A 71365-nucleotide genomic window follows, 5' to 3' on the forward strand; every position below is an offset into this window, starting at 1 on the left:
CTGAAATTTTTTGACATGGACATACTATACTTTCTGTACGTATGGCAGGAAAGTTGCTCAGCCAAAAAAGTTTTGTGACAAACTTTTATGGGCAAACAAACAGACAAAGGAAGCCAGGATGACAAATATGCATTGAAAACCAACTTCTCAGTGCAAAAATGTCAATGCTTGGAAGCCACAGGAGCAGATAAAACAATGTGCAAGCTAAAGCTACAGCTGGCATTGAAATTCTGGAAGAAATTGCCTCTGAAAACAATGAGACAACACTTTTAAATTGAACATAAATTGCAGGGAAATTTTTCAACCTTATTTCCTCACCTTATTTAGGAGAAAGTCCATCAAATTAGCAGCTAGAGTCTGTAACCACCAGGCTGCACTGAGAAGATGAAAAGCTTTGGGATCCTGCACACAAAGGATGTTCCCTGACACTGTTGAATGCTAGAGATAAAAGCAAGCAAGCAGTGGAATCTCTCTGTCACTCACAGGAATTTTTGCTTTCACATAGAAGGAAATAATCCTGCATTTTAAAGCAATTCTGGGTGACCATCTTCCCAGAAGAAGAAAATACTCGACACAAGCAGGAATGGTATAACAAAAACTTCAGGTAATCTCACCTGCCACTTTTTTCCTAAAGTGAAAAAGAAAAGGAATATTAAATCATCAGCAATAAAACCCAAACAAACAAGCTCCCACCTTGTCATAATGTTTTTATTACATCTTGATGATGTAAGAAAATTGATGAAATTAAAACTCTGCATCTTTAATGTTACATGTTTTGTATTTTTTGTCAGATTTATTCATTTTTTCAAACTCCCTGTTTTTCAGCTGGTTTAATTAATTTTTCATTTCCCTGGTATTCTACTAAGGAAGACAGAAAGAATACAGAGGCATGGAAAAAAGTAAAAGTCACACATTTTTCCTTCCTGCCTGAAGCCACAGAAAATTTCAGTGCAGAGACCTCCTGATAAAAAAACCCCATCATATACCATTTTTCAAAGAAAAATACACGTTTTCTGTGCAATGTTCCTGCTTTAGTCTTCCTTCTGAATGCTATTTCAAGAGTGTATAACATCATCTCTTCCCCCTCCCTAGAATCTATTTCTGCCTGCCACAGGAGTGAGAGCTGGGGGTCAGAGGGTGGAATTTGGCAAGAATTTGGTCAAAAGAGGCTGAGGATGCTTGGGCAAGCCTGTCCCAAATCTGCTAGGGGCTTACCAAGGGTTTCAGGCATCAGACAAAGGGCTGCTGGTAGAAAATTGTTGCTTTAACAATTGGTTGATGCTATCGAGGCAAGGAGAGAAACAGGTTGTTCTCTCCCGGTAACATCACGCTCGGCAGCCTCGGGAGCACACACCTGTGCCAGCCCAGCAGCTCACTGCTGGAGCCTGAGACACACAGAGTGTGTGCCCTTGTTTCTGATGCTTAGCTCTGAGATCCAGAAAAACACTGGATTTCATACAATATGAAATCCATGAGCATGTTTTCATGGTGATACATGAAAGCAAATGTTAAAGTTAGATAGAAAAGCTAAAAGTGTGAGTGTGTAGATGAGAGAGTTTCTTAAGTCACTGGGTGAAAAAGTTAAAGTTTAGAGTTTAAGTTAGTTTAGAAAGCAGAAGACAAGATGAAGGATTTAGAATGTTGTTTCCTTTCCTTCTTCTTTTTCTTCATGTTCTTCCTCTGGAAGTTTTTGAGTAATAGTGAGTGATTGGACAGAAAATGCCACAGCGCAGCACACAGCTGATGGGTCATTGGGTCATTAAGAAAAATAATATACATGTCTATTGTTAATTGGGTGAAAATAGGTAAAAAGATAAAAGAACTGCTTGGTTTGGGACCATTTTGTGCTTTCAAAGCCAAAGTGAGCCACAAAGTGAGCCACAAGGCCATTCTGTACCACCAGAAAGAAATGAACCAGGTTGCAGTGAACTGAACTTGTGCAGCAAGTCTGGAGAGACCTGCCAGGTTTTGTGATAACATCCTAATAAACATGAGAAACAAGATCCTAACAGGCTTTGGAGTTTTTGTTCTGACCTAGAGGACTGTGATAAATGGGATTCCCCATGAAGGAGTATCCCCAAGGAGCTCAGCTCAGAGGAGACTGAGAAATCCAGGAGTAAAAAGAAGTGCAAAAGAAGCACAGCAGCAGAATCAAGAGAAAAAAAAAGAAACAAAAAAGAATTTTTAAAAAAGCTGCACTCATGGCCCTCCAAAAAACCTTCTCAGCCTCTCTGAGGCAAGGGTTTTGTTGAAGGTTTTGTTGTTTGGGTATTTTTGGGTTTTTTTTTTTGGTTTTGTATGGGTGACTTCTCAGAAAAGCAAGCAGAAGCACTGGGAGTAGAAGGGTCTCCAAAGCTGTGAAAGCAGATCAGGACAGGATGAACAGGATTTGTGCTGATCCAGATTCCTCAGGTCAAGCTCAGTCTGTAGAGCCATCTTCAAAACACAGGATGGAACTGCTCCTAGCAGACTTTTCTTTCTGAGGCATTTGGTTTTCAAAGTTTCTGCTTTGGCAAGCAATATCCCAAGAGTTAATGAAAACAAAAAGAATTTGAATACTTTTTTTTTTTTTTTTTTTTTTTTATTATTTTTTTAATTGCAAGCTTACTCTAGCCATTTATAAGTGGTCTTGAGCCACAACCATTTTTCAGCTTTACTACGGTGAAGGAAATGGCTTACATCTAAAAGCAGCAGTAGTAAAGGGAAGACCTGCATCTCTCCTGGATTTCTTGGTTCATGTGTGCTGGAGCTTGAGTCTCCATGAACTGCTCTGAGATCAGGGAATAACTTCTGATTTTTGTATTTAGATTAAAAAAAAATCCCAATAAATTACTTGTGGATATCACGAGACAATCTGGACCAGGGAGTCACCTGTGTCAGCCTTTCACAAAACCCCCTCCCAAAGAGAGGTGTAAAGGATTTATGAATGTGGGATGAGGGGCAGAAGGAAAAATCACATATGTGATTTTATGAAAAATCACACATTTCTGTGCCTCTCACTGCAAACCCAAACTGATCCCTTGCTTCAGTTCCTTTTCTACAAACAACTCTGCACCTCCAAGCAGACCAGAATTATGTGAGACATAGAAAAATAGATCCAAAAGGGCACTGGGGTGCAAAGTCAGACTCCTTTAAATGGTTCTGCATCCCCAGAAGAAGTTCCCAAGACATGAAACCATTTATATTGTAAAACTTTGGCACAGGAGCATGAAACACAGCAAGGAAAAAATAAACAAACAAATAAAACCCCAACCCAACAAAACCAATAAGGTTTTGTGGTCACTAAAACAAGGCAAATTATAAAAATAATAATAATAATAATAAAGAGTATCCACTGCATAGGAACTGCAAGGATAACATCCACTTTTCATTAAAGTAGTTAAACATGCACAAAAATACACAGACTTGAATATCTATCATTCCTGACAAAGTTTTTAAGAACCATGGTTTATTTTGTCCTCATAAATGTGGAAACACAAACTGGGAGGAGATTAGTTACCATCTGATTTTCTCTCCAGGTCATGTTAGGAAAGTAAAAGTGATCATGCTGCACACAGAAATAGAAACATTGTGAGCAAATAAATCATATAGTAAAAGAAATATGAATATATATGTGACATATTTAGGTTATTCACAATCTGATCAAAAATATATTATCAGATAATCTGTACTGTCACTTTTCAACACAGTTCTCACTGCAAAAGTTCAAAAATTAAGAGAATCATTTGGAACTGGACTCTCTAAACCAAAAATTTTAAGAACTATTTCTCATGCTGCTATGGAACACAACAGCGAAGACAACAATTTGTTCAGCATTAGATAACGAATTGTGGTTTAGGAAATGCTTGTGGAAACAAAGTGTTTTGAAACCAACTTGTCACATATCTTACCAAAACCACATTGGTCTGTAAAGGAGATTTCTTGCCCCAGAAGTGGCACTTTGATCTTTGTAAAGCAGATTTAGTAAAAGATCTCTGCTTTCTTCCCACTGAAATACAAATGAGCAGCGAAGAAAACTCCAGGTGAGAGAGTTCTGCTCATCTGGGATTCTGGAAATGCAGGACAAAGCCATTGGCAAACCCCACGATGGTCAAACCTCATTGACATCAGCAGAGGTGGGACTTCTCTCTGCTCTGAGTTTGTGGCTTGGGCTCTGAGTGAGAAGTTGGTAAATTGATATTTCACCCACTGTAACCCACATTTCCAGTCTTCCTCAAGTTCTGCTAAACTGCTGTGTTCATGTGATGCATTACAGGACACCAACAGCTCTAAAAAATATTATTATGTTGTGTTAATCAGTAATGAGTTCCTATGAGTCGGTAGGGCCTTCAGGTGTGTTAATATTCCTGGGAAAAAACACAGGGAAAGGATGTCTGTCTCCCATAATTTGTCATCATATGGAGTTCAGAAAGGAAGGCTGCAAGTCTCCCATGGTCACAGGACCAGACAAGAGATTTTGGGGGAATGGAGATTGAGGCAGCTTCCCTTTCAGAGCACATTTATGATTAAATTATCAAAAATTATATTTCTCCCCAGCAGAGACAGGGATTGGTGGATACCTCAATTAACACCATAGGTCAGGTATGAGGAAAAGCAGTGTTTTCACTGAATGAGTTAAATATACATACAGCCCTGGCAGCTCCCTGGCTCAATAAGATCTGATATCCTCAAGGCAAAGGATCTCTAAATCAGTGAGAAAGGGAGAAATGGAGAGGTCTTTGCTTCTGCATTCACACAACGCTCTGCTGCCACGGTTCTTTCCTTCATGAGAGCAATCACTAGCCCAGAAAGCAAAAAAATGGAGAGATCCTGACCTCATATTCTTTCTATCTGCTTTCAAATGCCCTGCTTTCAGTCTCAGTTGTACCAACACCGAGCTGGAGTGTTATCAGCCCAGGCTGGTACTGTTCTCAGCCTGGCCAACCAGCCATGAATGTCTGACTATTTGTTCCTTACTGATATCCCATCCTATTAGTATAATACAGGCCAACTTCTCTAATATTTACCTTGTTATCACCTATGTACATCTCTTGACTTCTTTGTTTGCCTTCCTCCCAGCAAATTTGAACAGTGTTCCCGTGGCTCCCAGCCCTTCCCCTGCTGAAGGCACGCCGTGCTCCAGGAGTGAGCCTGCACCAGGATCTCCACCTGTCCCAGAGGAACCCCACAAATCTCACCCCTCTCCCCCCTTCCCCACAGCCCTGAGATAACACTTCCCTCGTGATCTTTAAGTCCCAAACACCTTTGAAGCACAGATGTCTCGCTCCACCAGGGTATTTCTTTTTTAGGGGATACCCCGTGGGTTGTTCGCCCTCTGTGCTAGCAGCGAAGCACCACGGGAATGGGGAAGGATAAATCTGCTGTGTCCCAGCTGGGCTATCTACCAGGAACATTCCCTATCATGCACCACTCCACACCCAGCCTCCTTCTCAAAAGTAGCTAGATGGGTTTTTTCAGAGCCCATGAGCGTGTTTGCATTAGATTTATATTAGTTACCAAGGGCCTGGGACCCAGTAAAGTAAAAAGATAACCAGGTTATCTGGTGGAGAGCTGTCAAACAAAATGTATGGCTACAAGGAGAACGTAGCTGTTTCGTGATTCATCATGGCATTTTTTTCCTTTTTTTCAAGTGTTTTGGGATTCTTGTCCTCGGGAATCACAACATTTCCCTGCCGGCTGCAGCGTGTCAACACCCTGATTCCAAGATATTTTAGGGAAAGCTTCAGGTGGAGGTGGAAGGGGAGAAGTGTGGATTTACAATAGCTGCAGACAAAACCCAAAGCAACCAGTTCTCAGCTATAAACCCTTTAAAACACAGTGTAAAATCAAGGAATGAAAATTAATGCCAGTTCAGCACATTTATGTCGTGAAGTGTGGCTGGATCAGCTGCGTACATTTGACATACTGAATCATCTATTTGAAAGTCGAGAAAGGAAGTATTAAAACCAACCCTAAATTCAAACAGTCTTTGAGATCACCGAAATACACACTAGAGATGGATGATCCAGTTGAGGAAAACTTAAAATAAAAGTCTTTTCAGTTTGAAGATTAGCTGATGATCTGGGAAAAAAAAAAAAACCTTATTAAGTCTCAAAAAACATACTTCAGAATTAACATTTATTTTCGGCTGGGGGGCTCTGTTCTATAACATTCTTGGAATGTGGCCATTTACTGGCAAAGGGGCTGGCAAGAGGAAGGCAACTCTTGTGACACAAACTGTTTTGCTGCATCAGGGAAATCAGACAACAAAGCTGAGTGCATGATTTTTGCTGCTGGTTAGAACTGACTTGTCACGTGCTTGGTGTTCATCAATTGCTAACAGAACCCCAGGCACTTCTGAGAGGAAAATGCTTGCTTTCTGTAAAGGAGGATGAATGTTTCTGTCAACTGCAATTTTCTTCTTTGATGGTCTGGTTCCACTGCTCCCACTGAGGAAGCAGCTTATTTTGATAAAGCACAATCCTGGGATGATCTCCATGTGTTACTGGCCAGGAAAAACGAAAAAGCCTGCACCTCAGTGCTTGTTTTAAGGAATTCCTTCCCAAATCAAAGCCTCCAGGAAGGAGGGAGCAGGGAGGTGTTGAGCACTTCTGCAAACCCAACTGGCTGGGCAGGGGCTCAGCAAAGCCCCAGAGCACACCTGCAGCTCCAAGCCTGTTCAGCAGCGGAGTTTCATCCCCTGAAAGGCTCAAGCAGGGTGGACTTGCAGGAAAAAAAGGTGGGCTTGATTGTACATTAATGGTCAGGAGTAAAAACAAGTGGATTGAACTGTGGGCATGGTCAGGTGGTGCTCAGCTGGTGGCGTGAAGGATTGCTGTGATTTTGACATTTTTATCTGGCACAGAAGCACCACAAGGAATCCTGAAGTTATTTCCACTTGTTATTTCAACAGAGTATTCAGACTCCAGTTTAACACAAATGCACACAATGAAGGAGTCACAGGAAACTCAGCACTGTCCCATGGGAAATAGTCACAATTCCCTCTATTTTATCCTCCCACAGCAATTTAACCCATTTCTCTTCAAATTCAGCCAACACAGAGGAAGTCCCTTTGCACCAAGGCAAAAGCAATATTTGGTGGCCTGTGGCTGGGCGAAAGAGCAGCTCTTCTGCTTCACATTTTCTATTTAATGCAGTTTTTGTGGGAGCCAGGTGGTTTGCAAAACAGAAAAACAAACAACCAAACAAAAAGAAAATGCTCTTTCTTTTGGTTTTCAGTTCATAAGGAATGACAACACACCTCGAAAAGGAATTAACACTAATTAGCAGCTGAAAAAAAAATACAATTCTTGCTCCCAGTTAATTTCATTATAAGGAAAATGTTTAGAAACACAGGCAGCTGTGAATTTACAGATGTACTCAATATATATGGTAAATAAGAGTTTGAAATATCCACTGGTTATGGATTCATAAAGACATTTATATATATATTTTTATTCATACTGTTCCAGCTCCTTTCATGTCTACTAGAAACCATCAGATTTGGTGTTGCTTAAGGTTTCTGTGATGTTCTGTTAAATTCCCATGCAAATCTGTTTTGCTGATGTTTGTAAAGTTGTGTTTTAGACCAGAGATCTCAGAGCTCTGTCTTCAATAAAAAGGGGTAGAAGTAGAGCTACTAATTTAGTTTCTTTAAAAGGCATGTATTTTCATGCACATTAAATCCATCTGTTTCTGAAATGTACATCTTTCTTCAGTGTGTAATTTGATAAAACCCAAAAGAAAGCCTTGGAGTTCCAAACTTGAAGCAGAATGGGAGAGAAAGTGAACACCACCAAGAGCATAACATGGCCAGGAACTTTACCAAAGAATAAAAAAAAAATTTAAAAAATACCCAATTAAAAAAAAACACTGTATTTTTAGAATACAAAAACACTAGCAAACCGCTCAGGGAATCTTGTCACAAACCCTCCATGCATTTTTAAACTTCTAGGAAAGGAGAAAATTGTCCCAAAGGTCTGTAGTCTGAACAATGTTGCTGCAATCCAAAGGAGGCACAGGTCTATATTAATTAAATATTCAATTTTGCTTCGAGTCTGCTGTGTTTCTATAATATGCTGAGGCTACTTGTAACACATTTAGATTCCTCTTTATTTCAAGGGAACTTTTATTTCAACACACCTAAAAAAATATGATTTTAGAAAATCTTCTGGATGTCAATGACAAGCATGAGCATCACCAGTGTGACTACACTTGGCTCCCTGTATCACTTCCATGTGATATGCCTTTTAACAAGTTTGTGTAAAACACTCAAAACATCCAATCCTGATTAATTTGGACCCTTTTTTTTTAATTTTTTGGAGAGAGAGAGAGACTTCAAACACCCCTACCCCAAAACTCTTTCAGAGAGCACGGAAATCATTAACTATGCCCACACTGAGAGTAGGCAGGGCTGTATTACAGATCTGCTGCTGCCATAAATAATTCCACAGATGCAAACAACTGAAACCCCAAATGGTGTTTCCTAATTAAAATATAGAAGGATTGATCTGACTTCACAGACAACTCTTTTGCTGTTTTCAACAGGAAGTGGAAGATCTGTACACAAACTAGAAAATCTTCAAAGCGCACCGAGCAGGAGCCTGTAATTCACAATTTACATTGCTTGGAAGATGTGCTGTGGTTTCATAATGTTTCTATATATATGGAGCCACAATTAGGGCTAAATATAAGAGCTACAACACAATTTTTATAGCACACTTCTTCTTCATAGCTGGGTTAAAACCAAAATCAAGGAACTGTCCTGTACTTGCTTCACATGTGTAGGAAAATAATACCCCTCAAATTTCCTTCAAGTTTGCCCACTTCTGTGCAAAAATACATGCTGAGAGATGCTTAGATGCATCTGGGGACATGTATGGTAGGAGTTCACAGTGCCTTTTCTTTGTTTCACTTGTGCAGATTGAAGCTCTTTGGTTCCCCTTTTTGGAGTAAAAGGCTCATCTAGCTCCAGAGATTCTTTCAAAGCTTCTGCAACCCTCCCAGTGGTGTCCCTGAGAAGGGATTCCCCTCATTCCCACTGTGGATTCCTGAGAACCCTTCTGCTCACTGCTGAGCACTCATGGCTCAGGTACATTGGCAGGAAAATCTTCCAGCAGGGAGACAAATAAAAAGCAAACAGTGGATGAGATTGGATCTTGATGGGCATGGATTTGCTCTGGCATGAAACCCTCCTGACTCTGTTGAACCCTCTTCAACACAAAGGAAACTAAAAAAAGGGAATTCATACATGTGCCTCGCAGGAAGGATCTAAAATTGAAGTTCTGCCCCCATAATTTTATCAGTGGGGCTGGGAACACTGGAAGGGACATTTTGCAAGAAGAATATCAGAAGAAATCCTTGGATAAAAACCAATTAAAAAAAAAAAAATAAGAGGACTTCACAGATACGGGGGCACTTTGGCCCCTAAATTAGTGTTAACTATCCTAACCCATTTTTTTACCCCAGCACTATTTTGTTAACACCTCAAAGGGGATGGCAGGTTTAATACCAGCAATGTTTTGGATAAGGACAAGTCCTTTCTGTAAAAAAGATTCAGGTAGCTTTATGTTACCCACAGGTATTGTTTGCAAGGAAAACACAGCAGTGAAAAACACCTCTCTCTGAAAGTTCTTTAATGGCAGAGGTTTTGATCTGTCTTTTCAGTGTGAAAGGGTGGCATTGCTGTGGGTGTTTGCCTTTAGCCACTTCAACACATTTCTCACAAGATTTACCGCACAAACTGCCCCAGGTTTCAGCCTGGATAGAATAAAGGACTGCCCCAACACCTTCATTATCTTCACAGGACCCTGGGTACCTCAGACAGGTCTGCAAAGTAACAAATGTTGGATTTCCAAGCAGGGCCCACAAATGAAGAGAGATCACACACGCCTCTAGCAAAGGCAGAGGTTGTAAAATGGGAAAACAACCCTTTTTATAATTCTCTTATTGTCTACAGGGTGACTACAAAATGGAAATCTCATTTTACATAGCACGTGTCCATTTCAGTTTAAATTTGTTTTTGTCTCATCATTCTCTCATGTCAATAGACTGATCTCTAGAATAAGAGTAGAAGACATCACTTAAAACTATTTTTCTCATGAAAACATGTCAGTTTCTATGCTTCTTTTGCAATTCAGAAGATGTTTGAATGTAAAAAGAAAGGAAAAGACATCATGCAGCAAGGTCATGTCTAAGAGGAAATTTCCTCTTTTCTTCTCCCTTTTCTGAATGAGACAGGCACAACACATGAAAATCACATCTACCAACATTTTTATATCACTGAATTTCCTATGGCCAACTCATTGGGAAGATCCCATTCCAAATACCTTTCTTAGGCTGAGATGGTTGTACTGCAAAATCTTAATGGGAAAACGTCACTGAAAGAAAAAATAGTCCAACAATTGCAGACAGGGAAATTTGAACTCATGTGAAATTAGTGGTGTCCATATATTTATTGTAAAATATATCTGATACCCTCAAGTGGAGGTGTGGAAGATTCCTCTAAAATTATTGCAGATAATTCCCTGTACAATGAACATTTATTAAATGTGTATTCACAGATTGCCTATAACAAAAAGTCAATTATTTACCCCATGGAGAGAGAAAAATATCTCAAAGGATGGCATTTTATAATATACTTATGAAAATGTTTGAAGAGAGATGGCACAGTGCTCCAAGGAGCACCAAGAGGATCAGGCCAGCAAGAAGGATGTAACATGGGAAAACATCTCCTGCCTGTGGGAATGTCACAGGTGGCTCTTGGTGCTGGCTGCCTCTCATTCCTGCATGAAGAACAATGACTTTATGGTCACTCTTTTCCTCTCATTGTCTCCCACCATCTGTCCCTCCTTAGACAGATGATCAAGCAGAGCTTCCTCCTGTTTCCTCCAGCTAGCAGAGAGATCACCATTTCTGACAAGAAATGATGAGTCAGAGAGTAAAAGCTTCACCCTTCTTCCAGGTATTGTGCCTGCCTTTGCAAGTTGTCTGGTGCAGAAAACCATCTTGATGGGCCTTTCTGTGTATCCTAAACACTTTGATCTTCCCTCCAGACTCCCACAACCACCATAACACTGAATACATTGCACTAATTATCTTGAAACAAATCACTTATCCTTCTACTTTCATTCTCAGCAGAAAAAAAAAAAAAAAGGCCTGACAAGGATTCTGTTTCATTCAGTCTCTAATCAGAGTTGGCTCTAGTTTTTAAAATATGTAAATACAGGCAGAGATTTGCTTGCACTTCATATCTTTTCCTACCTCTGACAGAACAAACTTTTTTCCAAGTTCACAAAATAATTCAAACCCTATGGTACCTTTTTCTCTTTGCCAGAAGCTTAAACCCATCCAGTTCCTTCAAGAAGAAAAAAGCAACCAACAAACCAACGAAAAAAGATTAAAAAGGATCCCTCTAGCACAGATAAAAAATAAATCAGGCCATGAGTCCTTTATCTCTATCCACTGAGCATTTGTGATCATCTGGGGATGATGCTTTTAACCATCGTTCTCTCTGAGCACACAAATTGATTGCAAAGCTTTTTCCACATCACTTTCACGATGTGAAAGCACATGGATGCTTTTTCTTAGAGCTGCCAGCAAATCTGAGTGCCAGGAAGTTACAGCTCCAGTGCTCCCTCCACACATATAAAATCTCCTCCTTGGCAAAGACATCTTAGGAGGACAGGCAGATTCAAACACAGAACAGCCATTGCTGCAAGAAGGGACGATTCCCAGGGAAAAGTTTCTTTTCACAGTGCCACAAGCGTCCTCTGCAAGCTGGTGGGATTACAGATTGGACATGTGGGGAACCTCACAGAAGAGAAAAAGCTTTACATCGTAGAAAACATCACCCTTGGGACTGAAATGTGGATATGGGAACCCTTTTCAAGGGGAGGATTTACAGCCCTGTATTTATGAGAAAGTGTTATGTTGCTTTGAAAGGTTTTCTTTTTAAGGTTTTCCTGCCTTAAAAACCAACTAAGGCAAGTTCACATCCAGCAGCTTTACTCACCCTTCAAGTCCTGTAACAAGAATATCTCACAAATGAGACATTTCATGCAGGTTTTTTGGTACCCACTTCCTCAGGAGCAGAGCATCCAAGCATGTCCATGTCCACACACACCCATGGATCCCACCTGCCTGCACCTGGGGACTTCATCTTCCCTCTCTGTGGTGTCCTTGCAGAGGGAATTGTCACATCTCCGAGGCAGGGACTGTTTCTAATCCATGTTTCCACAGGCCCTAATGTATTACAGATTTTCATTGGCAGATAACTCTGTGATTACAAAATTCAGAAATGCCCAAGACTTTGATTGGAAAGAAGAGATGACTTGCTTGAAAAGTACATGGCAGCTGGCAGAAAATTATAAAGGTTACAGAGCTTGGAGAGGTGCAGAAAACACAGTTTTCTTCCCATCATGAGCCCCATATCCATCAAATGCTGATAAAAGTAATTGCTCACAAAGACAATCTATGTCTGTCATAGATAATAACCACAACCTATGGTTATGTGCATTTGTTCTGGCTTTAGAGGAGCACTGGGAAGACAACAGTGCTGAAGATCATGCTGTGCGCAGATATCATAATGAAGAGGGCCTTGGAGAGGTGTCAGAAAGGGAGGGGTGTCCAGTGTGCTGCACATCCTGCATGAAATCAAAGGAGGAACAATTTGTGAGTGTGAGTCAGAGAGGTTTCCTCTTCTCTCTGCTCCTTCCCAGGCTGCATGCTGGCCACCTGAACCAGGAAAGATGGGAAAGAAAAAGCCTCTCCACCAAGGAGAAGCACTGCAGAGTGGATCCCCTAATCACAGCTCAGCTCTCAGCACCTCCTGCCCTGCACAGGCAGCTCTAGGGCTGAAAGAAAGAAAAATCAGAACTGAAAAATCCTTACAAGAGGTGACACAATTAACCACAAAGCAATTTCTCTGGTGCTGGGGTTCCATGAATTCTCCCACCACCACCCCTCCCCCAGGTAAAAAAATCTAATTAAGAGATGGCAGAGGTTTCAGACTAAGCCAAATCAAGCAAAGACGATATGGTCTCTGATTTAAACCTTGAATTGTTTACAGGAAACATTAAAAGCAAGAAAAAGAAAGAAGAGGAAAGAAAGAAGAAAAAAAATGACCAGCAGAACCAAAGAGGGTCTGAGGGAGCCTCAAACATCATAGGTTACCCTTACATTCTTCTTTTTATTTAAAGAATCTGCAAAATAAGTACTACATATTTTATTAATAGCTCTCTAAATTAAAAACTAAGGGTCTGAGTAATTTTTTTTATTTTATTTCTGAATGCTTCAAAGGCACAGATTCTCTTCCATACCAAGACACAATAAACTAAAACCTAGGCAGGGCAACTGGATCTGAAGTGCACCCACATTCTGGCTGGAGTAAGGCTCTGCCTATTCTGCTTGTGAACACAAACAGTGCTCCAGGCCAGCTGCACACAATGCAGGTTGATCTGTATGGATTTCACAGCACACATTCCTATAAAAACAGGGTTCTGAAGCTTGGTCACTTCTTTTGGATTTATCAGGGGACAGCGTGACACTTCCAGTTCTAATAAAACTTCAACCTGCAATTAACTACTCATTTACAGACTCATTCAAGAGGTCAATAGCTCCTGATCTTGCATATAAGTTTTTCCTAGCAGTCTCAACAAAACCTTTTATATTATCCTTTGTTACATTTCATTTTGCTCATGTTGTACAAGAATAGCTGCCACATCACTAACAGGTTTGGCCTTTCAGAGAGGAAGAAGAAAATAAAAGATTTGTATTTCATTATAAAGACTCAAACAGGGGAAGGAGGAGAACTGAAAGATTTCATAATGTAAAATGACATCAGTGATTACTGAAACCTCCTGTTTCTTGAAAAGGAATAACTGTGCAGAAGCTGGTTCCTACAAACAGGTCCTTCCTGCAAAATATTGGCAAGATGAGAAAAGCTCTCTGAACATAACATTAATTTTTCCTTATCCAGCACAAAAACATGGTAATATGTTGGCTTGACACTTCTAAATGTCCAACAAAGACAAGAAAGACACCAATCCTGATTTATCATGGTTCAGTTGCACCTGATAGCCCAAATAACTTCAGAGCCCCCAGGGGCAGATTGAGTGAAAGTGGTGCAAAAGTGTCATTGCTTTCCAAACAGTTTGTTGATCGAAAAATATTTGGTGGAACCAGGGATTCCTGGAAGCCTTAGGGAGAAAATGTGGGCCTGTGGAAGCAGGGATTCCTTCAGGAGAAGGTGTGGGCCCGTGGAACTGGCACACAACTCAGAACCAAGAGGGGCTTCTCTTGTAGTGATGCAGAAAACTCAGCCACACCAAAGGCAATGGGGCAAGAATTCACTCCTGGGCCTGTTCTTGGTAGCCAGCAAAGAGCTCCTCAGCTGACCCAGCCACAGGACATGGCAGGGGATGTCAGGAGCCTTGCCCATCCACAGCATCTCTCCTCTGGCACCAGGCTGAGACTCTGCTGTGGGTGGTTTTGCCTGCGCAAAGTCAGTCCAGCGAGGAACGTGAGAGTGATTCAGCCCTCATTGTCATGGTCTGGGCAGCAGGCCAGCCCTTCCTGCTCCTTCACCAAGGCTGGTCCAGCCCACTGTGCTGTTTAAACAGCAGTGCCAGGGTGAAGCTGGGGGCACACAGCAGTGCTTGTCTCCGCTCCATCTCCTGCCCCATCAGCATCCTCAGTGCACACCACGCTGATGTGGAACAGCTGGTGATAATTCAGCATGAAGGAGCCAAAGCTTCTTCATAATAAGGCCTATGTGCATTTCCACTTGTGTTCTTCCTGCTCAGGAAAGGATCAGCACAAACATTTGCTTAAAATATTCATCAGGATTTGAAAAATATTTTCCCTACAGATTTCACAAATACCCTCCAGGTGAGGACTTTAGGAATTTAGCTTCCCTTCATTTTCAGGGAGAAAACCTTATGTGGTGTGTTTCTCTGTAACTCACACTCCTGTCTCCTTCTAGACTGGAAAATGAAGAAAAATAGGGGAGCAGGGTGGGGGGAAAGGAATTAAAAGGTCAGAGACTTATTTTAGGTTTTCCTCAGACTTGTGTGTTCACACCAAAACTTTTCTTTGAAAAATCTGGAGGAGTGAAAAGGTGTAAACCCCCTTGCTGGCAAAAAAAACCCCAAAAAACAAAAACAAAAAAACACTGAGAAAAATACACTTTTTCTTTGGGAAATTGCTTTGGGATAACAATTACTTTTGTATTAAATACTTTTTATCTTTCCATCTTAAATAGACAGGACACCATGGGAGTGAAAGAAATCTGCAGTGTATCAGCACAGTGAAGACAGATAAAGTTAAAAGGTATTTTTGGCAGAGAGAATAAGAATATGCAGAAATTAGGTGCCCAATAACTTTTGGCTACTACCTTTTTAACTTTATGACTGTCTAGTCCAAACATAAATGCTTTGGTACGTCTCTCACCACCCTCATTTCCAAAGTCAATTAAGCTATTTGAGCCATTCTTTGATTTAGAGGATTCCCCTCTAATGAAGAACAGGAGCTCTAGCAAATGATGCAGACCTGAGCCAAGGAGGAGGGAGGGATAAACAAATGTCTCCACCTCTTACAGTAGCAGCCTCAGTTTGAATGGATCCAGGCAATATTTTTATAAAGTGTAATGTTTCTGGCAGCCTCTGCAAGGACCATCAGTGACACAGAGCAGCAGCAGGTGGGCAATCCACCCTGTTCCCACCCTACAGAGCTGAACTCTGGGGAAAATGGGGGGATGGAAGAGAAGGGAAGCACTGAATTACAGCCATAAACCAAGATATTAATAAAGAAAATCAGAACTCAACTCTATCAACATCACTTTACTGAAGGAGGGGGCCTTTCCTTCTCAGCCCAGACCTGTTTGCTGAAGCACAGAAATGCACTTGCCTGAAATACGGACATTGTGTTTGCAAACATCCAGCTCTGGATAAAACAAGACTTTTCTAAAATTTTATTTGATTTGTTATTGTTGTTTGCTTGTTTTGGATGGGGGGCAGAAAAAAAATCATAAGCAGGAGTTTATATTTTGCCTTCAAGCCTTGTCTTATTTGACTGAGCTCATTCCTGTCCCTCTCAGCATCACTGTCATATTTATCAGTTTATTCAGCTGTATCTAAAGCCCTCTAAAATAATAAGGAGAGTGAGGAAGTCAGTGTGGGAAAAGAGAAAAATCAAGAATTCAAAAAGCTGAAATTGTTTCCAGGGGAAGAATGTAAAGGGGAAATTAACTGTGGCACAAAAGGTGAGAGACGCGGGCAGGAAAGAGGACAAGCCATCAAAAGGTCTTGAGTGATTTTTTTATGTCCTCTTTCTGAGTGTTGAGGAGCAGAAATCTCAGCAGAGTCGGTAGGTCTGACTGACAGCCAGGGTGTGGGAGGAGAGCTGAGCTCAGGGGAGAGTGTGGAGGGTAAATGAGTCCAGTGCACCACCACAGACTGCTGAAAACCAGGGCTTTGTCCTCAAGAAAACTGTGTTTTTCTGGGGAAGAAGGAGAGTGAAAGGGGCACCCACAAGAGCATCTCTCCAAGGCCAAAGTTGCTGTGAAAGAACAGGCAGAGGGCATTCACCAAGAAATAAAAAGGATGAACTGAATTATGACCAGCATACATAACTTCTCACTTCGAACACTTTTGGTACTGGAGGACTGAAAGCTGATTTTTTTTTTTATTAAATTTTTTTTTAAGATTGTAGGAAACTACAGGCCTGTTAACCTAATAAAACCAAAACACAGAGGCTCCTGGATAAATAAAATCTAATTGAGAAGTGTTAGCATGACTTCTGTAAAGAAAAGCCTCTTACAGGCCTTTGAAGAGATGAACAAACATTTGCATAAGGGTCTTTCACATAATATCACTTGGATTCCTTACAGCTCCTGACAAATCCCTTCACCTGAGGCCTCTAAGCAACCATGGCACAGATGGGATAGCCTTGACAGGTACAGATATTTCATGAAAAGGAAGCAGAAGAACTGGGATAATGCTCAGTTCCTGTGAAGGTCACCCCCCTACAGTGACCTGTGCTCCTCTGCACATCCATAGCTGACCTGGAAAACAGGAGGTGAGCAAGAGGTGAGCAAGCAGGTGAAGTTTTCTGGGAGATGCAGAGCTCCTCAAGGCAGCAAGAAAAGCAGTGAAGAATCACAGGGAGGCCTGGGGGCAGCGCCTGCTGGTTTTATGAAAAATGTCAGCTCAGTGCTTGGCAGCAGCGGGAAAAGCAAACCAAATGCTGAGAGCTGCTAGGAAAAGAAATAAATGTAAAGTCAAACAGATGAACTGGCTGTGTTGCTGTGTAAATCTGTGGCTTGCCCATACCTTACTGGTATTTGCATTTGTAGTTGTGTTTGAGTGTTGTTGGGTAGGCACTGCAATACTCTTCTGTACCTCTCTGAACAGGCCTGCTGGAAATGTGGGTGTACAAGAAATTTTCCATTAAAAAGGAAAAGTAACAATTCCTTCCCAGTGCTGTATACAGGGCTTCTAAAATCAGAAGGTTTTCAATAATATTTGTTGATCCTTTTTGGTCAGAAATGTAAAGAAAACAAATGTAACCTTTTTCTTTCTTTTGTCTGTCTTCAAATAAAAAAAAATGGGAGAGAGTAAAAGAAAATAATAATGATCTTAAGAAAACTTAAAATGCTTTAAATAGTTTTGCCCAATGGAAAAAAAAAAAAAAAAAGAAATCTTTTGTCAGATGGTTCTTATATCAACAATACTGTGCATTCTGAACATAACTGCAAATACTGTAGAATTAATCTTCTGGAGAGATGCTGGGAGACCAGAGAGAGATACAAGCCAAGCAAAGCAACACAAAGTTGTCATCAGCTTTCAGATTCCCAATCAGAACCTCGAGATATGACTGCAGTGTCATTGATACAACTTCACAGCAGCTGGAAAAAAGCACCATGAGGATGTATCACTCTGTGGATATCTCCTAGGGACACACAGTGTAAATTTTGTTGCTTTCACTGCATTTAAAAAAGGATTGTGGAAGCACAGGAAAACTTAAGAGTTGTCTGTCATCTCGTGACCTTGTGAAGCTGACCTCAGGAATGTTAAGATTTGGGAGCTGGCAGCCACATTTGATAACTTTTTACAGCAAAAATGTCAGTGGTCAGTCATCTCTCTTGTTTTCTACTTACTGGAAAGAAAGGAAATATGAAGGAAATTTGTAAGATAATATAAAAAAAATAGCTTTGATGCTAGTATTGGCTAAAAATTGAAAGAATTCTTAATTTGTCTAATGGTGTGCCATCAAAAAGGTTGACAAGAAAGCAGTGAGTTAACTTTTTTAAGAGGATTGCACAGGTGAAAAGAGCTGTATCCTTCAGTGGAGAGCCTATTCTCCTCTAAACTCTGCACCCACCTCCTTGGAAGCCTGGATGGATGTCAAAGGCCATGTGGGATCTTGTACCACAAAATTATGGTTCTGTGGTTGGTTTAACTTCCCCTTTGCTTCTCAGCTTTCACAAACCTGATTCCAAATGGGGTGAAGGTACCTGGCTCTCAGGTTTACTTACAGGCTTGTGCTTTAATGCAATTTAAACCTATTCCCAGATGGACCAAGCACAGCCTTCCTCAGTGCCTCCTCCCACACTGTCTTCACCTTTAAAGGGTGGTCTGGATTTCTCCCTTTCTCAGCTCTCACAACCCCAGCTGACAAAATTTCTGGACTGTTAAGTTTGTGGCTGCCTTTGCATCCAAGGAATTTTGCAATCAGTGTGTGTGGAGGAAGCAATTTCATGCAATTTTATTAGGCAAAAACAGAGTGGCCAGGATGACCCTGTGATGACGATGGAGTTTCTGTTTCTTTCAGAAGCAGAAAGCAGTAAAACACGAGAGAAAATGGTGCCTGATACCACTCCATATGCAAACCCAGGGATGTAAATTTTTCAACAGCTCGTCTGCATACTGACTTTCCAAAGAAACTTTTTTCTTTAAAAAAAAAACAAACCAAACCAAACGATACCAAACAAAAAAAACCGAACCAAACCAAGCAAATAAAATAAAAAAAACCTACAAAAAACCAAAAAACAAACAACAAAAGAAAAATATCTTTGTAAAGGATGTTGTCTTTTCTCCGGAAATGAAGTGACTAAAGCAACAGGCATCTTGGGCATATTCACCACTCTCCTTGGGACACGTGAGGCTGCTGGAAACTCTGTGTCAGTCACCGCATCCAGCGGGGATGTAATGCCAAGTCATTTGTAAATGCCAGTGTTCTCATCCCTGCTTTAACTATTTACTTGCCTCTCCCTCTTTTATCTTTTTTTTACCCAAACCACTCCACAGCAGGGCTTTTCCTTGCTCTCTCCTTGCTGGCTGCACTGAGCTCCAGATTCCTTGGCTCCTCTTCCTCTGCCACTGGCACCAGGCACAGGGAACTGCTCCAACCCTTTGAGTAGGCCCAAGACCCTCTTATTGGGGGCAACAAGAAAAGAAACAGCCCAGAACAAGCTGGAAAGAAACAGCCCAGCTCATGAGGATGATCCTCCTCACCATCCACCTCATCCAGCCTCAGCTGAATCCTCCCTCCAACCCCCTGGCTCCATCCTTAGCTGCATCCACCTTTTGAAGAAGTTGGAGCCTCAGGGTTGACTCAAGACACTTGATTTAAGTAGATGGTGAGGGGAAGGCACTGTCCACTATGAGAACCGTCATCTGTCCCATCCATCTTGGAGCAGAGGGCAGTGCAGAGGAGCCACCGAGGCTGAGCTGAGCTGGAGGAAGCAGCCCAAGGGCTCTGTCCTGGTGTTCCAGACCAGCAGGCCCAGACTCACGCCTTCCCTTGAGCACACATTGAGCGTTTCCCTGCATTCATACTGAATGTGGAACTGCTTGGAGAAACTGCAAGCACACAAAACCTCATCCTTTTCACCTGGTCTCCATGAAATAGGGTGACTTCTGTCAGACAAAGCAAACCAAGCGTTCCTTCAACACTCCTGTTTTAGGGAAGGCACAAAGGCAGCTTCACCCCAAGGTCAGCACTGCCGTCACAGATGTGCTTTGAGGCCAGAAGAGAAAGATTGCAACACCAGTTATCTCCTTGGGCACGTGCAGGAAATACACTTTATCTCAGGAAGAGCTGGGCTCTGTCACGGGGACAGAGAGAGTACCAAGGAGACATCTCCACCTGGGTCAGATCCTGGGAGGCCCAGGGGCCTTGTGGGCGAGGCAAGACGTGATCTCCTTCCTTCCACATGGTTGAAGTACCACGCTGTGGCCTCCCTCTGGAGACAGCTAAGGTGTCACCCTCGCAGCAGAGACAGCCTGGCTGTTTTGGGGAGGTACCACAGCTGAGGGAGAGAGGCTGTTGCATCACTGCTTGCAAGCATGGGACGCAGCAGTGTCACCACCCCTTGGAGATGGAGGAGACTGGTGAAAAGAGGACACAGATCCCCACCAAGGGCTGGCTGTGGGAGTTGGTGTCTGATGGAAATGAAAGGCTGTGGGTTCAAAAGGTTTCTTGAAACGGGATTAAAACGCCTCCCCCCATTGTTGTGGGAAGCTGTTAAAAATAAAGGCTCACTGCTCCTGTGGCCATGGGATGAACTGGGTAAAGTGGCTCATGGAGAAAATACACACTTTGAAATACTTCCTGGCAAGAGCCATTTATCTAGAGGATCAGAAATTTATCCATGCATACCAGGATGTGCCCTGAGAACTGAATCTGAAGTAAACAGCATCTGAGAGATTAAACCTGCTTCTCAAAAACCCTTGCTATGAAAATCTTTCTCTTTCCTCTCTGCTGCTTAGGTACCACCCAAGTTCAGTTTAAAAGCCCCGGAAATTGGAGTGCCTGGGGGAGAGGTCAGAGCTCTGACACTTTGCTGCTGCTCTGCAGAGATGCTGCTGTTCCACGAGGCAACAAACATTTCTGTGATGCTGTAGGCAAGAGCAGATGGAGGCAAGCCTCTTGTTTTGGAGAGGAGATTAAAGCAATATTTCTATTTCTCATTTACTGCTGGAGTAGTGGTCCATCAAGGCTCGCCTCAGGATACCAGTGGATATGAGATAGTCCCTTGTTCGGTTTCTAAACCAGTGCCTTAATGTCTACAGCAGCTGGAAGAAGCACAAATAATCCCATCCTGGCTTGGAAGGGAGAGAAATCTTGCATGCAACACTGAATGAATGTCCCAGAGAAGCAGTGACCAGTGATTCACTTTGAGTAATGCTGACTCACTTTCAAGGTACTTTCCATGTACACACGCACACGCTGAGAGAGTGAGCGAGAATAAATGCCTGATCTCAGGAAAGTTCAAACTAAATATTGTTGTAACCTTTTACTATACCCAGAGAGAAAAATCAGCCTCCTTTTTATGGAGAGAGACTGTTTGGCAGAGCAGCCAAAACCAGTTGTTTTTGTTTTTACAGGAGTTTCAAGTCCAGAGATAACTGCTAAAGACAAGTTTTTAGGGTGTGTGGGGAAGGCCACAAAATTGCAAGTGCTTAAAGCTTGGAGTACATGTAAACAAAGGCTTGGAAATGCTGCAGGGTCTCAGCATGCACGTCTTGGGGAGTGGGACAAAGCTGAGTGCAATGGCAAAGGCTGACAGCAGCATCTGCAAACCTTTGGGAGCATTGGAGGTACTTGAGAGACTGAATCCCCAGGCCAGTTCTGCTCTAAACATCCTACAAAATATGAACTCAGTGAAACCTTCCCCATCCATGAGGTGCAGGCACTGGGATGGAGGGGCATTAGACAATGCCCTGGTACTTCTGTTTCCCCTTGCTGGTGTCTAGGTCTGTCTTCACCAGTGCTCTGCTCAGCTCCACTTGTCACTCATTCATATCTACTGCAGCCTTGCCAATCATTTTCTACCTTTTTTTCTTCACTCCTCTGTAATTTTGCACACACACACAAAGCTGTTTGGGTACCCAGCCCATGGTCAGAGCAGTGACACCGTTTTCTGTGCTGCACAAAATCTTGCTGTCCCAACACAAAGCACTCCTTGGAAATCCCTTCTGGGCCTGGGAGACATCTTTGGCCAGCTCACCAGATCTTGTGGGATCTCTGTGCTGGGGCTGGACAGGCATGAACACCTGCTGCCTGTGCCATCACTGCCAAAGCCAGCAGGGAGTGATAGGATATTCCCTTCGGCTCCCTGGCACAGCGAGTGCCACTGCTTTGTGGAACATCCTCACAGATGCCTTCCTGGGTTTTGGGGTGTGGTGGGGGTTGCTGAGATGGTGCTGCCTCTTTCTCCTGTGTTTCATTAATCCAAATTTCATTTGTTGTGGATGGAAAGACTAAGAAAGCAGAAGCAGTGCCTCGGGGCTCCCCAGTACAGGCACTGAGCTGTGCCAAGCTGGTCTGAGGAAAGCACTGGGAGGCTGATGAGATGGGACAAGAAGCACCATTTACAGCTAGGAAGCAACCAGCAAGGTATTAGGCAAGAGCCACGGGACTAAACATCCCTTAGAGGGCTGATTTAGAAGCAACAATTTTCCCCACAGTGGTACCACTGCCCCTGCAGTGCCGTTCCTGCATCCACAGGCAGTGGATCTCTCTGGTCAGGGATAATGCACCTGCAGGGGAGCAGAGTGAATCCCAGCAGTCCTTCACTACCTGCAGAGTCCAAGAGGCTGCAGTGGTGCCTGGAGCTCAGCACAGGTACTGCCTGACAAGGGGGAGGACGTGGAACACCTGCTCCAAGTCAGGAGCCAGCAGGCTCCTCATTAATTTAATCAGATAGCAACAAATAGTGCCAGTAATAATAATAAGAAGGAGTAGTTCCAGACTATTAATATCAAAACAGATCCAAACTGCTGAAACACAAAAACTGCCCCACTCCCCTCCCTTTCCCTGATTTTGTTGTGAAACTTCTTTGCTGCCACGTGTTATTGAACAGCTTTCCACCTCCAGCACCACATAGCATCCAAAATATGATTGTTAAAACTTTTTTTTCCCCTTTTTTCTAAAGAAAAATCAGTGACAGCACTCTGGCATCACACTGGGGAAACTGAGGCATGAGAATTACAGCAGGGGCCCTGCTGACCTCACTGTGTCTCCAGAGAGGGGCACATGCTGGCTGTCACCCCCTCAGGATGGCTCAAGGCAGGCAATAACCAAGCTGTGGATGAGGATGGATCCCCAGACTTCTGTTTGCCCACTCTCAGACTGGCTGTCCCCAGCAGGGCTCTGCCCAAACCCGTGCCCAACCAGCCAGCTGCTGCCAGAGAAACAAAAGGTGACAAAAAACCCAGGTGCTTGTCAGTCAGCGGGGACAGAGGGAGATCTGTGTGTTTTGGGGCAGCAGAGGTGAGAATGCTTTGTGGCCTTGACCCAGCAGTGTCAGTGAGGCTTCAACGCCCAGGAGCCACCCTGCTCCCTCCAGCCAAACCTCCAGCTCACATTCTGCACCCCACCAGCAGCCAGCAAACCCAGCTGGACACCCTCAGGCTGCTGAGGTCTCCCCACAATGCAGCTCTGACCCTGCTCCTGGCTGCAGCCTGCGGGGACACAGTGGAAAGCTGGGGTGGCTGGGTCTGGCCCTCGAGCACTGCTGGTGCTGGATGACCAGGGAATTTCTCACCCTAAGCAGGAGCAGCAGGCTTGACACTCCAGTGGGAGGTGAGGATTTTGTCAAGGATTTTGCAGAGGTCCCTCTTTGGGAGGAATGTGCTGTGCCTGAACTCCCTGCAGATAATTTGGCTCAGAAGGCACCTTCTGTGCTGGACTGTGCTTCTCATCCCATTCCCTCTGTGCTTTTGCCTTTTCTGCAAAGAAAAACAGCCATTCAACCAGGCACCCTCCTGAGAAGTGATGATTTTGAGGAGGGGATGGGAGGGAAGGTGCTCATGGTTACCTCTGACACTGTGGCAGGACTGAGCAGCCCCACGCACCCAGGATCCCTGCAGGATGGTGCTGATCCCATGTCAGAGACTCCTGCAGCTACAGAGAAAGGAAAACTCATACATGCATGATCTTTGCAGGCACCATCAACAGTGAGAGGCAAAACAGCTTTGAAAACACTTACTCATGTTTCCAGCCACTCCCAATACTGGAAACATCACCAATGATAAATAATATCTTTTAATCAACGTTGATTTTTTTCTCTTTCTTCACTACAAATCTAGCCAAACTGTTATCATATTACAAACGTCTGTGTACTTTTGCCATCTATTTCTCCTCCCTTTATATATATTTTTTTTTTTCATTAGGTGTTTTGCCTGCTTTGAAAGTCTTGAGGAACAGCACTTACACTTCCCAAGAAACTCAGCATCAAAGGCTTCCACACAAACAGCTTGTTGCACAGGGCACAGGGCTACATCAATATCATCTCTTGTCAACACCTGTCCTACTCAGAATTTAAGCTTCCCGTTGTCTTGTTCTTGGGTGACTGCTGCTGTTACCTCTCAGTATCAGCAGAGGAGTGAGAAAGGCAATTTTTCACTTAACCATTGAGCTGAGAACTAAAAGAGATCATATTCAATACACAGCCTTCTCTCCCAGTCCACTGCACTAGTGACCACCCCATTTAGAAATCCCTTGGACCCCCGCCCTAAGTGGAAATACTCTCTGATTTTCTAATTTTGTTTGTTCACACAGAATCAAAAAAACAATAAATTGGAAGTAATAAGGTCCTTTTCAGTACAGTTGGACTTTCCTTGTTCAGAAAAATCTTTTAAACTGCCCCTCTGGTTTTGGGTCTTAAATACCTCATACGTGTCTCCTACACAACAATCTCATCCATGTGGGGTTTTAGGCAATTCTTTCGACATTTATCTTTGTCCAAACACCCAAAGATATTTGGAATACAGCCCTAATATTGAATAGGTTTTAAATACCATTTATCAGCAGGGTGGGGAAGGGAGAGCAAGGAGAGAATCCTTTGACACATTTGAGGTGAGTACCAGGAGAAGGATCCCTTGAATTTGATTTGATTAGGTCCTGTTAGGGGTGGCTGCAATGGTGAATCACTGACCAGAGAAGCAGGGAGATGGTCAGGGTGGATTTCTCCTTTTACAGCAACCCATCTTTTTCCCCCCAGGAAAATGTCACCCATTTAATGGACCAGCTGAACAACAAGAAGAGAGAACCCACCTCTTCTCCCCCACCACGACCCAAAGAACCTTCACAAGCCCTGTCCATTCATCTGGTGAACGCTCCACCTCCTTGTGACCATCAGCTGTGGTCACCTGAAGTAATTCCAGCCTGTGGGCCATGCCCAAACTCCCTCACAGGATGATTTCCACCACAGCACGGCTGCACCCCTGTAATCCCCACTGGTTTCCAGCATATTCACAGAGAACAAGTGGAATTTTGGCATCCTTTACTACAGGGCATATGTTTGGCAGGGATTGGCCTCCTTAAGTGCTAGATTGAGATATGCTGAGCGCAACTTTCCATGACTTCAGAGACAGCTGTTTCACTATAAAGCACAGAAATTAAGTTTAAGCTTTCTAATTCCCCTACAAAGCCAAAATTTGAAGCAAAAAGCAGGCTGGAAAGCATGGGAAGTGATTTCACTGTTTGTTGAATGAGTTGTTCAACCCTTCAGCTCAAAGAGAAAGCACTGAAGATGAAAATATAGCAAAGCTCTGTTTTACAGGTGAATCTCTGGTAATGTATAAATGACATAAGCTCTAGTCTTAACCCATGCTCCTCTCTGTTGGAGGATTTTCTCCCATCTGAAATCCTCTAATAACTGTGCTAAACAACATGATTGTGATGAGTGCATTGCTCCAGGCTAGGACTTGCCCAAAGACATCAAGTTGCCCATGAGCAGTATCTCCACATCTCTCCTACAGATCTGAAAGTCTGTCTTGTTGCCCAGGGAAAGCTGAGAAAAGTGCCAGGTAACATTTAAAGACTCCTAAAGGAGTCTCAGAACAATGCCATGGCAAAGTTCTCCTTGTATCTTCAGTAGCTTAACTTCACAGATTCAGAGGATCAGAGAATGGTTTAGGTTGGAAGAAACTTTAAAGCTCTTCTTTTTCCACCCCCCTGCCATGGGCAGGGACACCTTCCACTATCCCAGGCTGCTCCAAGCCCCATCCAGCCTGGCCCAGGACACTTCCAGGGATCCAGGGGCAGCCACAGCTTCCCTGGGCACCCTGTGCCAGGGTCTCTCAACCCTCCCAGGCAAGAATTTGTTCCTAATCTATGAAGCAGGGAATCTAAACCTACTCTCTTTCAGCCATTCCCCCTTGTCCTGTCCCTCTGGGCCCTTGTAAAAGTCTCTCTCCATCTTTCTCACAGGGTCCCTTCAAGCACTGGAAAGCTGCAATCAACTCACCCTGAAGCTTTCTTCTTTTCCAGGCTGAACAATCCCCACTCTCCCACCTTTTTCTCCCAGCAGAGCTGCTCCATCCCTCTGCTCATCCTGCTGCCTCCTCTGTCCTGGCTCCAGCGGCTCCAGGTCCTTCCCAAGCTGGGGCTCCCAGACTTCAGGACTTCAGCTGCTGAACCGACGTGACAGAGACACAACAGCTCCAGCCAGGGGCATCCTGGAGCCCACTACCACCAGGAAATTTCTGTGTGTCCTTCAGGAAAGTCAGAATCTCACTCTTAGGACTTTGCTTTGTCCTTCCTTTCTCACCTCTCACGCTTCCTGCTCCCAAAAGTTTGTTGATAACTCATTTTTAAGCCTTCAGCTTGACTCTGGTAAAAGAAGCTGTTTTGACTTAGGGAGTTTTTCATCTTATTTTTTCCTCTTGTCCCACTGAAGTGATGGAGAGAGAAGCTGGGTAGGGGTCCAGCAGCCAGCCAAGGTGAGTGCTGATATTTACAGTTTTTCTTGGGTTTTGTACCTAATGAAATGAAAATATTAATTCAGAACTGTTCAAATTATTTTTTTTATCTGTATTTCATAATTGGTAATGTTTTCCTCCTTTTGTGTACAAGCCTTTTTATTCTGATTGACTGCACTTATATTCAGAGAAAATTATTATTTGATGAAAGATAAATGCAAACTTCTTAAATGCTTTGGCAATAAGCATGCAGTTTTCCCTTTCCTCCTCTGCAGGCTGGCAAAATAGGAACAGCCAGTGCAGATTTGGCACTTTTCCCAAAAGAGATACTTCTGGTTTTGTTAAGAATGCTCAGAATGCTTAGATCCAATCATTCATCTGTATTTCAAGAAATGCTTCTCAACTGCAGACCAGCCATGAGCTGTGCCTGTGCTAAAGTAAGTCCAAAAATATTACCCAGGTTTTGAAAATTAAATACGAAATCCAATTCATTCTTGCAAGAGCTACCCAGGCACTCGACTGATCACTTGAGCATCAAGATGTGTGTTTCCACTTAAGCAGTTGAGAACTTATATTAAAAAGTGAAAAGCCCTCCAAGTGCAAGTTAACTACATATTCTAAGCTCTAGAAGTATTCCTGTTCAGATTGTATGAACTGAATGCTTCCAGGACTTCCAGTTCAAACAAAACCTCGCTGGAATCTGATTTTTTTCCTTCAATCAGTAAGATTTGTTATTTATTTTAAGTCAGGGTTGTGCCTACATGGACCTTGAGGATGGTTGTAAAGCAGAGTTTTTGTTTCCTTAGTTTCCAGCATTTGGGTTGTTTTTTTTAAAATATTTTCCCTTTTTTAATTTGTTTTGTTTTTTTTTAAAGAAATGAAATTTTAAATATGTTCAGCTAGTTTTTAGCAGTCCTAATAATTTCAAACAGAATTTTCCTACTGTATTTTAAAGAACCTGGCACAGTCCTGCAAAGTCCTGGCTTTAACTGAATTGGTGTCTTCCTCCAGGGTATCCTGTAGGAATTCTTTTTGTCTCAGAGCATTACCAGGCTTTTCTTCAAGGGCTCAGTGGTGCTCCTTCCTCATGCTGCAGCGTGAAAATGCCTTTCCCTCACATTCAGTGGGTGAATAAACACCTGATAAACCCTTTAATGTTACCATTAACAGTAACAATAATTCCAATTAATCCAGCAACAATAACTCCAAAAATCTGCGCCTCTGCATGGAGGCAACCATCAGAGTGAGAAGTCTCTACCCTAATTATAAAAGACCATGAAGAATTCCCCATTTTGTGCTATTTCCATTGGTGCAGACACCAATTTGGCTCGGAGGGTGCCTGCTTTAGGCAGGGCTAGAGTGGTCTGGGAGCTGAGGAGAAGTGGCACAACTGGCTGTGCCTCCATGTGCTTCGTGTGACAAAAGAGGGGCTGTCAGAGCAGCAGTGCCAAGGGCAGATCTAAGTTGTGACTGAGCCTGTTGTCAATCACAGTGCTCCAAAGACAGAGATGTTGCAATTGGTGGGAGGGGGAGAGGGTGAAGAGCTTGGCAGGACTTCAGCCTGCTCTTAGTCCTGGTAAGGACAAAGAGTTTCCAGAGTCCAGTGGTTTTCTCAAGTGTCAGGCTTGGGTTTCTTATTAAAAAGTCATCTCCTGATCTAAGTGTCCTCCTTGGGAATGCAGGTTCATCAGTAGACACGGCCTGAGCTGTGAGCTTCATGCTAAAAAAATTTGATTACTTCCATCTGAAGGTTTGATCTGTCAGTTATGAACATCTCTTTAATTAGATGATATTCGTTTCATTAACTCTGCTTTCAGAATATAAGAGTTTAACAGCAGGGATTGATTATTCTTTTCAGTGCAATGTAGATTTTTTTTTCAATTTTTTTTTATGACCCAGTTGGGAAATACTTTTGGGAAACACTTGTTCAAAACAAAACAAGACAAAAAGAAGAATTTTTCTAAGCCAAGAAATAATACTCCTAAAGAGATATTTTGGCTAGAGAGGGTTATGTAGGGGTGGTACAAACGATGTACCTTTGTTGCTTATCTGAATTCAGGATGATGAAAAGTGCAACAAATTGAAATCACTGCTCACCATGGGGTAATTAGGACATGAACACAACAAGGGGCTATCTGAAAACACCCTCACTTATCTTCCCCATCTGTTCTTCCCTTCTCCATCAGACTCCAAGCCCCTTTGAACTGATGGCAAACTTTCCACTGGTCCACAGAGGCTGTGGATCGGGTCCTGCAGCCTTGCAGTGTTTGCCCATTCAACAGGTTGAAATGAAAACTGGCAGAGGTAGAAGGGTGTAGACAGCAAACCCCCAGACCTATGCTGATGATTTGAGGTATCATTCTTTATTTAAAAAAAAAAAAAAAAAACAACCCAAAATCAACCCAAAAAAACAACACACACCTTTTTCTGAAAGGCCTCGTTATGAGAAGCCCTGGGGTGACACTTCAAACATACCAGATAAATAAATGTTAATTGTCCTGAAATGCAGCTGCCAGGACAGAGCTGTTTCCCACTGCTGGTATTTTCTCCTTAGTCAACCAAGGTGACTTTGAAGGGCAGGGAATGCATCTCCTACTCCCTCCAGACACCAGCTCTTTATGGGGTTGGATCAGGAAGGGAAGCTCTTCAGCTGGAGGAATGCCAAGGGAAGGAGGCAGACTGAGCACAGCAGGGATGGGCTGCCCCACCTGGCAGTAGATCTGGCAGTGGGGACCATCAGGAGCCTCTTGGGCATCACAGATTTTATTTGTTTTGCTCCTGTTGTGAAGTGTGACTCATCAGGCAGCCAGGAGAGGAGGGGACAGGTGGGAAAGTGACCAGCCACACAGTGCCTGGGACAGACCTTCCAGCAATATCAGCATGTCAGCTTCTAACACAGCTTCAGCTTCATAGTCCTGGCTGGGGGGAAAGGATTCCTGCTCAAGGCTTTTAAAAAGATGAGTCCTCTTCTTGTAAAGGCAGCCTCCATCAGGTTTCAGGTCTACAGCCAAAGGCACACACATCTCTAAATGTGGCCACAGGAGACAGGACCTTGCTGTCACCAAAGAGTGGCCTGGGCAGTTTGGATGCAGAAATCTGCCACAAAACCACGGGCACTGGTGGGTGCTCTGCAGACTTCTTGATTTCCACTCCTTCTTCCACTGTATTTCAGTCAATGTAAGCTGCAACTGTACAACCTGGGACAAATGCAAAAGTTGTCCAGCAGACTTAAACTTTAATTCTTATTATTTTGGGGTCTTCTGTTTTTTCACTATAAGTGTTTCATTATATTATATGGTGCTTTGGCTCTGGAGGAGCTGTAAAAATAAAAGAGCTGTTACGTTGTGTTATTATGGGTTCTGCTTTTCAGCAGTGCTCCAGTTGATGAAGATTTTCTCTGCTCATCTGAGTGACTGATAGCACTGTGATAGTCAGGAGGAGCACACTACACCACACAGTGAAAACCTGGCAGCTTTTGGCACGGGACTTTGTGGAGCCAAGACTCTGTGCTATAAACCTCAGGAGTGCCTCCAGCTGTAAGAGCACCAGCAAAAAGGCTGTCAGTCCCTCAGATGCAGCAAACCTGGGTGAAATGTGGATGTTGCAATGAGCAAGGTTGTCAAATAGTATGCACATCTTTGTTTATTCTGCTGGAGAGCGTGCAGAAAAAACAAATCAGGTTGCACTAGGGTGTCAGAGATGAAGGTAATGTAGCCATGAAGACAGAGGTTGCACAGGTCACCCCTGCTGGTCCCTCATTCACAGCCTTTATTTTATCCCTCACATCAAAAGAAGGCTCTACAGAACCATGTATTTTAGCTGCATGCTCTGCCATCAGCTGCTTAGAGTGGTATTAACCAAGTCCTGCCTGTCTCTCACCAGGCACCTAAGGCTCAGGTTTTTCACTAGGATCTTCCCCTATCCTTCACTTGTTGGGGAGGACAGATACAGATGTGACATTCTCTGATGTCCTGATGAACCATGGACAGCAGGAAATGGAGGAAACTTACACTGCTGACTCTGCATGGGGTCTGTGTGTTATAAATGTGGTGTGAGGGGTGTTTCTCCTCTGCAAACAGGAGAAAACTTGGGATGATCTCCCATTAAGTGAGCGCAGATGGTCCCACATACAAAATCAGCTAAGACTCTCACAGAGAATAGAGTAAATCTTGTGTTGAACGAAGATATGATGTAGGCCTGAGCTGGGCCCAAACTACAAATACTGTCTCATCAGGAGGTTTATATCAGGGCTTTGTGTTACCCTTTCCACCCAGGCCAGTGGACCAGCATTTGGCATGGCCACCCAGCTGGATTTTTATAGGGGCAGCTCATATTCCTGACATGAAGTGCACGACCACGGAGTGTTTTTAATCCAGCTGCAGGAAACCAAGCCATAAACAACCTGCCACAGAGTGCTGGGAGGACAGAATAACACAAGGCCACTTGCCCAGGAGCCATGGCCTGACCCTGGGAGCCCTGAGGCTGGGTCTGCTGTGCCACTGGCTGGGTTGATCCTATTCTCAGCTCCTCCAGCCTCCCAGCTGAGGGCCCTTTAGGAGGAGTGGACATTTCTGCGTGTGTCCACACCCAGGGATGCGTTGATGGAAGATAAGAGGTGCCTTCAGCCCAAGGAGGGATGCAAAGGGTGATTTCCACCTACACTAAAAGAAGGGGAGGTCAAACCTCACCAGCACCATGCTGGTTGCTTTTCCTGGCCCATACCAACAAGAAAGGTCTTTTATAGAGCAAGGAGGGAGAAATCATCACCTCATGGAGACTGAGCCTGAGCTTTCACTCTTTATCTCATCCCAGAGGTGCCAAGCTTCAGGGGACCTCAGAGCACCTCAACAGCCCCTCCTGATGAAAGGTAAAGTCCTGCAACGTGATGTTTTCCTCTCCTCAAATCTTTTCCTCTGGAGAGACTGTGGTCAAGGTTTGGACTGAGAATGGTTCTCCTCTTGTGATCAGTTCTCACTATGTGGCCTCCAGTGCTCTTTTATGATGTTCTTCTCCTCTATTCTTCTCTGCACTTTGAAGTGCTCTTGCATGAAACAGCACGACATAAAATAAAATGACACTCATTATTAACACAAATGAAACATTTGGTTTCAATTATCTCCCCTCTCTCCAGTTGTGAGGAGTGAGAAATCACTCATAAACCAGGCAACATTTTAAGAATTTGCAGATTTTACAGAGCAAGAGAAGGGAAGAAAAACAGGCCTTGAGATACTGAGGTTGTCACAGCACAGAAAATGATAAGAGAGAAAAAGAGCCTGGCCTGGAGTACTTCCAGTGTGCATGGGCAGAGCTGCATGGGCAGAAGGTGAGAACAAAATTAAGCTTCAAAGCAGAAGTGTCAATTAAAGCCTTTAACTTGGAACTGGCTGTGCCACTGACCTAGGGAGCAACCTCTGGAAAGCCACTTTGCCTCTTTGCTTTTCTGGTTTCCTGCAGAAGTTCCATTTAGCCTGTCAAAGAGGAACTGGAGGAAGAAAGGGTCTCTTGGTGATGGATTTCTTCCTGACCTATCTCTACACCTCCCAGCTTCAGTAGGATATTTCTAGGCAGATTTCTCTAAGTTTTCCACAACAAGAAGGAAAGAAGGAGAAAGAAGGAGCACACCTTAAAAAAACAAACAAACAAAATGCACCAAAAGCAACACAATATTTGTCTAATTCTGCTAATTTTACAATAACTTTGCCCCCTGTTTATTCTGATAGATAACATTGAAACCTTAGAAACAGCATGCATGGGCCCTTGAATGAAGAGCAATAAAAAGGCTTTACAGTATGCAAAACAGGCTTCCATCCAACCTCAGGGTAGTGGAGTCCCATTATCCCAGCCTGCTTCATAAAACAGCCGCCCTGACAGCCCATGTCAGTATGGAATGCACTCAGCTCTGGGTTTTCTCATCCCTGCTTAAAAATGATCCCTCTAACATAGGCTGTGATGCACTGCAATTGGCATCCCATAGCCTTGCACACATCTTGAGAGGAAAACCTCTCCAGGGGCTGTGGGACTCAGCAGAAAGATGCCCCTTTCCCCCCTTTTCCTTGAAATAGAAATGTGCCCCAAAACTGTGTAGGACCAAGGTCAGATGCAGCTGGGCTGAGCAGTTTGCTATGTGCAGGCTGTACCAATGAGAAAAGAGTTGGCTAACATGAGATTTTTTGGATCTCTGAGAGGTCCCTGGTCTCTCCTGAGCCACAGCTGCTGTTTGGAAGTGCACTGCACCACAGCACATGGATGTAAGGAAGGGAGGGAAGCAAAATACAGCATGTGCTGTAGAGGAAACTTTAAGTAAGCTGAAGGGTATTACTCATATGAGAACTAGAACCTCCACCCAAGATCCCTTAGTTTTCTCCAGCAGTGCAAAAGGGACCAATAATGATAATAATAATAATTTATTTTTTTTAATTAAAAAGTGATTTTTTTTTTTTCTGAAAGAGTTTTTAAGGAAATTGCCTTGTGTCAGAAAGATGGTATGGGACAGCTGCTTCTTTTTTCTTACCAAGAGAGATATTTTTACAAGGAAACCAAGAAACTTTATTAAAATTGAGTAGATCTATGGGAAAAGTAAATATTTTTTGCTGCTTTTTTTAAAAAAATTATTTTTGTGTGTGATGATAAAAAACCTCTTTTTTCTGCCATGCAACTGCAGCAAGAGTCTCACAGAGCAATGAAGAGCAGATTCTCAGAGGGAGAAATGCATTTGTTCCTACATTTGGTTTCAACTTGAAAAGTGTTGAAAAGCAGATAAAAGCCTGAGGGTGGAACTACAACATATGCATTTATTTATTTGTTTGTTTGTTTACCTTGTTCATCTCTCCAGAAGGAGATAGTGTGACATTCTCACTTTCTTAGAAGTGGCATAACACAGGATCAGTGAGACCAAAAATAACAGAATTTGGATAAAATCCCTGGAAGGAGAGACCTTTGCCCTAACACCTCAAGAATTTGGAGCTTTGCTTCAAATGTATTTTTTAATCACCCTTGGCAGCTGGGGTCTGTGAATCTAAGCAGTTCCAGGGGACTGCAGTGGCCACTAAACATGACATGCACGAGAGGTTTGCAATTGTTTGTCCATCCCGTGGCCAATGTGGTCTTCAGCCAAATTTGGATGATATCAGGGAAAACTGGTGGCAGCATGCAGAGCTCACTGGGGTTTTTTTTGAGACATCACAGATCTTCCTACATTAGCCATTTGGCCATTAGCCAAAAAGGAATCTGTCACAGGTGATGCTTTTTGCCTCCCATTCCAGTCCCTGAGAACATCCCATGGCCTGATGCTGTTTCTACACCTGGGAGTGCAGGTCCCTGTTGACAACCCACTGTGGGCTGGCGAAGACCGAGAGCCAAAAGTGCTGATCCCCTGCAGTGCCTGTGTCTTCTCATGTGCATTTGCAGAGAGAATGTGCTCTGTCTCGTTTTGTGTTTGTAGGGGTTTTTGTTTGATTGTGTAGGGTGAGTGAATGTGCCCCGTGAAATGGGCAGAGCTGATGTTCCACAATTATAAAGCAAAAAAATACAATGAGGCAAAGTCTTTGAAAGGGTGTCTCACTTAGGTTTTCACATTATTAATACAACCATAACACACAACATTAAATGCAGCTGACCTTTCTCTTTTATTTGTTTTTCGTTAGTAAATCTCCAAAGAGGGGCTTTTCTGAGTATAATTCTGCACTTGGTTTCTCACAAGGGTTGAATAACCCATGTTTTTCATTAGAGAGAGATCCACAATCATTAGCCTTGCCTGCCTCCCATTGCACAAGGAGCAGAATCAGAGCTGTGCCCCACATGCACCATCTCCTTTCACCCAGAAAGCCACCTTCTCTTCTCTGTCAGCTCTTAGCTCCCAGCTTGGTTTTCCACCACCAAAGAGCTGCCCACAGCTCCAGATTTTCCTCCCAGCCCAAATTGTTCCAGACCTCCCTCCTCTGGAGGCTGCAGAGCTTGGTTTCTCTGCCTCTAATTGGCTCTGTCCCACAGCTGGGCAGTGCAGGGGGCTGCACAGATACAGCAGAGCATGGCCAGCGAGCTCCCCACAGACAACAAGCTGTCACCTTGGCGGTGGCAAAGCCCCCAGAACACGGCACACACACCGCCCCCAGGAATTTGGCCCCAGCTTTGGTTTGCCATCCTGTGCAGCTGGGGAATAAGAGGCTTCAATTGAATGTCAGCTCTTATTTATTAGAACTTGCAGTCAAACAATAGGCCACACACAGGGAGTGTCTGACAGACCGAAAAATATGCGTGCAGCTCTGTAAACACCTCAGCCTTGTTTGTGTGCGTGTGTGAAGGCAGGGGACACTCTCTCCTTCATCATTCACAAGCTGCTTCTGGACTTCTGAGCAGCCACTTTGATTCTCTGGTTATATACGTTCATGTCCTCTTCCCTGAGAGCCACAAAAGCCAAAATACAGCCCGTGCTGAGCAGCCACAATCCTGAAGAAGGTTTCTCTGTCAAGCAGATACTTTCTCCCAGCGCCACAATTCCTGCTTGTCCCCTCAGATGTGCCATGGACTGCCAGTGGGCTACAGGAGATAACAGATCTCATGTTTGCTTTCATGTTGGGAAGTAAAAAGCAGCAACAGGTCCATGTGACCATGGCTGGGGCGGTGGGAAGAAGGCTCACCGAATTTGTCTAGCTCAAAAGCAGAAAAATGTGTAAATAACTCTATCATTTTCCCTGGAGACAACCTTCTGATGCTTGGTGGAAATTCTCATGTGAATGTTTCTAGATCTGCATCTGTAGGATGCTTGAAAATTAGATAAATTATTTAAAGTGCCTTACAGCATTGAAATGCAGCTTTTGTGGGGGAAGTTGTCATTTTTCTGGGAAATCCAGAAAGAGATTGCAAAAGTTGTGAGGTGATTGTCAGTATCCTTTGAGCACTTGCCAGCATTTCTGCCTCCTTGGAGTCTAGAGGAGCTCTAAGCCAGCTTAAAGGTGACTTAAGGAAGTGTAAAGGCAAAGGAAATGCCGAAGAGGCACTACCATGCCCAGCATCACCTGTCAAAGAGCCTAAGGGAGATTTTTGGCCTAAGTGATGCCACTGAAAAGCCAAACTCATTTACCGTTGGAGTCTGAGATAAAGAGTGTGTGCCCTTGTTTTTAATACTTAGTTGTAGGATTCAAAAAACCACTGAATTTCGTACAATATGAAATTCATGAGCATGTTTTCATGGTGATACATGAAAACAAATGTTAAAGTTAGATGGAAAAAGCTAAAAGTGTAAGTGTGTAGATTAGAAAGTTTCTTAAATCACTGGGTGAAAAAGTAGTTTAAAGAACAGGAGATAAGATGGAGGATTTAGGGTGTTGTCTCCTGTCCTTCTTTCTTCTTCATGTTCTTCTCCTAAGTTTTTGGGTAGTAGTAAGTGATTGGATAGAAAATACCACAGTGCAGCACACAGGTGATGGGTCATTGGGTCACTAAGAAAAATAATTTAGTTGGCATCTGTTAATTGGATAAATGGACATATAAAAGGCCTTGAAGAAGATCTTTGTTAGTCATTTTACACTTTTCTATCATAGTGCACATAGCTCCTTGTACCTTGTAATGCTGATAAGAAAAGAATAAACTACTGAGATGGAACAAGAGAAAACTGCCTCCCTCTCGTCAGTCTTCAGTTCAAAGGGAAAAAGAACCCAATCCAAAGGTCCATAACTAGACAATTTACTTTAAAGCTTCACTCACTTTCTTAACCCAGGGTTAGTAAATACCAAAAGGAAGTAAAAACTGGTGAAATGGCATGTCTGAGGGCAGGTCAGCACATTCTTTCTTCCACACAGAAATGGAGCCACACTGAACAGCAAATAAAGTGCTCAGGGTCTTGACTGCAGCATGGGGAAATGGCCTGGATCATGTGCTATCAGACATTTATTTGCCTATTTCTACCATGTCTCCAAATGTCTTTGACCATATTTTCACCTCACTTTTCTTTCAGAGCTGCTCACTGCTCACTGGCATGGGCTGTGCTGTGAAGGTAGTCACCTACCATTACCATCATGCTCCCTGAAGCATTTATTAATGCTTTCTTGTGATTTTCAAACAGAAAAATCTTGCTTGTGTGTGAAAATCCATCCCATTTATGTGCCTCAGGTGAGGCACCTGAAACCCCCAGCTGTTGCCAGAAGTGATGTGACTTTTGGGGCTCATTGTTCCTACACGTGGTGCCCAAACCAGAAAAGCACCAGGAATCATTCCAGTGCCTCTTGAGGGAGAAATCTGTAGAGATCTAACACACTTCAAGACAAGAGGAGCCCAAATTAAATGCTAAAATGAAAGCCAAGGAAGGGCATATGAAATTAATACAGGCTGATGTATGGTTTGAAGCCACACGATTTTTTGCAAAGTCCACTTACTATGGCAAGTGCCTTGAGGAATGCATCCAACACCACCCCAGATAATGGGAAAGGAGGACTTTTGTAGATGTGTTTATAAACATCTTGGGGAATTCCTTAGGTAGTAATCTCATGAGGAAGTTCTGTTGCTCGTTCCATTATATAGACAGCCTGACTGAAAATCTAAATTCTGAGTTGTATTAATTTCCCCCCTTCTTCAGCACTTATTGTTTTAAGCTTTTTTTTATTTTTATTTTTATTTTTTTTTCCCCTAGTTAGCTGATTCAAAACCTCTCCAAATAAAAGTTTATATGACATTGTTGTCACAAGGATCCTTGCCAAGACAATGAGCAGGGCAGATGCTGGCTGACTTGTTGATTCACTCACTCAGCAAAAAGCTATGTGGATAATTTTGTTTTCCTCTGAGGTGCAGACTCCCTTTTCCCTCCGTGCTTTCCTGGGCCTGCACGGCCCATATGTCTAATACAAGCTGTTGCTGCATTTCTGTTAACCTGCTCCTGTCTGGAAGTCAAGGAGTGGTTTATCATGGACTTCAAGAGCTCTAAATATTCCTTCTTTTCCAAGTTATTATCTAGCTTACATCCTTCTATCTATATTTCCCACCAATCTCTAACAATGTCCCAATTCCACTTAGGAGAAAAATAATAAATAAAAAGGAATACAAAAAGTTCAAGGACTGACTGGAAAGCAAATATTAATTTTTCTTCTTAGAAAAAAAAAATTTAGGGAATAATTTTTAGGAAAAATTAGGTATTGAATTCAGTGAAAATTTTTGTGCAGTATGCTGCTCTCAGATTGTTCTGGTATTTCACATGAAAGCAAGAAATGGGGTGGAATATGCAATTTTTACTAAAGAAGGTTTCCCTGAAAATAAAGAAGAAAATTAATCACTGCCAAATACTCTGCAGAGGTATGAAAAAATACTTTCTAACTATTTGTGATAGACACTTGAAAGACCTTTCGGGAGGCTAAAGTTAACTTGGATAAATGGGAGGCTCTGCTTCTGATCCTCCCCTTCTAGTCCACAGAAACAACCCTAAACTATCTCATAGATTATATCTTCAAATATGGGCAGCATCTGGGGTGTAGCCAAAATTTTCCGCCTTTAGCAGGATTCATTTCAATTGCCCACAGCAAAATGCTTTATTTATTTGCATTTCAATGCAGACTCCTGGAGTTACTTGACTAAAGGGGACAGATCTCTGCTGGTTCATAACCAGTGGCATTTTGTTCATATGTTGAACCAACTGGTGACAAAATTAAGTCACTAAAAGGTTTAGCACCACTTGTTGCTGTTCTGTATCATGTTTTTTTAGTTACTGATTTTTGTAAAAGTAATTTTTTGCAAATCTGTGTCTCTACAACTGTAGTGAAAGAAAAGAATGTAATTTAGTTTTCTTCTTTTTTTTTTTTAAATTGCACCATTTTCATTTTTCATAAATGAATATGTTTAAAATTAAGTTCAGTTATTAAAGAACCTCTTGAAACTGACCTTTATGCACAACCCATGTCTTAAAAAGACCAAGAGTGAGCATTCTTTTTTTATGGAATTCTTCTGAATTCATCCTGGAATTACTATGGAAGAATTGTAATTTGATGTGTTACATTATAAATCACAATCTGTATGTTCAGAGATTGATTTCTTACCTCATGCTTTATATTCCCTTTGATTTCACTGCTTTAAAACTCTCCACCTTAATGCAAAGGGCAACAGTTTTCTCTTTCTGTCAAAATAGTATAAAGAACAAAATAACTGCTGGAATTAAACAGTGATGTCATTCCAAGGGGGAAACACATATCAGCTGTGAAACTTTCTGTTTCTCACTCTCTCACTCCACCTTGGAAATATTTGGGTACTCCTGAGAAAATAAATATGCATTTGATGGCAACTTGGACAGAACTAACAGTGCTACGCAGAAACAAGAGGGAATGAAACTTAACACACCCTGGGTACACTGAAAATACTTCTCAGCATAAGCTGTGCTATGTAATGTACAAATTCCCTTTTATTTTGGTAAGAAGAGAAAATCAGAGTTATAAACTCAAGATGTGCTGCCTCTGATGTATCTGGCTCAATCTGAAAATGACACTGATGAACCAGGCATTCTCATGCTATCCTAGCTAGGACATTTATAACTCTGAATTTAAAACTCACATTAAACTGCTCAAATGTATCTGAACACATTGCCTTGTGGCATTAACTTTGACAGCTAGGTGAAGAAAAACAGAGCAGAAAAAAAAGGTGAGCTGAAAAGCTAAGACCAAGGCCTGAGTTTGGGAAAGGTGACATTGAGTGCTATGAAATGGTGCTACAATTTGGTTTCAAAGCCCATTTTACACACCTCCACCTTTCCCCTTTCCTAAGGAAACTGACCATGATTTAGGGACTTCAACAAGTTTCTTATTACAAAAATTAGTCCACATAGCAAGGGTGAAGTTGGACTGGCTGCTTAACAGTCACCTTGGAGCATAGGGGCCCCTTCCTTTATCCAGATGAGGAATGACCCTGCCTCAGTGGTGGTTATCAGCTATCAGAGTTCCTAACAGGCAGTTTAACCTGAGTTTCTAATGTGAAACGCCAGCAAAGTCTATCCTTCATGACTACAGCCAAATCAGCACAGTTGAACTTGTAGACAGATAGGACTGAGTATTTTTTCACTCAGTTTCAAGCTATGTCTTTCAGACCCAGGTAAAAATTTGAAATAGACGGCCTGACCCTGTAGCTGAGTACCTAAAAGTAACACCCATAAATACAGAGAAAAAGTCAGATCCAGAAGCAGACACTGATTCTGTGTGTCTTGTCACAGAATCACAGCTGGGAGAGCCCAGCATCCTGTCCAGCTTTGTTGAGAGTGGGTCCCACAAGGCCAGGCTGCCAAGGAACCTGTCCTGTTGGATCTTGAGCCACTGAACACAGCACTGAATGCCCACTGGGTCTCTGTCCCACTGAACAGTGGCCCTGTGGTCTTCTTAGGCTTCCTTTGACAACCAAAATTCTTATAGAAAGGTAAGTTTGTCCCTTGTGCTGTCTGATGGTTTCAGCTGCTGATGAGATTCGGCTTTCCTGATCCCACTCCTATTTGCATCTTCTGAGCAGCCTGTCCCTGCTTCTGCCTCTGAGTCCCTCTCTCCCCAAGGAGCTCCATGTTCTCTGTGCTGACCCATTGCCAAGGTTGCTCAGTTGCCTATGCCTTGCAGCAGGCCATTCTTGTCCTCTAAAGAGGCTGACACAGAAGATCAGCTGGCTTCCCCTGGATCCTTTTGATACCCCCAGGGGCGGTTTTCCATGAGACTGTGACAAGCAGGTTCCCTGCACCAGGTAAATCTTGCTCATTCCTCCTAAACACCTTCCATCTTCATGGTGAGTGCCAGGTCTAGCAAAGCATCTCCTCTGTTCATGACTTTCATGCATCATTATGACTTCCATAAGCTCCAGAAATCTCCTGGCTTCCCTGAAACTTTGCCTTTGCCATGCAGCAACCTGTCTTTCAAGTCCACAGTCACACAAGGACACACGCACCACAAAAAAAATATAAAAAATCCTAATGAGCTTTTGTCCACCAGCTGCAAAGCAACACTGAATTTTGTTACCTTCAAAGGCGAACCTGCATTGATGAATTCAGCTTAATTCTTTCTGGTGACACACAAAGGACACACTGTGGGGTGTGATGATTCTCATCCAGCAGTTGTTTCCATTCAATTAAAAGATCAGAGAACCACAGAGCCTCAGTCATCTGAGTTGGAAAGGAGGCACAAGGTCATGGAGCCCAACTCCTAGCTCTGCACAGGACTACCCTGACAATCACAGCATGCTCCAAATGCACAGGACTAGCCTTAACAACTTGATACAGAAAGCCTGCATCCACCTCAGCTCACATGCAGGAGCAATTCCTTGAGGGAGCATTCAAAATCTGCCCATTTCCCCCTGATTGCTGCCCACTGCCTGCTTGATTTGGAGTCTGAGGACCTTCTACAGAGCTTGGCTGGTGCATAGTGCCCAGGAATAGGAGAAGGTCTGTGTCCTTGCCTGTGGAAGCACAGACAAGCTCATAATCAGGACCTCATAATTCAGCTGTGCTGCATCCTGCCAACAGAGCTGAAAACTCACTGTCTTTTTGAGTTGCTTGTGGGGATCAGATCAACAGTGTAAGAAGGTGAAGAGAGACCTGGCCTCAGGAAAGTTGGGGTCCATTTTTTGCCCTTCTACAGGCAGCTGCAAAGTCCCACCCAAGGCACTGAGAAATGTTTAAGCCTCTTTGGCAGAAACAGGAGTCTGATGCCAAAGTAGTCATTAGGATGGGAGCTATATCCATGTATATGACCTATACAGGATAATGTTCATGCAACAGGATTGTGAACTGGGGAAATATTAAGAAGGATCTGTCAGAGGGACATGGCTGAGGAAAGATTTATAGAACTAGTTACTAGCCTGCTGCCTAAGAAAGCAAGCTGTATCCTCTGATGGCAAAAGTCCACTAAATTGCTCAGAGAGGCTTTATAAAAAACCTTCTACCAGGTTGAATGCATTACTTTGCTGCAGAGATGTTTTGTGGACTTATCACCCAAAGACCTGCCAAATACCTCTTCATATGCTCCAACAAGGCTCCTCCTTCTCTTTCACCATGGCAGGAGGTTGCTTCTCCTTTTTCTCTCTCCCAAACACTCCAAACCCTTAGTCCTGGGCTTAAACTATAAACTTAAGTCTGAGTCTGAAAGTAGCTGGTTTGTCTGAGTGTTGCCAGTCATGCAGAACAGGACACTGTTCCAGACTGCCAAAAGACTTTGCTGTTGCAAAGAAACCAGGATGATTCAGGATGAAATGGGGCAGCATTTAAACTTGTGTTGCAAGCAGCAGACAGCAGAAGTAAACAGCAAAGGGTGTCTGACTTGTCACAGCTCTTTTCCAGATAGCTTAGCAGAGGGACTATATAAGACACAGGACTAATTTAATCCCTTGGTAATGGCATTGCAGCGTGAAGATTGAAAACTCAGCTGTAGAAAAAGGCTCATGATATGTCTTAGGCTCCCACTGGTGCATGGCCAATGCCTTTCAATGACTCACAGCCTTCCTCTTCCTGCGCTGACCAGGTCAGAAGGTGAATCACCAAAATGACGGGAGAGAAAAAAAATAAAATCATTGCTCATCCATAGGTCTGGCCACTGGTTTTCGAGAGGCAGTGGGTTAGGTTGTGGAGGTCTGGGGGTGAAGACTATCGTTGTTTCCGAGTCCTGGAGATTAACATGATGAATGCCAGGGATTTCTGCAGAGAAAAAATGGTTCCCTGTGAGATTTAAACCTCAAAGCTGCAGTGCTTGTACAAGCCTGGCATGGAATCCTGCCTCAGCGTGGCTCTGCTGTTGTTGGCAGTGTTTGTACTGGGAGATCAAACTGGAGAGCCCAAGCCAAGATGAAAATGTCAGGGGACAAAACAGCAACAGTGGATAGGTCAGCCCATGCCACTTCTGATCCTTCACTTGTTCCCACCATTGCTGCCATACCAAGTGTGCCCCCTTAGTCAACCAAGCCTTGGGAGAATGGCAGGGAAACAGCCCTCAGAGAGGAAGAACAGAAGGACAAGAGTTAATGTTTGACAGTGCCTGAAGGCAGTCTGATTATGCTGTTATTCCAGCACACGACAGGAGGAAGAGAGAAGAGGGAAAACTGTGCCAAAGTTGCATCACCAACAAAGCAGAAGCTGGCTCCTCTACCAGGTTTGAAAGAACCCTGATAAAAAGAGCTGATTGATGGTCTCCAGTTGTTCCTCACCAAATCCCTTTCCCTTTCTTGTCTGTCAGTTCCTACCCTATTCCCTGCCTCTTTCAGAGCTGGTGAGTCACTGTACTCTTCACAGAAGGTTTAGTTCTTTGGCAGACTGTACCACTCACTCACAAGAGGTTTCTCAGGCAAGAGCATCATCTCATCAGCCTGTTTGCCCCTCTTCCCCTTTCATCTGTTGTTTGTTTTCCATTCACACACAGAGAGCTCACCCCCTTGCCAGACCATTTGCATATTTTGTAAGAGGTGACGGTGATGCAAATGTCAGGAAGTGCATGTTGTCTATTATTTGTGCAATACATTTTTTTACCTCTGGGTTATTTACCTTGTATTTAGTTCTTCTCTATTCATACCTTGGCTCAGAAATAAACTCAAAGGGAAAATCTAAGTTTAAGAGCTGCAGGTGTGCCTGTGAATGGCTGGGGCAGAAGAAAGGGCTGAGCTGGTCTGGTTCTTTCTTTGCCACCAGCCCATTGCAGCATTTTGGACAAACCCCTCTGTCCCCAAGAGGTGGTGGAGAAGTGTGTTTGTACAGCTGCAAGCTCAGTGAAGAGCTGTCATCTGCTTTCATCTGGAAAGCACTTGTTCCACAGTGCAAGAGATTTTCCTGCCTCTTGGTAAAGGATTCCCTCTCAGGGTGCTGCTGCAGGAGGCAGACAAACCCACTTCAGCGCCTTTCCAAACCTGAGTCTATCAGAAAGGACAGTGGCAGTTTCCAGAAAGAATTCAGAGAGATCCTTACCTAATTATTACAGGTCAAGTTCACAGCTGGGACTGATGATGCCGCTGGAGTTTGTTATGGAAACAATCAACACAGCTCCAGTGCTCTAGTGAAAGCTGAGCAAACAGGAAAAATACAGCAGTCATCTGAATGGACAGGTAAATCCCCATTTAAAGATGATATATTCAAAGCCCAGTTATTATTGATGACATTTCTTGATTGTATATTAGCCCTTATTAAACCATCTTTAAACAGGATTACAATGTGCAGTATGGCTGAACTGGATGGATAAAATACAGTTTTGGCCTGGAATACCCACAAGCAGAGAACCCTGTAAGTCATCAAACACAACAAATCTTGCAACCCACTGTCACATCACTGAAATCATAGAAGCCCACTGTAAGTGATCTACAAACCAAAGATCTTCACTGAAGAAATCTACAAATAAGTTGCAAATTTGGTAAATTTACTTCTGATCATCTCAAGCAACTTTGGAAAGAGATTAAGCAGATTGAAAGATAAAATTTGCTACACCAGTTTGAAAATGAGTGCCAGTCAATTAGTCACAAGGCTTTGGTGACTGGGCAGGAGAAAATTATTACCCTGGGGAAAAAAGGAACAAATCTTGTGTTACAAGTCCAGTAAAGTAACACCTTAAAATTAATTTACAGCATCATTTCCAGTTCTCATTGATTATCTTCTATTTCTACTTAACTACAAGAGGACCCACAGTTACTAATACCTGAATTTAAGGACCTGTTTTCCTTCAGGAAGAGCTCCATCAGTCCCACTGCTGTAGTGGGAACTAAATCTTCACCACCATAAACTTTGCCTGTCCTTCAACACCAAGAAAACCCCAACCCATACCAAACCAACTAACAAAAAAAACCTAAAAAAAACTATTAACCAACCAACCAATGAACCAAACAAACAAACAAACAAAAACCCAACAAAAAAAAATCCCCAAAACCTCAAGATATATAATGAGGATCTGGCATTACCTACAAAGCAAGGAATCTTGGGTTAAGATCATCCCTCTTAACCCAAGAATAATTTTTCTCTGGGAGAGCATGAAATACAGTTTTATCTCCCAAACCGAAGAAAATGCCAAGATTTTCAGTAATGTGGGCCAGAGGGATTTTTGCATAGACTGAATTCTAAACTCAATTTTCAGCTTCTTTAACTTTTTTTTTTTTTTGAGCACATATTGACTTTGACTGCTACAGGGTACCACCCTGATGATAATAATGATTTACATGGAATTTTTGCCAAAAATGCAATGCAACCATCTTAAAATATTTCATAGATCCAGCAAAGTGATATGTGAGCCATGTGCAAGGATCACATTGCATCATCTGCCAGGACACAGCAAGCATCTCTGTGGTGATGGAGGGCAACAGTTTGAACAATGCACACTGACATTACCAAACAGTTCAGAAAAGGAAGTGAAAATTTAATGATTGCATCTAATTGAAACTGCAGGAAGAATTTTGAGCAACAGAATTCAATTACTCAAGCTGGAACTTAATCAGAAGCTAAACAGAATGTGCTACCTGCTACACAAACATTCTAAATTTGGGCTGACTTAAAATACAAAATATGAAGGATAAGCTCACAAACTTAATGATTTTGAACTATGGTTTTGGGTTTTTATTTTTTCTTTTTTTTTTTTTCCTTTTTTATTTTCTACTAAACCCATTCTTCCCCAGAAAGATACATGGGTATGTACAACAGAAATGTTTGAGTAGACAGGAAAACTTTGTTGACTGATACCAAGACCTTTCTGGTCAATCTGGACCCATCTGGTGATGGGTGAAGCTGAGAAGGTTGCCTGGCTGGTGGAGGACAAAGATGAACAAATTCTGCCAGGGAATAGAGTTTTTATGACAAGAAATCACACAGTGATGAGTCTCTGGTATATGTGAACCTATAAACTCTCCTTGGCTAAAATCTCTGGCTATTCCTGAGAGACAGCTTCTAAGTGCTAAAAATGCAAGCATGATATTTTTGTGCAATAGACCTCTTCCAGACTAGGAGAATGCAGTCCACAACCTGGAGTGTCTATTAGACTGCTATTCAATCCACTTTTTTTTTTTTTTTTCTGAAAAATCCTGATGAGGTTGTTAAGCCATTCAGGTGCAAAATAAGCAAGGTGGATTCAGCTGACGCAGGTCATCCACAGCAGTAAAAAGTCAGGAAAGACATTTCTCTGCAGGCTGTACTCAGAGTCAGATACAAAAGCTGAGGACTCAGAGTTCAGAGGGGGCTGGGAGGATAAACTGCTCCTATTTTTTTAAAAACCTGAGCCTGCATCTTCAGCAGAAGTTTATGGAGCTGGTTTCTTGTGGTTACTGATCTACACAGCATTGGGGGAGGAAAGAATCAAGGAAAAATGGATATTATGGGTATCTTGCAAAGGTATTAAAACAAAGAACGTATAAACTGCAGAAGTCTTTTCCAATTATGGGAGGAATTTCTCTGAAGGTTTTAACAGTTGCTCACAAAGTATTTATTAAAACACTATGGCCAAGGACACTTCTTATCACATCATGAGTGGCCTCAGTGTTTGCCTCTACCTTGCTATAATTGACTGGTAACCACTCCTGTGCATCATTACAAGGTTCTGCAGCCACTGTCTTGTCCTGCAGTCACCAGTTGTGCCTGGCTGGCTGCAGCTGCTTGCAGGTCTGGCTGCTGCAGACAGGCAGAAAATGAGAAAACAGCAATGCTTTTATTGACTGAGTACTGTATCTAGCTCCAGAGGAGAGGATTCACCCTGTCCCACGTGCTGCTGAGCTGTGGTCAGTCAGTTATCTGCCCGCAGCAGCAGGTTGTGCAACAGGCACAGCTGTTCTGGCAGATAGGCCTCTTAGAAACCAAGTCATAAGTTTCATTTCCATTGCCCAAAGTGAGGAGTCTTTCTCCTTTCTGACTAATTTTTCTTTCCTCATCTGTGCTGGGATTATCCCCCCTGAAGTCCAGAGAGTGATGGGGAGTTGATCTGCTGCTCCTCCAGAGGCCAGGCTGGCTGCCCACCCGCAGGAGGGTGAAGGGGACATTGTCACATGTAATCCTGCAGGCATTCCTGCCCTGCCACCTCCTGTCTCCAGGGGGAAGCAGGACATCCAAGGACAGTAGGGTTATTGCTTATCTACCGCACCCTTTCTGCTACAACCAAAGTGTTCTTCCAACAGGAGAATGCCAAAGCAGGAACTGAAAAACAGAGCTCCATCTTCCCTTCTCCTTCAATCCTTCCCGGCCCTGTGAGGAGCGGCTGTGGGAGCTGGGGTTGTTTAGCCTGGAGAAAAGGAGACTCAGGGGTGACCTTATCATCCCCTACAACCTCCTGAAAGGTGGCTGTAGGCAGGTGGGGGTTGATCTCTTTCTGCAGGCAGCAGTGGACAGAACGAGAGGACACAGTCTCAAGCTGCACTGAGGGAGGTATAGATTACATATTAGGAAAAAGTTTTTCACTGAAAGAGTGATAAAGTACTGGAATGGTTTGCCCAGGAAGGTGGTGGAGTCACCATCCCTGGATGTGTTTAAAAACGACTGAATATGGCACTTGGTGCCATGGTTTAGTTGTGTTGTTAGGGTATGGGTTGGACTCAATGATCTTGAAGGTCTCTTCCAACCTAGTCATTCTGCTGAATTCTTTTGAAACCTTCTGGGCTTCCCTCAATAATTAACTCAGTTCTTTACGACTCTAGTTCTCTATTTTCTCTAATTTCTTCTTTATGTCTAGCCGTGCATCGGTGACAAAACCTCCTTTTGATAAATAGATCTTAACCTGCATCACTTTCAAGAACTCAGGTTCCTGAGTAATGCTGTATATTTTTCTGAGCCTCTGTAACCAGGCAGTGGTTGGCTCATCCCCTTGCTGTTAATTCTCCGAGGCCTTTTTGAAATTCTGTTTCTTTGGTGCAGAATTCCCTTAATCACCAACCTTCTAGAGGCTGACATAGTATTCGTCCCCTCAAGTTTATTCTCATCCTAGCTAGGCCCCAGTATTGGGAATTTCTGTTTCCTTGGGTATCTCCCCCTTGAACATCAGGTGGATTTTCTCTTTCCTAAATTGTTATCCCTGCAATTCATATCATTGAGTTTTCCTCTGAACTAAAGAAAGTTCCCAAATTGCATTTCTTCCCAAGTGTAGCTATGTGGGCCTAAAAATTGATCCAATTGTTCTGCTAGCTCCTTGTGGTGCCCTAGTGGGACACTCATCTCCATTTAAAATTCTCGTAATTATCAACCAGTAAGAGATACATTCACAAATTCTAATCTCCATGGAGCTCCATGAACAGGCATCTCTCTCAAGGGAAATGTGGAAATGTTTTAACGATCAAGGTTAATGAAACTTTTTAAGGTATTTTGCAGTTATTACTTTGGTATTTGAAGGGAGAATTTTAAACATCGCTCTTTACCTGTGCTAACACTGTGTGGTGGTTTGGCATCGACTGGCATTTGGGGAAAGAAGAACCACCCACAAAGTGATTTCTTTGAGAGAAGCTGCTGGGAGCTTCCTCTGTGCCTGACACAGGCCAATGGCTGGCTAGTTCTGAGAACCGACAAAATTTTGCAGCATGTGGAAATTAGATCCGCCTCTGCCGTGATGCCCATTTCAAAATCCACCAGCCCCACAAGTGGCTTCTCTTTGCTTCCAGCCTCCAAAGGCAGCAGAGCTCCCCTGAGGCCAGCCCTGCTGGCCCACGGCCTGTGCGGCCTGCGGGAGGCCGGGCCCCAGCCCAGCGGTTCCCGGGTGGGGACGGAGGCTGCGGGACCCCGGCCCCAGGCTCAGCCTGGCCACGGCTGCCGACATCTCACCCACACTCAGCCCCCATGGCGCCCCACGGCTCCAGGCCCAGCTCCCCGCCCCAGCACTTGCCCGGCCCAGGGAGGCCGCCAGAGCACCTGAAATCCAACACCGTGCCTGCTGCTGTGCCACTGGGTGGGATATTCACCCTGTCACTGCAGCCATCGCACCTGCACACCTCCATCCTCCCTGCAGGGAGAGAGTGACGACACCCGGAAAAACAACAGGAAAACGCCAACATCAGACAAAGAAGGAGTCAAGCCTCAGATAGAAGGAGAATGAAGAAATGCCAAAAGGGGCTGAAATATTCTATTGCTAGGGCCATGGAGATACACAATGATCTACTGAAATATCTCCTTTAATTCCTGAGAAAAGGATGGGGGGATGAAGTATTCCAACTAGAGATCTCAGCAAACACATCTGTTGATGAAACCAAGCAGTTGTGTAGGGTAGCTGCAATGCCATGAGAAGCTTCAACAGAGAGAGAGGGAGGGAGAGGTGAGAGTGAGGAAGACCCTTTGCCCCCAGGGAGAAAAGAAGAAAACCTCTGTTCCCAAAGATCATCACCGAGACAGATAAAGAAAACCTTTGAACAACTCATCCTGAAAAGAATACCCCGTGACTTCATGGCCCATGGACACACCTTTCGGAGAGCTGTGAAAATGAGAGCAATGTCACTGTGCAGAAGTTTTGCCCGGGCGGCTGCTATTCGTGGAAAGCAGACACCACGAACAAACTTTGTCTTCTGGAGAAACTGATGAAAGACTACTGTATAGTTAGTCCTGCTTTAACATTCCAAGTTTTGTCACTATGTGGTCAATTGAGGACGGAAAAAGGCAGGCACAGGGAGGAAAGGTGTTCTGGAAGATTTATTCTGATGCTCCTTATTCTTGTACTCTGGTTAATAAAGTTTCTTTCTAGCTCTTAAGTTTTAAGCCTGTTTTGCTCTTCTCCTAATCCATGCCACTCAACAAGCAGTAAGTGCGTGCCCAAGTGATTTTAGCCAGCACTAAAACCCACCACGCTCTGCAAATCTGCTCTGGGACATCAGGGCTGTCTTCTTGTGAGATTTGGCCACCTCATTAAAGCCAGCCCCACCACCAGGGCCTGCCCTTTAATGGGCACCAGCCCCACCACCATCAGCCCCTTTCCTGCTCAACTCCTTCTTCTTCTTCTTCTTCTTCTTCTCAATTCAGACCACTTGCTCTCTCATCAGGCAACAAAAACATTAAACCGAACACATCTAAACCATAGACAAAGTAGCAAAAACATAGAACAAATATTCCTCCTCTAAACCTAGAAGCTTTTAGGGCTGCAGCAAAATGTCATTTCATCTCTCACAGGAACCTGTCTCCAGATGAGATGGAGCTGAGGGATACCAACCAAATTTTTAGTTACTGTCCAAGTTTATTGTATGGACAATTTGCTAACATTTGTGTCTTCTAATACGAATGCTTTGTCTTTCTGTTCTTATCACAAGTGACTTGAATGTAGACCCAATATTAGTCAAAGGATCGCATTTTATTTATTTTGAAAGAATTAAAAATGGTATAGGAAAATCTCCTATATTTTTTCTTAACAAAAACTTAGACATATTTGAAATCATATTCACCTTCCCAGCTCTGCCTTGGGAGGTTTTACACTTAAGACAATCTGGATCCATCTTCCAGCTTTCATAAGAAAGGAACAAAAGAATCCTAAGAGAACATAAAATCATGTCCCCTGAGGAATGGTTGACTTCACCTTCCTCAAGTCCTTGTTGGTGACAAGGCTGTCACCTCAGCAGCAGTGGCACGGTGCCAGTGAGTCTGAGAGGCGGCAGCTCTCTGGCCTGCACGGTGCCGCTGGCAGAGCCGGCTGGCTGCTGCCTACTCGAGGCTCAGGTAGGCACCTGAGCTGCCTTGCTCCAGGGCCAGAGCCATCTCGATGCTGCAGCGCAGGCCTGAGGTGCCGCTCAGCTGGAAGCTGCAGCCCTTGCCGGAGGGCAGCGCCGTCAGCCGGCAGTGGCGTGACTGGGGCAAAAGCTGCCAGGCCGATGTCACCAACATCTGGACCCAGCGGGTGACTTTCTCGGTGTCCAGGTACGAGCCCGTGCAGAGGGTGTCCAGCAGGTACCACTCCTGATCCCTGGGCAGCTGGCCACCACAGGCGTGGAGAAAGCACCTCGGTCCCAGCAGCCGCTCCCCGCAGCACAGGCACTCCAGCGCCACACGGACGCGCCCGGCTGGCGGATGCTCCGTGCTCTCCGGGATGAAGGAGTGGCCGGGGGGTGGCCGCAGCAGGACCAGCGGGCGGTAGGTGCTGCTGTTCTCCTGGACGCTGCAGACTTCACAGCTGCTGTACGTCCCGGCGACCAGGTGCAACTCCGGCATGAAATTCCTTCGGGACAGCACTCGGCAGACACCGAGGAGCTCGTCCACCAGCTCCTTCAGACCCTTCGTGCTGGACAGGTCCTGCTGGAGAAGCACAGAATCCCAGAAGGGTTGGGCTTGGCAGTCACCTTGCAAGGCCATCCAGTGTGACCCCACAGCCATGAGCTGTGGGGACGTTCTCAACTAGATCAGGGTGCTGACAGCGGCTCCAGCTTTACCCTGGATGTGCCCATCACTGATGGGGTGGGCACAGCCAAAGGGCTGCCACCACTCTGCACCCTTGACCTGAACCTCGTCATCACTGACCTCCTCTCCGCTGGGCTCCTTGCTCGCAACCATCACGTATTTCTTGAAACACTTCAGCTCCCTGCAGCTGTCACAGCCACGCGTTCTTCTCCTCACCAGCCAGCAGCCCACAGCCAGCAGAACCAGAAGCAGCACTGCTACACTGGTCCAAAGCAGATACTGATGTTGCCAGGCAAAAGACAGCAGCATTTCCATGGGGCCACTGCTCCCCGCAATCTCCTCCAGGAGCCGAGTCATCTCCTGATGCACATATTCCTCACGCTCCAGCATCTCTTTGATTTCATCCTTCTGAACTTGTAAATTCCCTTTCAGCAAATTGTGGGTGGCTACCAGGACCAGGACGAGAGCAAGTATTGGAGGCATGGCCTGCTGGCAGAAAGGGGACTCAGCACCTCTGCCTGGGAGCCAGCAGGGACCTGGGGCCACCTGGACTGGCAGCCCTGACGATCCCACTTCTCACTCTGCCTTGAAACCCCCAGCCCAGCTTTGCCAGCCCCCACCCAGCCCAGCATTCCCCCTGCGTGTGCACTCACCGCCTGACAGACTCCACCTGCCCGCTGCTGGCCCTGGACACACGTGCTGGCAGCACCTGGCCTCTGTGATGTCAGCAGCCTGTCACACAGCTTGGCAGCGCCTCTGTCACAGCTCCCACTGTGAGCCGTGCCCTGGCACCTCACAGCCCCCAGTACCTCAGCTCACAGCCCACAGCTCCAGCCTTCGTCCCCACCGCCGGCCTCAGCGGCTCCTGGCCATCCTCCCGCTGAGGCCAAAGACAGCCCCAGCAGCCCCCAGGCCACTCTGGATCCAGCCTGCAGACACCCTAAAGCCACCATTCAAAGGAAAATGGGCACTGGAGCTGCATCTCCCAGTGCTCACCACCCCTGACCGCCCTCTAGGTCAACCTAAGCCTCACCTGCTGACACTTGAGCACATTCACCCTTCTCTCCCACCCTGCTGTTCCTCCCTTATACACAAGGCCTTTGCAGGGAGTCAGCAGCCCCCAGCTGATCTGCTACCCTGCCCTTACATTCTGTTTGCCAGCAATCAACATCCTGCATTCACTCATGACAATCCCAGCAGAGCATTGGCTTCTCAACAGCTCCTAAGCCAAAAACCTCCCCCAATCACTGTTTTGTGCACAGAAGAGGAGGTGCTGATAGATAAGGCTCAGTCAGGACTCTGACAGGAGAGCTCTTGAGCTGCAGGATTCCATGCATTGCTGCTCCCAGCTGCTCTGCTCATGTTTTCTAGCCGGTTCTGCACAGGGGCTGCTGCTGACAGGCTGGGAAAAGTTGGACAAACCAAGGTGCAGAAGACAACCCACACCAAGAGGGCAGACACAAACACAGAGCACAACACGAGACCTCTGAGAGATGGTCCAGCAGAAAATGCCATGAGCAGTGACCAGAGCCCAGAGCTGCTTGCTGCCACCACAGGGGCTCAGTTCACTGCTGCTTTGTGTCTGATCCCTGCTGGGCTCCCTCTGCCCCCTCAGCCAACACAGCCCTAGAAAGGGCTCCATGCTCCTGTGTTCCCAGCTTTCTCCAGCTTTTAGTTCTTATTTTTATTTATAGTTAGTTTTTATTATTATTAATGAATATAATTAATAGGTATAATTTTATTATATTTAGTTTTTATTATTATTTATACATTTTAGTTCTTAGCAGCACTGAAAGAAGAGATAAAACAAAGAGCTGTTTTCTGTCCTGCCTGGAAACTCTTCACCTTCAGTGCCACTGTCAGAGATCACCCCTCTCTCAGCTTGGCACTGTGCCTGCTGCATCCTCATCCCTCTCCCCTCCATCAGCAGGAACTCCTGCTCATCAGCACTCGTGCTGTCCCACATCATGAATACAGAGAGCTGTGTCAGAACACCAAATACTGCATTTTCTTGGCATTCATAACAGACACAAGAAACATCAGTCACAACAAATGCTTCTTGGACATGGTAGAAGACATTACATTAATGCAAAATTTAAGTGAAAAGACACTGCTGAGATCTGAATTTTTTATCAAATACATTGAAAAAAATGAGCTTTAGCTGGAATAAGATTGATGTTCAGAAATTTCTTTACTTTAAAATGAAAACAAAGAGGAGGTTCACTGTAATTACCAAGCTGTGTTTGCAATTAGCCCAATATTAGTCATTGAGTTAATACTAATTATGAGGCACAAATGTTGCAGGAATTGTTTCTTAGAGAGGCTAGTGAGTGGATAAATTTCATTTTCAGAAGATGAAAAGGAATGTAAACATTGAAAAAACAATTCTGGCTCTGCACACACAACTTCTCAGTGAAGTTTTCACAGCCAGAAGAGGTATCAGCACTCCATGCACCAGCTCTGCTCCAGGCAGGAATGCTGCACTGGACTGCTGGGCAATCTCTGGCATTGGACATCCCCTCATTAAGGGAAGTTTCTTGTTGAACTACACAGGCAACACAGCAGGACTGCAAAAGGTTGAGAGGGGGAAACCATGGTGGAGTAAAGCAAGCTGAGAACAATCAGAACTTGCTAAATTTATTAGGTTAGTCCAAGCTGAAGAGAAAAATGGTAGAAGTCCATGACATTTATCATCGTAAAGGAAGTGTATAACTATGCCTTGCCTTGTAAACAAAAGCAAAGGAACAGCAAAACATTGCCAGCTCTGGTGAAAAAAAGATCCAGTCCACACCAATGTGGGCTCATGGTGAGAAGCTGGGTGGATGGCAGAGCATTAGAATCACTGGAGGAAACACAGAGAACATTCTCAACCAGGCTGGTAAGGTTCATTCATTGCTCTGGGTAGAGAAGAAGAAGCCTGCTAAAAACCCTGCAAGAAACCCAGCTCAAGTGGCTAAAGCACTCCCTTATTCACAGGCTGCAGCACTCAGCCAAAGTTTTACAAGCAGCCTCACTGCCTCTGCTAAACATGAAATTAATTGGAGGAGACCTCCCTTGAAAACTTGGGGAAAGCAACAAGACCAGTGCAGCATCTGGAAGATTTTAACCTCCCCTGCAATGCTGGGCATTCTCTTCTGGAGTGTCCCACAGTGTTCCACAGCAGAAGCACTTGCTGGGACCTGTCTGCTGAGTGGTCATCCCCCATCCTTGTCCCTGAGCTCTCCTAACATGAGGCTGAAGGCTTCTCTGTGCTACTCCTCTTCCTCTCCCAACCCCATTTCCTGGTCACTGCTTTATTACTTCATCTACAGTGGCCACCACTAACTTAGTTCTACTTTTCTGTTTTTCACCATCACTCCCAACATAAACTGGTGGCCACTCACTAGTAGTGTTCCTCAGGGGTCTGTGCAGGGGCCAGTCCTATTGAACATTTTTATTGATGACATGGATGAGGATATTGAGTCTTTCATTAGTAAATTTGCAGATGACACTAAGCTGGGAGCCTGTGTTGATCTACTGGAAGGGAGGAGAGCTCTGCAGAGATACCTGGAGCGGTTGGATGGCTGGGCAGAGACCAGTGGGATGAAGTTTAATAAGTCCAAGTGCCAAATCCTGAATTTTGGCCACAATAACCCCCTGCAGCATTATAGGCTGAGGACTGTGTGACTGGACAGTGCCCAGGCAGAAGGGGACCTGGGGGTGCTGGTGACAGCAGCTGGACATGAGCCAGCAGAGTGCCCTGGTGGCCAAGGAGGCCAATGGCTCCTTGTCTGGATCAGGAATAGCGTGGCCAGCAGGAGCAGGGAGCTCATTCTTCCCCTGTACTCGGCACTGGTGAGGCCACACCTCAAGGGCTGTGTCCAGATCTGGACCCCTCAGAAGGGGTTTGGGAAGGACCTTGAGATGCTTGGGAGTGTCCAGAGGAGGCAACGAGGCTGGTGAGGGGATTGGAACACAAATCCTGTGAGGAGCAACTGAGGGAGCTGGGGTTGTTTATCCTGGAGAAAAGGAGATTCAGGGGTGACCTTATCATCCTCTACAACTTTCTGAAAGGTGGGTTTAGTCAGGTGAGGGTTGATCTGTTTCTCCAGGCAGCAACGGAGAGGACACAGTCTCAAGTCTCAAGGGAAATATAGGCTGGATATTAGGAAAAAGTTTTTTCACTGAAATTTTGATAAAGGTGGTGGAGTCACCATCCCAGGACATGTTTAAAAAACGACTGGATGTGGCACTTGGTGCCATGGTCTAGTTGAGGTGTTAGGGCTGGGTTGGACTCAATGACCCTGGAGGTCTTTTCCAGCCTAGTCATTCTGTGATTCTCTGCAGCACTCTGGTGGCCCTGGGGATGTGCTGGGTGCCTCTGCCCCAGGTCTGGCCTGGGGCTGCAGCACCTCTGCTGCAGTCAGATCTGCTCAGAAGCAGATATTTGGGAGCTGCCAAGGTGGACAAGGTGGATAAGCAGGTCCCACTGTGAGAGATGGTGATGCAGAATGTACCCAGCCCTGATTTGGTTCGGTTCGTCAGCTGGGGTATCTGTTTGGAGCCAAGACAACCCAAGCACGAGTTGTGTCAGAGTGGAATCCATCACCCCCACCAACCTCAGCTTGAGGCACCTGCTGTCTTTGGGAGGAGCAGCCGTGGTGATTTTCTCCTTGGCCCCTCAGCTTCCTGCAGTGTTTACAGACTGTCCTCTGGCCATTGAGCAGCTTCTTCTTTCCTTGGCGTTGTGAAATCTGCTCCTTGCCACAGGGAATAGTCAGTGCTGGAAGTGGAGCTCCAGTGCAGAGTTGCCAGCTCTTGCAGCCTTTTATCACAAGCTTCATTATATCTGATATTTTGCTTAAAGCTCCAGTTCCTGTCAGCTAGCAGTTGCAAAACAATATCAGAGGTTTTTTGGTTGGGTTATTGTTTTGCTGTTTTTTTTTAATTTCAATATGAAATTATTCTTTTTTCTCTCAGAGTTGCAGAGAAAAGCCTGAAAACATGGCCCAGGGCTCCAGAACCAGACAAACAAACAGAACTTCATATTTATATTGTATTTGCATGTAATTTGTAAGACAGACTCACCAGCATTTCAAGACTGGCAGCACTACAGAGTTTTCATCTGTGACTGGGGAGCACAAAAACCAACTCTCCAATAAGATTATAGCCCTGGTCATTTCTCAAGGTCATATTCTGCATGACACTAACATACTTATTAAATTGCCCTGCTTAGAAAAAGGTTTGGGGGGGTTTTTTTGATGTTGTTTTTTGGTGGTGGTGGTGTTTTTGGTTGGGTTTTTTTTGTTTGTTTTTTTCCCAATTCAAATGCATGCTTGAAGGAACATGTGGTTGTGAGCAGGCCACTGTCCCTGTCTCACCAGTGACCCCAGAAAAGCTCTGTGCAGACAGTGGTCCACATGGGGGAAGCCCATTCTCAGTTTCACAAACAGAACTGTCAGTTTCTAGAGGTTGGTCCCACCCATGCTCTGGTTTCCACCATGCCAACCCCATGAGCTGAGTTTGGACCACAAATTTGGCTTGACTCCCTGCAGATGTACCTGTCCATGCCCTCACATGTTAGCATGTCACAACAGCTGCTCTAAAATGTCCCATTTCCTAATCAGCAATGCAGTCTGGAAATTTGAGGGAGACAGAAGAGGTAACATCACGTTTGTGCTACTGTCCCAGGCACAGAGAGCCCTGTTAGTGCTGGGTATAGTTATTAAGCCAGTGGTTGCCAAAATCTAAGGGTACAAGTACTCAGTGGAAATGAGCAGGTCTGCTCTCCAGCCTTGTGGACAACTGGCACCATTCAATCACATACACATTACCAGCTTCTCTTCAGATCCAAGCTGCCTGATGGTTGAGTTCTGTGGCCTATATCAAGCCCAGAAATGGCACAGCTTGGCACAGAGACGGCCACAGCAGCCTCACAGCATGGATAACAGAGCTCTAGTGTGAGGCCTGCCATTCTTCCCTTTGCTTTCATAAATGTAGCCTGGAAAATCACCACACTGCCATGACCAGGGCATGCTGGTCCCTGCAGCCAGATGCACCTCAGGGCACTTTGTGTTCAGCTGATTTTCATGGGGTAGACACACTTTTAGTTGTGGTCAGCTTGGGTACCCATGGATCTATGGGGAATCTCTCCTTCCACATCCCTTCCTCAGGTTTCTTTTAAGAGAAACTCAGGATAAAACCATAGTGCTTTTCAGGGGACACTCCTGCAGTGGACACTGCACCCACTCCAGAGAGGGCAGGACAGCAAGTATTTCTAAATAAATTAAGAGAAAGTGAGTAGCCTGTTCTCCATGTCTGTGGCAGGCTGTCTAAGGACCCATGGTTTGAATTTTAAATTTATGGGTTGGACTGGATGACCTTAGAGATCCTTTTCAATCTAGCTAACTCTGTGATTCTGTGATTTTTAGTGATGAAGAAACCTTAAAGGATTTTTCTGTGGTGAGGATGCTCTCTCAGAGCAGAAATCATCAGGAATATCCACCTGGTATCAAGAACAAGTCAAATATCTGCAGGAATGGCATAGAGAGCTAATCCTACCACAATGACACCTAGAAAACAGTGTTCCAGCACCCAGCTGCCATGATCCAAATCCAGCTGCTCCATGAGTCCTGTTACAGAGAGGAATCCCCTCCTAGGAATCCACATCCCACAGAACATCAGCCAGAATCCTCCCCTGCCTTTGAATCTTCTGTGGGCATAAGGACACAGCTTGGAAGGAAACAAAATCCATTGAAACAAAACTCTGCCTCTCCAGAGCCAAAAGAGGGCTTTGCAATGCCACGTCACACAAGTATTCAGCAATCAATTTTGTTTCTAAAGCTCTTGATCTCGCATGTCCCTAATGAATTGGAGTCTAGGTGGGAGGTCTGAGAGCCAAACTCTATTCAAAAGAGCAGAGAGAGCACATTAATGACCATGTTCCAACCCTGGCTTTAATAAAGCATCAGGTATACAGGAAAGAACTTCGCCAGTCTTACCTGCCAAAAATGTGCAGCAATTGCAAAATATTAAATACCTTCCATATAGTAAAAAAAAAAAAAATTAAATAAAAAAATCTCACCCCCCCCCCCCCCCAACTACAATCCTTAAAGAGAAGCAAGAATATGAGCTGTTAAATGAGAAAGGGGAGGTTTGGACAAAAATAAACAATGACTGGCATTTGAGGAACTTAAACTGCATCGAGAAAAAAAAGAGAAAAAAAAAAGAAGAAAAACTCCTCATTTGCTCTGTCTTCTAATTTTTTCCATATTTTTGTCATTAGCCGTTATTAAAGTACTACTGTTCCAGGGCTGGGTGATGAAAGGCTGAGATATGATTCAGCCCCCTACGTTACATAAACAAACCCGGGTCGTTATGACATCCACTGAGATTTTATTTCTTCTTTTCCCCTTCATTCTTCCGAGTCCTTCATGGTGTCACGCTGCTGGCCACGCCGTGGAAGCTCTTCAGGTGCTCAGACACGGTTTCAGGCCAGCTTTTGGGTTTATTATGTGACACAACAGGCCTGCAGCCAGCTGTCCCCTTCCAGAACAGCCCCTGGTTCAGCCTCCCCCGGAGTGGGCCAGGGTGAAACTGCAATTTAGGAACGATTTAAAACGGGGTTTGAACAGCAATCCAGGAAGTGCCAGTTTAAAGTTAGCCCTGACCCATTAATCAGCACTGGAGACAATGACGCCGGTGTGACCGGATGGGCTGACTTATGATTAGTTCAGATTTATCTGAGATATAACAAAAGGGTGTTCTGCTGGTTTAAAGAGTCTCTTTCCCTTTTCCTCTGGCGAAATCAAGACATTGTTTAGAAAGCCAGAGAGAGCGCCGTTCAAAAATTCTGAGGTCACTTCCAGAGATAAATTTAGTAAGGGGTATGACAAAATGAGGACCAAAGATTTGGTCTCTTCCATCATGGAAAAGTCTGGTATTTAGAAGCAAACCAAGTTCAGCTGAAATGGATAGCAGGGCAACCACTGAACTGAGTGAGGCTTGTTTGGGAAGTCCTGCTGACATTGGTGTTGGTTTTAGGGCAGGTAAGTCCCCTAGGCCCTCCAAACATGGATATTTGAGTGTTAATTCACACATCTGGTACGACATAAAGCAGTCTCCACACAGTGAGAAATGTGATAAGTGAGAAATCCATATAAAAATATGCCGCCAAAGTCACCAGGATATTTCATGTGGCTGTAAGAGTGACATTTCCACCCAGAGGAAGCAAACACAGCAGCCTGGCCTGAGGAGCCGTGCAGGGAAGGATGAGGACAGCATTCCTGCTAATGGGACACACAGTCAGTCTATTCCTGACATCCCTGAACACAAAATCAGATCAGCAGTACTTCCTCTGAAAAACAGAGGTGCAGCTCACTATGGAAGTGGCAGCAGAAGTGCCTCCTCTATGGGGTGCAAGAAATTACCTGCCCCTCTGACTTTAATTACTGTATTTATTGCAATGATAACAAAAGAGGGGTAACACAGGTAAAAATAAGTTTAAAAAACCTCAGCCTATGCAACACCAGCACAAAAATGGTCATCTGGCTGCATGAAGTTTATATATATATATATATATATGTAACCACATTAAGGGATTCACTTTTCATTTTAATTGGGTGGCCTGCTTATGGTAGGAATGGTTGCTGGCAGTCTGTAAGATAGCATCAAAAGATCTTTAATTTCATGCCACTCTCAGTTTGTAGAAACAATCTTCTGCAGCCTTCCAGCACTTATTACTTCCAGGCCCTTGAACTGTTCTGAGAGCAACAACTACAACAACAAAAGCCTAAAAGGTCTTGCTGAGTGCAAAATTTCGGTATCTGTTAAACCTGTGGTAGAGCTTTTGGAGGCACTCAGTGTCAGAGTGGGTCCCCTCGTGAAGGGTCAGGAGGGAAGAGCAAAATGCAGATAAGTCCCACCTTAGCCAGGCTCTCCAGCCTGCAGAAAGGGATGTGGCTCTCAGACTGCCTTAGACTGTGGGTGGGCCACGCTGCCCTCTGGAAGTGTCAAAATCTCTCCCTGGATGACAAATGGAGCAGAGCCCAGCACTGAGCTGTTCTTTGAAATATCTGACTTTGAGTTAGTTGAACTTGGAACAGCCCTTGCATGGTTCCTTTTCCAGCCTCAGCTCACAGTCCGTATTGACTTTCAGGCAGCAGACTCCTGACTTCTAAACAACATTTCATTCTTCCTCCTGAGGGCTCAATTCATCTCTGGTTGGCAGCAGTGTCATGTCAGATCCTCTCCAACTGTCTGGCAGCTGCCCCAGTCACTGAGGGATCTGCAGAGGTTGCAGCAGGACCTAAGCATTGGCAACTTCCTGTGACCATCCTGTGCCATTGACTTTTCACGAAGAATTAAGCCAGTTCTAAATGGAAATACACTTCTCAGCCTTCATCCTTGCCCTTTCATCGTCAGCACCAACCTCTGCAGGACACACAGCCCCGCTGCCCAGTTTGACCCACGCTGGTTTTGTTACCTTCTCACAACAGCATTTGAAATTCTCACAGTTTCAGGCAGATGGAGGAACAGATGAGCTGCGGGGTTGTTTGAAGCATATTAAGGGTTTGCCTGCTGACAAAGCACAGCTGGATGCAGAAAAGTGATCAGAAGATGCAGGAAACAGCAAAACTTCACTGTTTTCCAGCAAACAGACCTATGCACGCAACGGCCAGGTGAAAAGCAGCTTGTGCTGCTTTTTTGTTTGGAGCCTGCTTTTCTGCCACAACCAGGCACAACAGCAGGCCAGCAGCACCCAAAGATTAACTCCCTCTCTGGAAAACACTGAGGGAAACCCAGGCAGGGTCACCCAGGTACCCCAGGGCAGGGAACCCCAGTTTGTAGCTGGAAGAGCTTCACAAATCCCCAAGGCTCCAGCTCTGCTCATGCAGTGTAGATTCTTCCATCTTGGTTCCAGTTTGATTTCTGCAGGTCCAGTCCTGACTGTACCTTTGTTTCTCACACTTTGAGCAAGCCAGTGGTTTCACAGGCCTGCACCTCAGGAGGAGCTCACAGGAGGAGTACAGCTCCTGGGAGATGGGACATCCAGGTAGGACCTGGGGGAAGATCTTCTCACACCATCCCATGTTCGACTGGCCTAAACCCCTTGATGCCATGGCCTCACCTCTGTGCCTGGAGCTGCCCAGGATCTGTCTGAGAAGGATTTTGTCCCTCCCTCCCTCCTTCTCTCCACCTGCACAGACATGGGGCTGTGTGTGCTGGGCAGAACCTGCTCTCGTCCCGCAAGGGTGGGCAGCGACAGAGCCACAGGGACATCTGTTCTGCTTTTGCAAGCAGCCTGAAAACATCTGCAGCGTGCCGGCCCAAGCAGAGGAGACAACCCCGAGGACAATGAGGGCTGGCTTGGTGGCGGCAGCTCTGTCTGGAGCGCTGGGGACACCCACATCCCAAACCCCTGCCCCGACGACACCCGCTTCCAGGCGAAGTCACTGAAGCTGGGTCTGCGCCTTTGTTATTCCAGTTGTAACAATATTGGCGGCGCAGGAGGGGTTTGGATGTGCGTGAGGAGCGCTCCCATGTCCCCGGGAGATGCAGGGATGCTGCCCTGCCCTCCTGCAGCCCCCACCGACCCCTCCCCACCCTGCATCCCCAAGTTCCTCTCCTTGGGAAGGGCTTGCCTAGCACCGTTTGTTTTTTAAGGGAGTTGCTAGAAAACTCTCCTGCTATTTTCTTTTTTTTTTTTTCTTTTTTTTCTTTTTTTTTTTTTTCCCTTAATAACTATATCATGTCTGGTATTGTATTTCTGTTTTCCCCTGAGGAAAGAAGCCAAAAGAAGTAGGAAAAACAAATAATGTGTGGGAGAGTGTTTTTCTTTTCTTCTTTTTTTTTTTTTTTTTTTACCTCTGTTCAAAGCCTCTTTCTGTTTGGCTTTAGCAGTTTTGTGACTACAATTCCCTTCTTTCCGATCTTTTTTTTCCATTATAATTCCATTGACTTGTAATGTGCTTACTGAACCCCACAATATTTTAATATTTGTACCCTAAAAGCTCTGCTTTTCTTCTGTCATGCTTACTTTTCTCACATTTTTTTTCCATTTTCCCTTTACTTTCCATCTTTCTTCCTTTTTTATTTATATCTTTTTTCTTTTCTCTTTTCTTTCATTTATTTTTACTTTTTTTCTCTTTAATTTCTTTATTCTTGCTTCCTTTCTTCTTTATATCTCACTTGCCTTCCTTCCTTTTCTTTATTTTCCTCTTTTTTCACCCCCCCCCCCCACCTTTAATTCTTCCGAAAATAAAACTACCAGAGAATTAAGCAAATAATTTGTGGCAATTAAGGAGATACCTCTGGGAAAATACTCAGAGCATGTTTGGTTCATTAAGCACTCTCATCAGCCACCTTGGAACAGAGTTGTGTATTTATTTGGGAGAGGGGAGCAACAAAAAAAAAAAAAAAAAAAAAAACCAACAAAAACCAACCATGCAGTGGGGAGACTTTTTGATTGTTGCTCTCGTTAGTGGTGAATTCATCTCTCTTGTCCCAGGCCCCCACATGTTTTTAAACCATTATGGCATGTGGTTTCCAACCACAGATGAGAGACTGCTGAGGAAAAATACCCTGGGTCTGCTAAAAAATTAAAAACGTAGTGTTACCTTGTCCTCCCTTCCCTCTTGGGTGATTGTGGTGGAGGCCAGTTTGTGCCCAGAGGCTGTAATTTTCAGGGGTAATTTTCAGGTCTGTGTCTTTCAGTGTCCCTCCTGCAAAGACAAAAACCCCCGTGCTCATGCCCAGCCTACCTGCCAGAGATGCTCCTTGGGGACCCGAGGGCATTCCCCTGAGCGCTGCAGCCCCCCTGGCAGAGCCACAGACCCCCAGGGCGAGGCTGCTCTGTGGAAACTCGCTGCCCAGGGAATGTGGGGGCAAGGAAGGAATCAGCCCAGGAGAAGGCAGCTTCAGCCTAAGGCCTGGCAGGGTGTGCTGGGGCAGGAGCAGCTCCCCTGCTTCCAGCCTGCAGCAGAAACAGGCGGGAGCAGAGTTCTCTGCTGAGGCTTGTATGTAGGGAAAGTATTGTTTGGGGCTGGAAATTGGTCACAAGTCTCAATCCCTAAAGGGACAACCTTGCATGCTTGCTGCCTTCCAAACTCAGGGCTTCCCTGGCTGGAAAAATGACATTTTTTTTCTCCCCCAATAGGTGCTGAAGTGATATTCATCCCAGCCTCTACATGTAGGTGTAAAACAGGGAGAATTTGAGAAACATTTACCTAAGCAGGAAGTATCTGGTATTTAGGACCCCTTTCTCTGAAATCAGCTTATCCCAAGTCAGCACAAGGCATTGTTTAAATCACACATTCATCCCAAAAAATAAAACTTCAAATTGAAATTCTCTCTTAATTTCTCCATAAAGCTGGTGTGGGGAAAGAGGGGGAAATAAAACCTACCTAGCACTCCACCAACCAAAACCCACAGAAAGACAGAATACAGTGTACTCATTTCAAGGGGCTTTCCCTTTGAAGTGTGGCCATGATTTTCTCAGCCCTTACTAGAGAAAGCTATTTAATAAAGAGCAAGGCTTTTACATGCTCTGCCTCTCTGTATGCACTTCACACCCACGTGCAGAACTTTGGGGGGCACAGAAAACTGACTTGAGAGCTGTCAGAAGCCTCTCAAGCCGGAGGAGCAGCGTGAACACACCACAGCCAAAAAAAAAAAAAAATCTGCCTCCCTAGCCTGTGCAGATCGTGTGTGTGCTTTCACTTTTTCGGGTTGTTTAAACGTCTTTAAAAGATTGCTAGAGGAAAAGAAACAATTATCCCAGCACATAATTACAGGACAGGTTTTGCATTTTCCCACCCTGCTTGATTTCTCTCTCCCACCAGTGGGCTTGGAGCTGTAAAGTTACTTTTTTTAGGCAAAACTCTTCCTCCTCAGCTCCTTCCACGCTGAAGAGCTGCTGTGTTATTCGCAGGCAGCTCCGTGCTCGGGAGCTTTTAAAGGGTTTCTAATCCTGGAAGGACGTCTGACATCACCCTGCTTCTTGTCTGCTGATGTTTCATACAAGCCTCACATTTCCTTAATGTTTTTCAGAGCCACCAATTACTGCAGCAATCTTGTGTTTATGTTCTGGCTTTTGTGCTTTTTTTTTTTTTTCTTTTTTTTTTTTTTTTTTCCCTTTCTCCTGATGCTTTCCTGGCTCGTGTCCCAACAGGCTGCTCTCTCTCAGGCGTGTTTTGTGCCAAGGGTTAAGCTGGACCAGCTTGTTACAAAAGAAGTAAAAAAAAAAAAAAAATTAAAAAAAAACCCCAAAGAAGTGGGAGGGAGGAGGTTGGTTGGCTGTTGGTTTTTGTTGTTTTTCTTCCCCCCCCCCCCCCCCCCCCCCCCCAATTTTCTTCATTGACTTCAGGCACCCATGTGATCAGGAAGCCTGGAACTCTTTCCATTTCCCTTCCCGACTGAAGGGAAACATTGTGTAGCTGTTGCCCTGCCACCAGTGGGACGGGCTCTGGCGGTGCTACGTAGGAGGATAAAAATAACCGGGATATTTAAGGCTGGCTGTGGAATCCCAGTGCAGGCAGAGCGAGCTTGGTCAGCGGCCGAGCTCCACCGGCCCCGGAATCTGCTGCATATGATGCAACTGCAAATATATGCCTGGCAGCGCTGGTGAAAGAGTTAGACCTTGGGGAGGCCCAGAAGAGAAAAGAAAAAAAAAATTAAATTAAATTAAAATTAAATTAAAATAAAATAAAATAGCAAAAAATTAATGAATATAAAATATAAAATATAAAATAAAGTTAAAATCTAAAATCTAAAATATATAATATAAAATATAAAATATAAAATATAAAATATAAAATATAAAGTATAAAATATAAAGCATAAAATATAAAGTATAAAATAAAAAATAAAAAATAAAAAATAAAAATAAAAAATATAAAATATAACATATAACATATAACATATAACATATAACATATAACATATAACATATAAAATATAAAATATAATATATAAAATACAAAGTAGAACATATAAAATATACAATATAATAAAATTTAAAAAGGAAAAGAGGATTGGAGAGAGCTTTTCATCCTCTTCTAACATTGCTATGTTAACTCATTAACAATAATCAGCTTTTGTTTCCAGCACAGCTTACAGAAAGTGACTTTTCCCTGAGTTTCATGTGCTTGCTGCAGGAAAGAGGGCTTGGAGCTTGCTTGGCTTGCAGGTATAAGGCAGCATAACAGGGCTTTATCCTGGGGTTTTGTGGGTGATAATATCACTTGCCTCCCAAGAAGGAGAGGCTGGAGCAGCACTGTGTTCCCTCTTTAGGCTCATTACTCAAAATCTCAAGTGTGGCTGCGTGCGACCCACATCTTGTCTGTTGATTAAATGTAATTAGATTGAAGGAGCAGCCAGCCCACAAGGCTCACATGGAAATAAGCAGAAGTGGCAGACGCTGGTTTTGGTTCTTTCACAAGACACAGCTGTCAGAAACCTTAAAAGGTGTTTGGGGTTTTTTTTTTTTCCTATTTCTTAGGCTTGTTTTCACAATGTACACTGGTTTTCACACTGTAAACTTTCCAAAGTGTGACACTGGACAGAGTCTGCCACAACTGCAGCACTGAGAAAAGTGTGGCATAGCCAGGACTGTGACCTTTTCTTTAAAACTCTTCTGACCAGCAAAGCAGTGCCACTTCAGCTTTCCTTTGCCCATCTGCACCAAGGACATGGCAGGTGAGAAGCAGAAAATGCCACGGTTTGGTCACTCCTGCATGAGAACCTCCTCACCTGCATCAGCACACATCACCTCTCCTTCAGTCAGGGCTGTCAAGAGACAGAAAGGGACCAAGGGGACACTTCACCCTTAGTGCCACCCTCCCTGGGGCAAAACAGGACAGCAGCAGTGATCCCAGCACATTTGTCCTGAGGCGGCTGAAGCCTTTGGGAAGCCTCTGAATTTCCATTTCTTCTAACAAGAAAACAGGATGCCACATAGCTCCTTGCTGGACTGCTGAGTAGCCTCCTGTCCTGCGGAGGGAAATCAGCTCTAAGCCTTGATGAGGGGCAAAGATTGATCCCGAGGTTATTTCTGCTGCCATGCTCTGTTAAATGTTAGCCAGAGTGTAAAAAAAATCACTGTATTTGGTTTACCTTGCAATTTCCACTATCTGCAGGACCCAATGCAGTAAGAATTCATTTTAGGGAAGTTGTGACAATTGTTAGGCACAAACTTAAGCTTTGTTTATTGCTTATGCAATCCTGTGGGTTTATTTCAAGGAATTAAGAGCGGGGGGGGGGGGGGAGGGGGGAAGGCAGGGATGGAGTTTAAGGGCATTTGTGAGGGATTTCACCTGCCTGGACTTTCTGTTTATTTTTCCAAGTCCTTATAGTTTTACTGTGTCATGTACTAGGTTCATTCTTTCAAGCTGAGTGAAGCACTGGAACAAGACAGAAAATCAGACTAATAAGGGTAGTGGCCAGAGCCTCTGATTTCAGCCTCACCAGTAGCCTTCCATGTAGATACTCTTATAAACACTCACACTTATCTAAACAGTATTTGGGACCCACTGAGACCAATTGGACTTTGATCTAATAAGTGCTTTATTACACTGGGAAATGTTATCCCCACTTTATATAAATATGGAGCTGCACAGGAAGAAGAACAAAGGCCCAATGCCCAATTATCCACATTAAGTCCCTCCAGTTTCATTAGGAAAACAATTTTACACATCTGGGTGTAAGTAGCCGAGCTGGGCTGTCACCCTGCCTTGATACTTGTCACTTTGCTCCCTAGCACTGGAGGAGAATCTGCCAAGTCTCTTTCACACATCTAAGTACAAATCTGCTGGAATGTGATCCCTTCCTTCCTTCCTTCCTTCCTTCCTTCCTTCCTTCCTTCCTTCCTTCCTTCCTTCCTTCCTTCCTTCCTTCCTTCCTTCCTTCCTTCCTTCCTTCCTTTCCTTCCTTTCCTTCCTTTCCTTCCTTTCCTTCCTTTCCTTCCTTTCCTTCCTTTCCTTCCTTTCCTTCCTTTCCTTCCTTTCCTTCCTTCCTTTCTTCCTTCCTTTCCTTCCTTCCTTGTTGGTTTGCCTGGAGAGGAGAGGCAACTGCAACACCAAATCCTCCTGCACCAGGGGGAGGAAGAGGAGGCTGAAATGTTCCTCAGCTGGGAGGAGCCATGGGAGGCTCCTTGGTAATTCAGCCTGCTGAGTGCAGCCACCTGGATTTTTGGAAGTCTGGCACCCACATCCTGAAGCAATTCCAAACTTTTCTGGAAGCTGGCTAAACCTCTGGGTATATCCAGCCACATGGAGCACCACTTAGGTACATGGATGTGCCTAGAGGGGCTTTTAATGAGGACCACAGCCTTGTTTGCATCACTGTCTGGCCGGGCATTTCAGCTCCTGCTGTCAGGGGAGCAGCACACATGGCCAGGGAAATCCACATCTTCTTGACTTCTCCAGCAGGAGCAGCAAGTTTGGCCATGTGAAACCAACTCATCAGTCCACCAGGACCAGTGTCAACCTCTGGTGCTGGCAGGCATTCCCTGGTGAATTTTCCTCCCATCAGTTAAGGTGTCATCAGCCTCAGGCTCCCTCCCTTTTTGCTGCTATGTGGGTGACAGGAGATGCACAAACTGTGGCACACAAGCCCACAGCTCACAGTTTTCCTTTCCTGAGGGATGAAGAATTGCCTAGATCACCCCAGCAGATTTAGCAGATGGCATCTATCTGCACCAAGGTGCTCCCAGGTGAACTGCACAGGGAGATTGGGGTTTGGAGGCACCCAGCCCTTGCACCACTGGCACATTTTCATCCCTCAGGGTTTGCATAACCCTCCTGCCATGCTGTCAGCCCATGGAGGCACTTGGCATTTAAAAACTTCACCCTGGGCTGCCACAGCCCTGCAAAAGAGGATGGCAGGCAGGGATATGTGTGTTTGGGTGCTGTCATGCAGCCAAACCTTCCCTGCAGCAAACACAAACCAGTGAGTTCCACATGCTTCAGAGTTTTAGAACAAAAGTTTAATACAAATTTAATTAGCCCCATATTTTTAACAGTAGTAAGAAGTTATAATGTCTCAAAAAGAGCTAATTCTCATTGACCATTTCCCACTGATATGTTTTCCAGTTGGTGCTTCCATCACACCTTTACTAAATGGACAAGAAATCAAAAGCCCTCAACAGCTTAAACCATTCCCCTTTTCTTTTCTTTCACATGTAGCTTGCCATGCTGTTATAATTAAATTTCAAAGCCCAAGTCTCTGCAGTTGTTTTCTCTTTCTGAAGTTGTTTTCCACCCAGCTGTGCCAGCACAGCTTAGCACAAGCCAAAGTGACCCACCTGGAGGTTAACAGCCCTCTCTTCTTCCCATCAGGTGTGCTGCTCTGCTGCTGAAAGATAAAACTCAGTGTTGTGCTATGTGAACTTGGCTAACAGGGCATTTCTTTTCACCCTGGTGCTCTATATACCCAGATATGGAAAATATCAGGGTACCTGGCTTCTCTGCATCTCACCAACTACATGGCCCTGGTTGCAACACTCAGCTTCTGTGATTTGTCTTTGGCCGTGCTTGCAGTTATGTCCAGGCTGCAGACTCCAGGGAAAGGGTTTCTCTCGTGGTCTCTCTCCCTCAGGGCGTGCACACCAGCACAAGAGAGTCAAATCCCATGGAGGAGCTCCTGTTGCCATGGCCAGTCACAGTGGTTTGGGGACAAGGTCAGCTGCCCAGCAGGAAGCACCCCTTGTTAGAGAGTGAAGAAACCTCTGCTTCCCCTCAGGTTTTTTTTTAAGCAAGTTGCATCTTGGAGAAGCCAGGTTTGCTTTTTATTGACACCACTGTGGTTTATCCCTCTTTGGCTTCCCTCACACTTTTGAGGCAGAGCCCAGCCTCCTCAGCACCTTACCTCTGGTGAAATAAATGTTCCTTGGCATGAAAGGGAATTGCTGTGCTAAGTCTTCCATAAAACTTTCCAGCTGAAAGCAGGCTGAAACACATCTAGACATTTCAGTGTTTCCCCCAAAGGTGGCAATCAAGCAGAGAAAACTCCAAGTCCTTGCACATCCATGTCCTATAAGGAACTGCCTTCAACCACTGTAAATAAAACAAAGGTAGAGCCTTCAACTGATCTCAGTTACTGGAGCTCCATTGAATTGAGCAGCCCTGGGATAATTTACACCAGATGAGCATCTGCCCTCAACATATGTTAAATTATGGTCCAACAGGATGGTCTCAGTTTGCCTTGGGGGAGGAGCTGCTGGAGTGGAGAGTTAGGTTTGCTCATGTCTAGGAACGATGGGCTGCAAAATCCCCGAGAGTGAGGAGATAAATAGGGAAAATAAGGCATTTGGTTATTAGGCGTTCTTATTTCCAGTGATTAGGGTGGGAAAGAGCAGACTGTGTGGGAAACAGGCTTCCCTACACCCATTTTTGGCAGCTTTTGATTGGCCCCTGACCAGACATTTATTAAAACAGCCTCATAAGTTGCGGTCTCACTAAAGAACAATACAAAACCAACCAAATGTTAATGTATTCAATCTGTTCCTGCTGAGATTTCTGCCTTGCCGCCTCCCTGATTACTAGAGAAGGGGAGATGGGGGGGAAGGCGTGGAGGAAGAAAGAGGAGGGAGAAAAAGAAAAAGAAGCGTTTGTATTCCCAGCCTCAGCTGACAGATCTGCCGTGGCCTCCTGGAGTTTTTGTAATTAGAACAAAGAGTCCTCGGTACAGGAACTGTAATTGGTTTTGAGTGTTCATACGTTTCAACTCAGCCCAGGTTAGGCATCCAAGCAAACTCAAAGCACTGACAGAGCTGGAACCCTAGGAGGAAAACTCCATGGGAAGATAAAGAGCCTTCAAAAGAGGGTAGTGGATCGCATCTGACACCAGAAACCAAAACCTATTCCAGATTGTTTTCCTCAGGAATCCAGAAGAAAAATCATGCTGCAAACACTTGTCAGCCAGAGGTCCAGGATAATCTGAGCTTCAGTGACAGGAGCGGGGAACAGGGAGGGAAGAAATATTTCAGCAAACAAAAACCCCAGGGCAGGATATGTGACGGAGCTTCTGAATGCTGACGGGGAGGTGGGAGGGATTTAAAACCACCCCCTCTCACCAAAATTTATTAGGGCAGTGCATCCCAAGCCTGCTGCCAGAACAGGTTTTGTGATCCAGCTTCTCCAAGAGCCTGAACCTGCTCCGGACAGGCGTCTCTGAAGCAGCAACTCAGCAGGGCCAGGATCTTCACTCCATGTCCACACACCCAGACACGCCACTGTCCTCATCCTTGTCCCTCTGAGAGCCCCTCCAGACAAAACTGTGCCCAGGCATTGTCTGGAGAGGGCTGGCTGGCAGCGAGCCCGTGCTGTGCCAGGGCATGTGCTGGCAATTAAGGAGCAGAGATGATCATGACAAGTGCTCGGGCCCATGCTGGGGCTCTGCTGGCTTTACCAGCACGGGCAGATGCGGCAGCACCAGCTGCAAAGCAGCATTTCCATGGGAAAAGGATGAGGCCGAGAACACACAGGGAGAAGAATGCATTTGCAGCCAGTGTCTCTGGTAACAGTCTGGGGCTCTTTTCTCTAAGGTTAACATTCGCTTGCTCGAGAAAAACAATGCTGCTGGGGCTCTGCAGGCGAGATGTGGTTGTGGTGGGTCAGCCGGATCCACAAACAACAGTCCCTTTTTGGGTGGGATTTTCACATCTGTTCTTCCCTGCCCTGAAACCGATTTCACTGGGACAAAGCTCAGACAAGACTGAATGCTTTCAGAAAAATTCTTCCAGCACTTTCCAAATCCAGTGGCAGTAATGAGGTCCTTGCATGGAGGGCACACGAGTGATGAAGAGTGCGCAGGACTGGAGCCTACCTTCATTGTGTTATCAAGGACTACTCTTTTTTGGGTTGTGGAGTGTCTTTTAATTTTTTATTTATTCTGTTTTCAGAGATTACTGAAAAGTTTTTGTAAACAAATCCACATGGTGGAGTTGGAAGCTGGGCTAAATGCAGGAGTGGTGTCTGTGATGAAAGATGTGTATCTCTGGAGTGGGGTGCTGAGTGTTCCTTTACCTTTCAGTTTGGAAAAATTCCCCTGTTCAATCATCCACACTATTTTTTTATGCCAAATCTCAATGGGAGATAGGAACTTCCAAATTCAAAGTGGCTTATTTATTGAGAGGGTCTGATCTTGAAAAATTGAACACACCAACAATTTCACGTCTGCCTGTAATCCCTTGGTGTGAGGTGGAAGTGGACAAAAGGAAGCAACTGGAGCAAACTCCTTGGTGGTTCATTCACTTCTCCCTTAATCCCTTGTGTACCTGATTCAAGGACTTCTTCAGCCTGAAGAAATGGTGGGGTTTTTTGGTCATTGATGAGCAACACCTAGAAATAAATGTCAGACTCTTATCACTGCAGTTGGCCTTATCTCAGTAGATCCCACAGCCCAGCCTCCCAGGAGAACAGCTCGTGTCAGGCATGCAGAAACAGCTGTGTTTATCCAT

The 71365-nt window shown here is 44.5% G+C and overlaps 1 protein-coding gene and 1 long non-coding RNA gene across 4 annotated transcripts; both read right to left on the reverse strand.

The window, feature by feature from the left end:
• Positions 1-24044: 24044 nt before the first annotated feature.
• On the reverse strand, positions 24045-48480 carry LOC147647997 (uncharacterized). 2 transcript variants are annotated; one of them, XR_015280743.1, is made up of 4 exons: positions 47982-48480; positions 43579-43673; positions 38708-38784; positions 24045-26750 (listed from the first exon to the last, which is right to left on the reverse strand). It is a non-coding gene; the product is annotated as an uncharacterized LOC147647997 (long non-coding RNA). The 2 variants fall into 2 exon arrangements; XR_015280744.1 differs by lacking the exon at positions 24045-26750 and having other exon boundaries at positions 38454-38784.
• A 1390-nt stretch (positions 48481-49870) lies between these two features.
• Positions 49871-51598, reverse strand: LOC111941864 (inositol 1,4,5-trisphosphate receptor-interacting protein-like 1). Of its 2 annotated transcripts, none has more exons than XM_086868940.1 (3): positions 51582-51598; positions 51049-51414; positions 49871-50823 (listed from the first exon to the last, which is right to left on the reverse strand). In XM_086868940.1, the coding sequence occupies exons 2-3, from the start codon at positions 51409-51411 to the stop codon at positions 50239-50241; spliced, it is 948 nt and encodes a 315-aa protein (XP_086725066.1). In that variant the 5' UTR covers positions 51412-51414; positions 51582-51598; the 3' UTR covers positions 49871-50238. The 2 variants fall into 2 exon arrangements, with proteins under 2 accessions (XP_086725066.1, XP_086725065.1); XM_086868939.1 differs by having other exon boundaries at positions 49871-50826.
• Between the last annotated feature and the right edge of the window lie 19767 nt (positions 51599-71365).

The sequence above is a fragment of the Cyanistes caeruleus genome, chromosome Z (assembly GCF_971803275.1).
Source record: "Cyanistes caeruleus chromosome Z, bCyaCae1.hap1.1, whole genome shotgun sequence".
In the NCBI taxonomy this organism is placed as follows: Eukaryota; Metazoa; Chordata; class Aves; order Passeriformes; family Paridae; genus Cyanistes; species Cyanistes caeruleus.

Bases quoted from the DNA above. Each gene is read 5' to 3' on its own strand.
- LOC111941864 (XM_086868939.1), bottom strand. From the start codon at position 51,411: ATGCCTCCAATACTTGCTCTCGTCCTGGTCCTGGTAGCCACCCACAAT. The intron at 50,827-51,048 runs GTCAGTGATGAC...GTGCTTCTCCAG, and splicing joins AGGAGCCCAGCGGAGAGGAG to CAGGACCTGTCCAGCACGAA.